Consider the following 72,089-nt stretch of genomic DNA (forward strand, 5'->3'; position numbering starts at 1 on the left):
TCATGCAGGTCACTCAGCTTTTCCCTGGTTTCGTTGATCAAGAGATGGAACAGGAGCTCTTGAGGGAAGTCTCACTACAAGAGCTCGAAGATACACTAAAGTGGCTAAAGAAAGATAAGAGCCTAGGGCCAGATGGATGGTCAGTGGAATTTTATTTAGCCTTTTTTGAGATTCTGGGAGAGGACCTCCTTAGGCTTGTTGAGGAGAGCAGAACCAGTGGGAGGATCTCGGGTGGGCTTAAGTCTACCTTCATTGCTCTCATCCCCAAAGCTGACAAGCCCTCATCCTTTGATGACTTCAGACCCATCTCCCTATGCAATTGCATATACAAGATAATAGCCAAAATCATCGCCAATCGCATCAAGCCTATACTATCCCTCCATATATCTCAGGAACAATTTGCCTTCCTGCACAATAGGCAGATTCATGAGGTGATAAGCACAGCACAGGAACTCCTCCACTCAGTGCAGCTCAGGAAATTGAAAGGAATGATTCTGAAGATAGATCTATCGAAAGCCTTTGATAGGGTTAACTGGCTCTACCTCCGCATCCTATTAACTCACTTGGGCTTTCCTTTCCCCTTCATTAAGTGGATAATGAGTTGCATAACCGATGTACCTTACAATGTTCTCATTAATGGGTCGGCATCCCCCTTTTTTCATGCCGAGAGGGGGCTCAGACAGGGATGCCCCCTGTCCCCTCTCCTCTTCCTTCTTATTATGGAGGGCCTCAGTCACACCATTGAAGCTGAACACAGACAGGGAAGGATAAAAGGCATCAAAATATCTGATTCAGTCATTTTGACACACTTGCTCTTTGTGGACGATGTCCTCATTTTTCTCAATGGAAGCCTTGGCGACCTCACCACCCTTCACCTTGTCATGGGCATATTTCAAAAAGCCATGGGGATGGTGCTGAATGAATCTAAATCCACCATGACAGCAACAGGCTGCTCTCAGAATGAAATATTTTTTGCCCTAAGAAGGTTCCCCTTTACAACTCACCCTATTGAGGAAGGACTAAAATACCTGGGTTACCGACTGAAGCCTTTTGGCTACAAGGTAGCAGACTGGATATGGCTCATATCCAAAGTAGAAAAGTGCCTGAATGTCTGGTACCACAAGTATCTCTCTAGAGCAGGCAGGTTAGTACTGATAAAAGCTATTCTAGAAGCAACTCCAGTCTACTGGATGACCTTAGCTTGGATCCCCAGAGGCATACTGAACAGACTGCAAAGCATATGTTGCCACTTCCTATGGAAGGGGAAGCAGCCGAGAAGAATTTTTGCCTAGACCAAATGGGAAGCCCTAGCACTGCCTAAGCGATGGGGCAGCTGGGGATTAAAGAGACTGGACTCATTTTCTAAAGCACTAGCAACAAAGCTGGGATGGAAGCTCCTTAATAACTGCAGTCTTTGGACGAAGGTTGTCACTGCCAAATACCTCTCACCCACAAGTCCACTTGACTGGATCAGGCAAGGCCACAGGCATTATGGGAATATCTCAATCATCTGGAAAGCGGTAACAAAGGCTATGGACCTGATAAGAAATGGCCTAACTTGGAGAATCAGATCTGGCTCCTCGGTTCGCATAGGGGAAGACCCCTAGGTAGGATGTGGTAACATGCATAGACTACCAGAAGACTGAGACAACACTTATCAATTCAGGGTATTACTCATATATGTCATATTGCAGATAATGACAGATCCCTATTGACTCAGCAGGCCTGGAGAACTAGAGAAGCACTTAATATACCCTTGCCTTGGCAGCAGCTATGGAGACAATGCATATTCGCGTTAACAAAGGCCCATGTTAGGATAACGGAGGGGGAAGACGAGCTCATTTGGGCTTTTGCAAAAAATGGATACTATTCCCCCAAGATTGGATACTTGGTACTTATGGACCCCCTCAAGCCTGCAGTTATTGAGCCATGGTGGAACCTTCTATGGAAATTAAGAGCTGCCCCTCGATCCAAGCTTCTTATGTGGTCTCCACCTAACAACAAAGTCCCGACGGGTGCAAATCTAATGAAACAATCATTCTCTAGGCCTTTCTGGTTCCACCTCTACAGGAACAACAACGAGGACACTGTACACCTCTTTCTACATTGCCCAGTCACACAAGATCTATGGAATGGCTTCCTTGCAGCACTCCCTTTATCCAGCAGATGGCACGGGATCAACATTATAGACACTTGGAGTAACTGGTGGAAGGAAACCAACGGCAAGGAAAGGAACATACCGGTGGTGATATGCTGGGCGATTTGGATTGCCAGAAATCAAATAATCTTTCAACATCAATCCCCCCACTGGCCTTCCATCCTGAACAGAGTATCCGTGGAATATCAGATGATACCCGAAGAAACAGCACACAACCAGAACAGGAGAGTTGAGGCAGAAGTCATCGATCACTCCCTCCCATGGGCCTACTTTGATGGCTCAGCTCAGGAACAGGGATGCGGAGGAGGAGCCATACTACATTTATCAGACACCCACTCCTTTAAAATTCAAATGGGATTGGGCCGGGGAACAAACAATTTCGCCGAGCTTCTGACCGCCAAATATCTCATTCAATTTGCATTGCATGCATTTACAACTTTTTGGGGATTCAAAACTGGTTGTTAATTGGATCAACAAAAAATACATCTGCAATGCATATACATTGAAGCATATTTTGGCTGAGATTCACAGACTTATCATATCATTTGACTCTTTTACTTGTCACCATATTTACAGGGAGTGGAACACCGTTGCTGACCACCTATCCAAAGAAGCAGCGGTCCGGGATGATGACATCTGGTTGATTTGCGAGGAACTGGATGGTGTTGTATATCAGCACTATCACAGACCCTTTATAGATCCTGAATTCATATGAGCAGCACGGGGAAATCAGTCCCTACTATTTATGTTTATCTTTTGTTTAGATGTACATATTTATCAGAACATATTACTCCCTCTCTGCAAAGAGGATGACAGCTTACTTATTTTTTGTATTACCTTTAATAGTTCCAGCTGTGCAGGAACTCTAAAAGTTTTTTCATTTTTGGTAACAGACAATGCCTCACTATACAGTAATGCTTATGCATATGCAAAATGTAATTTTCTATTATATAATGAAAATTACGACCATTTCCACGGGAAAAAAAATATACAACATGGCGCTTGCACAAGTATGCCTGGCCTAAAAGAACATCACAAACTTCAATGGGAGTAATATCACACAATACCTCATCCTTGAAAGGCTTGATGTTTTAGGATACGAACCACTATTGGCTAACTTAGAAATCTTTCCCTTGGTGGACCCACTCGATGGTGTATTGTTGTGGGTGTGGTGTTTCCAACAAACCCAACTGCTTAACTATTGAGATGAGGTTCTTTTGAATGCTACTATTGAAAATGAAATGTAGTGGAAGAGGTGCTCACCTTCCTCTGGATATTTGGGCTCATTTTCTGGACCTTGGTGGTGGAAACGGTGGCACCAGGTTCTGAATCAATGACTTGTTTCCCATTATCAAGGTTTGGTTTAGAGTTGGGACCCGTCTCTGACTTTAATGCTTTTAGCTTGGCCACCAATGATTGCCTTGTGTGACGTTCATCAATGTTATGAGAGGAGATTTTTTGGAACTCACACCACTTTTCCATGTCTCTCTTTGTCTTCCCATTACCATTCTTTGCGACATAGATGGTTTTTCCTAGGGTGGTCCACCCTGGCTCTATACTTTGTTCTACGATTTGAAGATACCCTTGCCTTGCTTCTGCGATGAGGGATTTGCAGATACAACGTCTCGCTTCTTCTGTTTAAAATTTTTTTCAACCATGATAACATATTGGTATGTTGCACCAAGTGAGGAGATGTCTAAGAACTCTATTTATGTCTGGATGTATCTTTGCAAACAACCACATTACTTGAGCACCAAATGTTTCTTAGAGTCTTTGATACCCATATTAATGCACAGGGTATGAAAAATATTTGTGAACTCTGGCACTATTTGGTCCTTCTCCTACTGTAGCGCGGTCCATATCATGTATCAGTCTTCATAACTTCCAACAGGGTAATATTGTTCCTTAACAACATCCCTAAAAGAGTCCCAAGTGGGTGCGACTAAAAATAGTGTGGACTCCTCTGTGACATTTTTATCATGGTAAGTTTCCCACCAATCCTTGACATGGGATGCAACCTCAAGGAGTGCAAAGGTAATATTTTCTCTAGCGGAAAAATTGTGGACAGAAAAAATACCCTTCTAACATATTTAACCATTTTTCTAGAGCACCCCCAACTATTTGGCCTTCAAATATAGGAATATTAAAATTAACTTGTACCTTGAAGGGGGTGGCGCCTCTTGTTGAGAAACCAAGTGCAGAGTAGTTTAATACTTGATTCATCTTCTTGATAATTACTTGTGAATGTTAGATATCTTCTTATTACTTCTTATGTGTTCTTCATCAAGCAACTATACAAATGTTCAATCTTTCAGGAAAACAAAGAGATCAGAGACACCAAAATTAGGTTGCAAGCTAGAGAAAAACCCACAAGGGGAAAACCCAAAAATCCTTATCTTATAGAATTAGATCAAAGTGAGATATTTGAGACCAAGTTTCCAACCAAAATTCCAATTCAAAATCTCCTCCATGTCACCTCCAAAGTCAAATTCAATGCTCGTCAAATTTCTCCAAATTATAGACAACATTCTGAAATTTTTGGACCTGCAACAAAGGGGCCAAATTTTGGCCTACAATAATTTCAGAAATCTCAGCCTCTTCACATGTGCGAGCTGTAAGATCTAAAATTTGGTCAAAAGGGAATATTCTTCGATTTATTTCACTTTCTTTCTCTTTCTCCTTTGAATTGTCTTTCTTGTCTCCTTCTCTAGGTTCAGATATACTTCTTTTTGTGATCAATGGAAATGAGTCTTCAAGTAGGTCAAACTCACTTGTATATATATCTTTCAAGGAGGGTCGAATGGGTGTCACTCTTGTGTCACTCTGGAGGGCCAAGCAAAAGTCTTGTCTAAGGAGGGCCAACTTGGTCATCTTGTGGACTAATGACTCCACATAAAAATCAAATTTATTTTTCTTACAAATTTCCAAATGGGACGTTACTCAAATACATTTTCTTTTGACTTTTTTTTACTCTTAGCATGAAGAACATGATTTGAGAACAATAAAATGAATATAGTAAATATATCAATGATAAATTATGAATATCGAACATAGTTAGAACTTCAACACTCCCTTTTAACTAGGGAGGTAATCATAATGACTCAACAAGATAGTCTCAAGTTGAAATATTCATATAACAAAGTATCTAGATTGATAATCATCAATGATGATAACATCATCATAACCAACCTTATCAAAATACCAAGGCCTTTACAAGTAATCTCTATCTCTCCACTACATCTAAGTACAATGATGGGAGGCATTTAATCAGACACCATTGACTCTCAAGGAACATACCCCACCTAGGTTCACTAAGGTATGTCTTCACAATACCATTTCCTAATCCCAAGGAAATGGCAGTCCTCCATACCACTCTTATATTAGATGAATCCATTTTACTTACGACTATTGGCCATAGTCATAGTACAAATATATGGAATGTCGTTCACTGATTCTTATTCAATCTATTGAAAATAGCAACAAGAAATGATAAAAATAGAATCCAGAAGTTCAAATTTTAATTTGTCCTTGAATTAAAATTGTGAATTAAAATTGAATTTAGTCTCACTAGCTGCCAGGAAATAATTAATTAAGTTATTTTGACCTAATTAGTTGGAGAAATTCAAGTTGGAAGTCTTTCTACAGTCATGCAAGAGTTATCCCTTAAATTAAGGATATTATCCCTTAATTAAGGAGATAATATTGAGTTATATTTGAGTTGTAATTAGTTAACTCAATTTACTGAGTTAAGTCCAGTTAAATTAGTTCCAAATTGTTTGAGGAACTAATTGTGAGTTATCAGTCAGTTTATGCATGCATGTACTCAACCAGTGTACTATAGATAACTACAGATTCCCTCATCAGAAACTCATGCATGTCTATTCTGAGAAAGACCCATTTGAGCTAAATGTCAAGGACAGTGTACTATCAGTTGCAAGTGTTTTCCTATAAAGGAAACTCATGCATGCAGTCAAGGAAAGTTTCCTTGAGGATTGCGCAGTTTTACAGTGTGTAAGAGCATTGTTCCACTTGGTTGAAGGTGAATCATCCCAGAGGAATAGCGCAAAGAAATAGGAGCTTGGAGGGCAGAGGAGAAGGCTTGAGAGAAGCCATGATTGCTTTTGAACATCTGTGAGGATTGTACTGAGAGCTAGCTAGCTGTGAGAGCTAAGGCTTTATATAATCTCTATGTATTTCCACCTTGTATGATAATACAAATAGTGGGGTTTTTAGCTGAGGCTTTCCCCAAAGTATTTTCATGTGTCTTGTGCATTGATTCTTCTGGGTATATGTGTTCATCTCGATCTTTCTCAATCTTTAAGCTTCTGCATATTCCTTGATAGTAGTAGGTTATAGTATTTTGCTGTGGTTATATTTCATTATCGGGTTAATCTACAATCAGATTTTCTACATGGTCTTAGAGCAAGATTTGTATAGAATTTGTAGAATTTCTACATGGTATCAAAGCCAAGTTTATCGGAGATGTGAACAGTATATTGAGAAAAATTCAAAGTTTGAAGTTCGGGGTTGCAAGTGCAAATCGAATTCTTATCATACTTCAAGGTTGGCCAATTGATCTAAAATGGGGGTCTAGGCTTCTTGTCGTACTTACAAGAACCTCTCCCACTCTAAAGCTTAAATAATATTCAAGATCTAGCTTATGACTGATAATTTGCGGAATAAATAACTTGACATAGGTGTATGCTTTGTCTGACTTTAACTATTAAGTGCTTTAAGCTGGTTTGCTTAAACTGATATAAAAACATATAACAGTAAATAATGCAAATAATAACCAAAAAACATAACAACAATATAATTAGGAGTTCACCAAAACCTCTTGGGCTACATCTCCATGATCTCTAGTCAACTCAACTAAGCTCTTTGGGATTATGGCTTAAATTCTTTTACAAGTTCCACACTCAACTCCATAGGTTTACAACTGAACCAATGGGCTTAGAATGCCATATTTATCCCTGGCTGTTTGGATCTCTTTCTCTCGGCTCTTGGCTCTCGGCTCTGGCTCTCAACTCTAGCTCCCAGCTCTGGCTCTCGGCTCCTGGCTCTCAGCTCTGGCTCTCGGCTCTTGGCTCTCGGCTCTCGGATCTTGGCTCTAGCTCTCGACTTTGGCTCTCGGCTCCTGGCTCTCGACTCCTAGCTCTCGGATTTAGCTCTTGGCTCTGGCTCTCGGGCTCCTAGCTCTCGGCTCTGGCTCTCGGATTTGTCTCTCAGCTCTGGCTCTCAGCTCTTAGCTCTCGGCTCTTGGCTCTCGGCTCTGGCTCTTAGCTCTGGCTCTCGGCTCCTAGCCTTCTACGCTTTGCAACTCTATTACGCTCAGCTCTCTGGGAAATCACCCCTTTTCCATCGCCCCAACCTCTAGTGGCTTCTCGGCTTTCATGAGCTTATGGTTTCACTTGACCTCCAAGAAACCCTCTGCTTCTAAGTCACCTTGACTCCACAGACTACCTCCTCTGGGCTTACACTCAACATTCAAGAATCTCTGAGCCTCTTGGGATTCTCTACGCTTATCCTGAGCATAAATCTACCTCTCTATGTTATCAATGTTTCGCTCAACCTCCAAACGAATCTCAGCAACCTTCAGTAGCCCTGTCAATTGATCTTGTTGTGCTTTTTGTAATACTTCAGTTACAGTCGCCTCCATCATGGAAAACCTGACTGTTTCAAAAAGAATCATTTTTCAATTGGAATGAACTGGCAGGCATTGGAAACCCGGTCGTTTGGCCTTCCTCCTGTATAATTCTCGAATTAGACCACATAACGGAAATACAGGAAACTCATGAAAACACCATCATGAGCATTACAGCCAGAACTCAAATAATATGCAATCGCATTTATAAACCTCTCGAGTCTGTGCTCTTATCACATGTCTCCAATCGCATTGCATATGGCCAAAAACCCAAATACACAGAAATCCACATAAACCAGATTTCAAATGATATACAGTCGCATTTATAATCCTATCAGGTCCACGCTCCGATCGCATATCACAATTGCATTGTCGCATGGTATGGTGCTCCCCTCTGCACTGTTGCAATCTGATCGTTGATCATTGATCGCATCTGTGTATCGCTATCGACTCCATCACATGTCACATGTGCATTGGCCCTTTGTATTGGGGGTCCACCGATCGGCACTATCGGCCCCATTAGTGCCTAAATCTACCTTAGGCTGAAGAAAGGTTGGTCTAGGGTAACATCAAACCATGCTTAACCTAGTAACTAGCCCTACCAAGTCGGGAGAGGGCTCTCTCCTTGTCAATCTCAATTAGAATATGGAAACTAGGGCTTGAGATGACTAAAATGAATACTAATTTTAGCTAGGTATATGCTCAGAGGAATTTAATTGATTTTAATGGTTATTTGTTGGATCAAATGAGGAAGGCAGCTTTAGGTCCGGGAAATCAACGCAGATTTGCAGAGGTTTCTGTGGGGCGAGGTAGGAAAGTGTTTTAGCACTATGAAATGAATGTAATGGTGAGTCTAAATACTGGTGAGGAGTTGAAGAGGGCATGCAAATGTCATGAGTCCTCTTCAAACAATAGAAAACATTTAAAACTAAATAAACCCCAAGGAAGAGCACTGAAACACCAATGGATTCCACCTTTTAAACTTGATTCATTTAGTTATGCAGAAAGAGAGAGATGATGGCACACATAAACATAAGATAAACTAAATAATAGAGAAGAAAACAATTCTAATTCACATTACCACAAGAATCCCACAAAATGTTGCAAAACCCTAGTTTATTTCCTTGCCAAACTGCAAAAGTGATGTACAATAGTGCTCAATGCATCCACAAGAGTCCAACCTTGACAAATGACTAAGAAAATACAAGATATAGGCATCAAACCACCTATGCTAGCCATCAAGGTTCGAATCCATGAGTCAAGGAATTGTTTCAACAAGATATAAACTTGTTTCAACAAGATCTAAACTAGGAACTGAAAATAGGCAGTGGAACAACTTGCCTCTAAAACTATGGAAACTTATTCATTCAGCTCAAAACCACCTATAACTAATGTATCTACCTCCTTAAGTCATTTTCATCATTTTTACATCATATCACATCAAGTTACATCATATTACATCATGAATTTTACCATGAGAGAAGAAAAAGTCAAACTGGTAGAAAACTAGGCGAAATTCTGAGTTTTTGAGCAAAATTGGCAAAATTTTGACTGATGCGCAGCACCACTTCAAGACTAAGTTTGAGGGCCTTCCCTTCACCAAATTAGCTCCAAGATGGCTTGTTGGAAAGCTTTGTCTGTCTACTTTCTAGGAAAACTAGAATTTTTGGATTTGGAGTCCATTTTCCCCTTCAAAAATCACTTCTCCCAAGACTGCTTCATGTGGGTCCAAAAAGTGGCAGAGAGGGCATTGGTTAGGTGTTTTTTGCCCTTTAGGTGACCCAGATCTCCTCCAAATTTCATGAAACTTTTTGGGTTTTAATATTTTTCCATGAGGAATCCAAAAATTTAAGCCATTTTTCAAAATTACAAGCCATCTAAATGCGCAGCGTCACATCATAGGCAAATTCCTGTGTTTTGCAATTAAAATTTATGAAATGACAAAAATTTCTCAAAATTACTTCAAAATTGGCAAGAGGCAAGCCTACTAATTGCTTTGCTAAGCCAAGGAAGCTTCAGCCAAAATTTTAAGTTTATCTTGCTCCTTTTTGGCTTTTAAGGCTCTTTTTAACTTAGCTTTTAGGCTTCTTATCCTTGTTTTGTAAATCTTATTCCGGGCCAAATAGTGATAAGCCATGTGGCACATCATGTTCTTCTCTTTGTTTGCCTTCTTTAGTAACCTATCCAAGTGCATATTCACCTTCTCCAACAAATATTTCGGGTCATTTTCTTGTTCAATGGATGTCAACTTGCCTTTTGCCCTCTTGGACCTTTGCCGGTTTTCTTTGATGATTTGCAGCTCCATGAGTTCTTGTTTATCGGTAAGCTGCTTGTTTTCTTACTCAAGGAAGTTAATGATCCACTTATCCCTCTCAAGGTCAAGTGATAAGGCTTGGATATCAGCTTCTTTATCTTTTATGATCACATCCTTGAGTCTTGAGCTTTGGGAGCCCAAATCAGTGTCATCTTCCTCAACCAAAACAAAATCCATGTCTTGCCTTTTAGAAGGCCCTTCATTATCCTTTGTCCTGTACCTGTTCTGCTAAAGAAGAAGGCAAAGCCCCTTTCACCCCAGGTGAAGATAGCATTTTCCTGTGATCTGATGAAGATAAAAAGACCCCTTCCACCCCTAGTGGAGATAATACTCATTTGGCAGCTGCAAAAAGTCTTGTTGTACCTTTTTCATAAGTTATAAACACAGGAATGTGAGCCTCTTCAATTTTTCTTTCAGGCTCTTTTTGTTGCCCGGAAGGTCCACCTTCCTCTTGAATATCTGCAAAAATTTGAGGCCCCTTGAAGATTTCATGGGCAATGAAGGTGTCCCATGGCACTCCCAACTGAGTAAGTTGATAAAAAACAATAATATTTATGACAGAAAAGTGATAAATGTTGTTGAGCTATTGTGGGTATGGTTTTCTCTTTGCAATCACAGTCATCCTCTCTATGTTTTTGCAAATGAAATATGGAATACTCATCATTCTAACCCTGGTGAAATGCCTAAGTAATCTGATGTGATAGGCATAGATTCTGAAGAACCTTCCCTCACATGTGAAGTATTTGATGATGAGTTTCATGAGTGGAACATACTGATCCTCCAAGAACTAGAAAGGAAACACCCTGCTCAATTTACCATGATATTTGGCCTTAATGTATGGTTCATAATGTTGTTCTTTGATATTTTGTCTTTTGTTCCACCTTTCCCCTACATCTAGCATTCTAGTTGATTCTGTAATAATGGCTGGTGAAAGAGTGAAATTGATGCCAGCAAGGTTTACCATATTATTCTCCATGTTGATGACAAATTTCCTTGCCAATTCATGATGATACTTAATCCTCTCAACCATCTCACAAAACTCAAAGCAAGATTGGTATCTGAAACAAGTGGTAGCAAGGGGGCAAGCAAGGAGTTCAGCAATGCTAATAGGTTCCTCTCTGATAATTTTCCCACCCTTGTGAGGTCTCCTAGGTTGTACATTTCTGTCTCTTGAACTATCACTTAGTGTTTCTTCTTCATAGCTTGACTTACTGTTTCTTGCCATGGTGTTTGGTGCTTGTCTTAGGGAAAGGATGTGGTGATGATATGGTAGAAAAATGGTAATGAGGGAGGACAAGAGTGATGAGTATGAAGAGATTTTACTAATGGAAATGGAGTTGGGGAATGAAGGGATTAGTTTTGAGAAACTAGGGTTTAGTGAGGGATTTAGGGTTTGGTGAAGGGAATGAGTTGTTTTAGGGGAGTGGGATATGGAAAATGGGATAAATGGAGTGTTTTAGGAAAATGGAAGGGAGAAAAGAGTTTTAATGATATGGATTGTGATTATGGAATGAAATTTAACAATGAAATGGAAAATAGTGGAGACAAGCTGGGGTTTAACTTTCAACATGCAAAACTCATGAAGAACTGTGGTAAGAGATCAAATTCAGCTCGAGGATGATGATAACTTACTTGTAGAGTGGAAATGCATCATTTTTCTAGGTTATTGAACAATTTGGAATGATTTGGGAACTTCTAGACTGATGCGCAGGGCACTGGGCCCAATGTGCAGCGCCCGTGCAATTTAACACTGGCAGAAAGTCATTGACGCGCAGCGCCAGTCTGATGCGCAGTGCACTGCCTCTGATGTGTAGCGCCGGGCAAGTTTGCTTGAAAAATAGGGTTTTTGACCTCCAAAGCTCAAACTTCCTTCAAATCGCATTTTTTTGCTCTCCAAGGGTATTTTGCACAATGAAATGATAAATGGTACCCTTTTCACTTTATATATGGATGGCTTTAAATTTTTTACTTATTCAAACCCACTTTTCTAATGTCCAAGTCACTTTTGGTCATTAACTCTGTTTTTCATTTAAATTGACTTTTCTTGGTCACTTGGTAAACTGATGCATTGATGCTTTTGCTTTTGTCTGCAGTGGTTGGAGTTGGCAAGGTGAGCAAGGGCAACAGCTGGAACTTATTACATATAGAAAACATTTCAAATTACATAAATTTTGTACATAAAAATAAAAACTCTATTTTCACCTCAAAATAGAGTTTTGAGGTAAAAATCATTTATTGAGCATATTATTAGTGAAATTTTGATCTGATGAACTTATAAGACCTCCTCATGTGCCTGCTGACCTTTTATTAGGTTTTTGATGACCATGGTGGCGAACCCTAGACGTAATGAAACCTAAAACCCTAAAAATGATTTTGATAAATGGAATGAAATGAAATAACAATAAATGACCTGAACATGTGAAAACAGGCCAACAAGTAAATGCCATGAGGGAAATTGACAATGAACCACTACCATCAGTTGATCCCTGACCTAATGGAATGCAGCTGATCAGATGAGACACCTAATATGCATGAAAAAAGAGAAATTTGATCACTAATGGAGGGATGAAGATACCGACACTAACGGGCCCATCGCAATCACTTTTTCCAATGGCCCGAGGCCTGTACCATGTCTGATGCATTGTTCCGATGCGATATATAGATATCATCGATTTTCTGATCGTCGACCCGCTTCATCGCAATCACAATAAGCTTTGCATGGGGTTCTGATATCGCATGTAGGCCTTCCTCTGATGCAATATATCAGAGATCGCTAATCATGGGTCCTTAAGGTCTTTGGTCTAAGTCCTCCCTTGGAACCTTTCTGATGTGACATTTCCTTAAGGAGTGCATATTCTCCATTAAGTCCCATTTATAAGAAATTGCCTCCTTTTTATTAGACAATGGTCAAATTTCTTTTTACAATAACTTCTTCATCCAAAGTCCATTTTCACCCATTCAAATTGCATTAGATTTAGAATGAAGAGATCTATACAATGAGACTATCTCCAAGAGCGTCCAATGACTTTCATTTTTCCTCTATGAGGAGAATTCATAGACTTAGAAGTCTATGTTAGATCCATTTTGGATCACGCCTTCCCACTAAAAAAAAGCTTTTGGACTCCAAAAGACGGATATACTGATCTGAACAGTAAATGAGAGTACCTCACCCTCTTCTTTCAGCCTCCATACACTTTCTTTACATAGTGCCTCTGAACCAAAGCCTTTGAACACTGCCTTCCTAGATGTGCTTTTCCTCCTAGGAAGAACTGTCTTCCTCCTTGACTTCCTACAGAACTCCTATTGAGAAGGTCACAGAAGTTAGTTTGAACTTCTTTGCCTTGATCATTGATCCAAGATGGCTCAAACTAATGTGAAGTTACATCTGCTTCACAAAATTTTCATTTGTACTTGTTTCAAATACTGTCAAAAACAACTATTAACAACAACAGGATTACAGACAACAACTAGATGGCCTAAACTCTTGCTTCAACAAAGGAAACATATTTCACATCTTGTGAACACCTCCAGGTCTTTACATCTGCATACAAATGATTGATTCTTAACAAGTTATGGGATTTCGGGTTCCGAGGATGGCCCCACATTCTATTGTCATTGTGCCCTTGGTCATGTTTCTACACGAAACAACCAAGGGATAGGTCCAAGTGCTTAGACCACCACCTCCCAAGAGCCACCGCAACTCTATTCTCTATGCCCTAGGTTCATTTCTATGCGAAGTGTCCCAAAGGTTGGGTCCAGACGCTAAGCCCAAATCTCCCAAACCCAACTCATTTTATTATTCATCATGCCCTTGATCTCCAATGGCTGCACAAGGCCATGTGCGGGCACATAGCTCATAGCTCCCTTCCTCCTAGCACATTCACTTATGTGTACCACAATAACCCATTAGGGTCTAACCTTTAGGTTTACATGTTTGTGGGGACCACCCGATGCCCATTTCATTGGATGTCGCTCTGCCTACGTGGCCCGGCACCTACCGCTCAACGATACCTCTTACACACAATATTAAATCTTTCGGGCTATATCCACTAGGATGACATCATAATGACGTCGCTTGTGCTATGTGTCAGCCTATGATAAGTGACATGTGTCACTCATAAATGACCCCTTTAGGTACCTAGAAACACCAAAAATGACTGCCACGTGTCTTTTTCTAATTGGGTCTCATCATTCTGATGTCATCAGCCCAAGTTGTCTTCTGTGAGCCAATAATAAGCTACCACCTATCCCTGCCAGCAAGAAGAGAGAAAGGGTCCTCAAGGCCTTGGTTTACAGTGAATTTCTTCATTAACTCAAAAAAACCATTGGGTTCAATAACTCTTGTCCTCGACACCACTCCTAAGCATATTATGGTTTTGGGATGAGTGTCCCCGAAGTAGTTATCATCGTTGATCTATGCAATCAACTATGTGGGAAACCACTCCTTGTGACCACCAAGACCTTTGTTTATGGTGTTGTAGGAAACTTTCCACGTATTATGGCACTTTCCTCCCAGTGCTTAGTCATGTGCGCCCTAAACAAACTTCCAGGCTATCACTGTCATGTGGGATCCACCCGCTCATTCATCTCAGTGCTTTATATCTGTGCCATATATGAATTCTTCGGGGTGCTCCCTCTCAGGTACCACCATCGAGATGACATCATCTTGCCCATGCTCTGGCTAATGAATATGATTTTCGATACTAATGTGTCTACCACGTCTGCTCGGAGCTTTGCGTAGAGGTTTTTCTATATTTTCCATTAGGTTTGGACCTTAAGCCAACATTGGTTACGCACCAAAGACCCATCCAACCACCTTTAACTCTGCTATGAAGGCCTTGGGGTCACCAAACTTTGACTAGATCTATCTTTTGATCTAGGAGGCCTTTTAAGAACTTTCATATATCGTTGGAAATATCTTTCAGAGCTCTATACATATGGGTGGCTTACACCTACATCTGAGATGATCTAGTGCTCCAAAACTGGCTCCAAATCCACTGCATTGATTTTGATCTTTTTCCCTTCTTGTGTGTCTAGAACTTGCTCCTTGAGGCATTTCTTTGACACTTGTGCATCCTAGTGCCACCTGTTGACATCAATGACAAGATATTTCCAATGCTGGGGGTTAGAGGGTGGATATGGAATTCTTTAGATTCCCTTGACAAACTGTGGTAGAGACTTAGACCTTAGATTCATGATTTGGGAAGCTTTGAAGTTTCCATTTATTGGTTTTCATTTGGTTATAACAGTGAGTTTTGTATTCCCTTCATTGGGTGGAACCACTGTGTTGCATGCTTCTAGGGTGGAGTTGGAGCCTCTAGATTCCATGGAGAGTGTGTGTGACTATTGAATAGATGAAGGGTGGAGGCAGGAGGCCTCTGGATTTCATGTGTATTTCTTAACTATTGAATAGTTGGTGGGTAGAGGTAGGCAGACCTATGGAGTCCCTATTTCAACTGAAAATTGGTGTATATTCCCTTGAGGAAGACCACCTCATTCTCTCAAATTTGGCACGGGGGTGACAAATGCAAGTAAATTGGCTACAACTTATCTATGGTTGGGTGGAGAGTCATTGTCCCAGACTCAGTTTCCCAATTAGCTTTCAATATCAGTGCTCTCATGTTTTCATTGACAATTAATATGTTTAATATTTTTGGTTTAAAATGGTGTTATTAATGTTTGAGGCATGGTTTGTGATTTTATTGTCTATATGATTGACTAATATGTTGTTGTCACTATCTTAAAGGTGTTGGAATAGTGTGTGTGGTTACATTTTTTATGTTTCAACATGGAAATCCTATGTTTTTGCAGTGACATGATTTTGTTTGATTACAAGATCTTACTAGTAATTCTCATGTTTCCGAGTAGTAATATTGGTGACTTCCTCCTCTCTGGTTCTTATTGACCTGTTTATTTCATATTAACTATTGATATGTTTTCATTAATATTGATGAGCTAATAACTTGTGTTGGTAGATATATATATATATATATATATATATGATAGCCACGTTGATGAATTGAGTCTAAAGGTGAAGCCCAATTATTATATTACGTAAATTACAATGGAGATTGTAACTATATGTATTATGTTAATGATAGAGTTTTATATATGCCAATTGGTCCATTTAATATTGAAGAGAAGGAGGCTTTGTTGCCATCCCTTGTAGCCAGATTCTTTCATTTAATTCGATATGCATGATATGTTGAGCTTAGTTCACTTATTTTCTTAGTTGGTGGGACTATTGAGCTAAGGAAAGTATGTTTCCTTCCTTGTTAATGAGTTGTTCCAACCCTCCGTTCATTTGGAAAAAAATGCACTTAAAAGTGCTATTGATTTGGCACCATTCTCATCATGGATTGTTGCCAAGTTCAATCATAAATCTTCTGGATTCATTGGCAATCAAGTGTTGGCAACAATGCTTGAAAACTTAGAAAAATCATGGAAATTTTAATGCACTAGAATCTGATGAAAACTAGTTAAAAATTTAATTTATGGTTTAGCAAGTCAGCCAGGACAGAGATCGGGAGGTCGTCCAAAAGGACCAGACCTCCAGCAGGCTTCGCCCTTACCTATGGTGGGTTGATTTAGTAGTCAACATCCCACGAGTCAGAGGTCGAGGAGGGTCAGTTGGTCGAGGGTTGGGTTAATCCTAACCCATTGTAAATTCAGCACCAGGAGAGGTCGGGTTGACCCCAGGTCGGGGTTTGGGGGTCGAGCCCTATATGGAAAACAAATATTTTCTACAGTGTGGAAGGGGGACGACTCCTAATTTCCTTAGGATAAGTGCCTTACATGGTAGTAGTCAAATGCCATGTTGGCCTATCTATGGTGGGGTGCAAACATGTCACCTACCACATGGACCACTGTTTGGTTACCATGTGGAGGTTAAGAGATGTGGCAAGGGTTAAAATGACCTATCTTTAAAGGGCCATAACTTTGAATATGTAGGTCATATTGCACTAAAATTTCTATCATTAGAACCGTCTCGACGATACGAACAAAACAGTGTTGTACACTTTAAGTTTAGAGGAAGTTGGGAAAAGTTGAAAATTTTAGATCTTATTCCCATAACTGTATCTTGGGAGTTGGGCCATCATAGTGGCCACCTCTTTCTAAATTTGATTGGGTTATGGGGTTAGAGGGGCGCTATTACAAATAACGACCATTTTTTACAATAGGATTTAGGGTTTATATTTTGATTGGAATTAATTTTGTGTCATTTGTGAAAGCAATATTGCGAACCTTTTGTTCACTTTAATGGTATTTAGACCTAACAGAGGACAAATATATTCTTCTCTAACTTTTGCTTAACCCATGTTTGGGATTTTCAGACATTTTCAGGGACATAGTAGATGTGTAACTAATTCACTTTTCATGGTTCTCTCTCATTAGATATTGGAGTTAACGTTAAAGAACATTTACAAACATTTTGATTCATGTACTTAGATAGTGGAATTTTATAGATTTTTTTAGTTTTGAACATCTTTAATTTCCATTACGTACATCTTTATTGAGGCTTCAATCATTAGTTTTTGGTTAAAAACTTGGAGATGATATTCACTTATGCATTATTTCCTATTGCTTCATTGTACAATTATTTAAACTTATGATTGAGGAAGGGATTGTTAGCTTGTGGCTCCTTAGCCAATTATTAACACTTTTCCACCAGTATTCATTTCACATTATTGGAAACAATTTTTTATAGCACCATTTACCACTCTTGGTATATGTGATGCTTTTTTTATGGCCTAGGGAAACCCCTCCTTCCAGACTTGATCCAAATATATAAAAAATAGTGTTTTATTCCCTGTACGCTACTTTTCCCTAAGCTAAAAGTGTGTACACGCGGGTCAGTCAATACCCAACCCACGTATATGTATTAAAATACTTAAAAATAAATAAATTTCCTTAGTTATGGGCGGATTTCATAGGTTTACCTATTGATTACCTCCTATTGCTCGTAGCCCAACTGTTTCCCAACTAAAAAACTAATTGGGAGAGGTATAAATAGACCTCCATGGGAAGGCCTTAAGGAGGAGAGGAGATAGATTTATTATACTGAGATTATCCCTGACTGAGTCTGATGAATTCCTGTGCCTCATGAACTTCCCCAAGCTTTAGGAAACCGTTGTTTCCCCCATTATAGATATCCTCCCTTTTGCTTGAGATATCATGGCGTGGTGATGGAAGAAGATTGTTGAAGGCTAGGATAGGACGAATCCAGAGGACAGTTCCGCTTGGAGCCAGAAGAAGACTCAAGTGAATTCTCTCCATGTTATTTATAGGTTACTGCAATAAAAGAAATGTTGTCTTGTTTCTGAAATTAACTATGCTTATGCATAAAATCATGTTTTAATTCATATATGAATTTCGTTTTGATGTATGATCAATCATTTGTTTATATGATATAAAGTCAATTTCATGAATATTCTTTACTTTTATACTATTATGTATGTTCGAATTGAATGATTTTCAGGTTTGAAGAACATCGGGAGTTGCAGAGGGTCTGAACCATGCGGGACCTACTCGAATGAAGGAAATCAGGGTATGGTCACTCTTACGTAGTTTGATAATATAAGCATCTTACCTGAGTTGTATGAGTATTTCTTGTTGTAGTTTGCTTCTGCTTTGTTTGGGTTCTAACCCAAATCCCTAGGGTTCTTTCACCCAAAACACAATTTTCATCCTATATGTGTTTATTTGATCCTATCTTATAGTATTTCAATCTTATCTCTCAATGAGTTGTCATCATGAGGACTAAAGTACCCCATGAGGTGGTTACACTAATTTTACTATATATACGTGTGGCATTGGTCTAAATATTTTGAGAAGCATTTAGTCTAATTTTCCCTTTTCACCATTTTTTTGCATTTCCCATTTTGTGTTTGTATGTCAATTATATTTTTATACTTAGTTATATTGTGTTTTAGTTTCCAAGGTAAATATATGTCTTCCATTATTTGTCTTTGCTATTAAACTCTATTTCACATGTTGCAATAGTTAAGGACGTTGAATTGTGTGGTTTTATTTTTTCCAAAGAATTAAAGATACAAAAATATAGTAATGTAGTTGAGTATAGGCTCGTTGTAGTCTTTTTAACTTTAGATCTATTTTGATGAGTTGACCATTGAAATAACCAACATAGTTTATAAAACATATATCCTTAATGATAATTTTATATAGAAGTTTGAGCTCGTGCATTACTTTTTTTCAAAGGAAACTATTATAACAATATGTTATCATGACTTTCAACATAGTATTGCATTATACTTTCCTTACATAACATCACGATTCATTCTAATTTCTCTACATAACATTGCAGTGCATTCTAGTTCCTCTACATATTAATTGTTAAACTAATAGAGTGTCATTGCCTCCCCCTAGTGTATCTACATATTGCTCATATGGTATTAAAAATGCCAAAAAGAACTTGCAAACAATGAATTTCTGTTGTGATCCAATTTATGAGTTGCAAACATATTGAAGTCTTAGAAAAGTGTTGCCATTGATGGAAAAGGTGGTTAGGATGAAGACAACGACATAGATGATTACAAGAAGAATGAACAACAACTCAAAGAGTGGTAAAAACAAAGTTGGTTATGACGTAGAGAATCCATTTCTAGCTCATAATATCTCTTCAAACACAGTTGGGACCCACTTAGATGGATAGAGTTCTGAAAGAGCTTTCCAGTGATGCGTGGAAGATAAAAAAATGGCATATTGGATTGAAAATTAGAGCTAGTCAAAGAGTAGGACCCCAAATTCAAATATTGTAGAGCTATTATAAGTTAGAGGACCTTTGGAGCATGTTAAGTTTAGTGCATTGCCAAACATGGTAGTGCTTTAACAGAGCATCCAAATCCAAGGACCGGGTAGACGTGGCTCTGGAAACATTATGGCGGAAAGAATTTTTATTGGTTCATAGTGGAATCTTTAAATAACAGGTAAGCCCGAGAAGCCTAACCTAGAAGAAATAGAGAAATGCACGTAGGTGTTAAAGTCGCAGAGCCGAGAGTCAAGAATTGGAAGAAACAGGAAATGTGCGCAGATGTTTAAGCTGGGAAGTCAGGAGTTGGAATAGTTGCAGAAGTAATAAGGACTTGCCTGGAATAAAAAATCCTAGACAACTTGAAATAAATAACATTGGAGTAAATCCCAATAGGATCCTGGAAGGAAAGCTCGAAAAGCACTTACTCGAAAGAAAAATACCAGAAAGAAACAAATTCCAGAAGGTTCTACCCTGAAGGAAAAACAATAGCAAAAAAATGAAATCAACTAGGAAGACGGGCCTAGGAGATGAAACATCTTCCGACAAATAATGTTCTATTAAATGACAGAAAAGCACGTCAAGTCACAGTTTTTGTTGTGGTTCTTTGTATTGTGATAGAGGGCCATCATGCCAATTGCAAATACGAAAATCATTGTGAAAAATTAAAAAGGATTAGCACCTTATGTATGAGTGGGTCAGTAGCTATAAGTTAAGCCCTTGGGGCTATAGAATAAAGAAATTCGGTCGTGGATGAGTTGACAACTTATGACCTTTTTCATTTAGTGTGAAGATATTTTTGGTAGCGTTTTATAAAGCTTTTGGGCTTTGGCGTGGATGAGTCGACAACTTGAATTTGGTGGTTATGCCAAATATAAAAAGGAGCACAAAATCTCTAAAACAAAAGCATAAATTAGTTGGAAACTTTGATGGCAATATAGAAATTTTGGAGGCAAATTTGGTCAAAATAATAAATTTGGAGAGTCACCAAATTAAGAATAACCTCAACTAAATCCTGTAAAAATTCCATAATAGTAAATTTGAGTAGTTAAGCTCAGTTTTTCCAACAGGTAAGGAGAATTTGATAACTTGAAGAGCGGATTCAGAAGACTCATTTGAACAAGACAAAGGAAAAAATAAAGAGATTCATGTAAAGGTCAAATTGTAAGACAACTGAGTTTCAATTCCAAAACTATCAATCCAAATTTCTTTGTAAGCAGAGTCAAATTTGCAGAGCAAAAGCAAACAGGTGTGTGTGCAAGAGTGCAATTGTGGATGAAGGTGAATTTTTCAGTAATAAGGGATTGTTGAAGGTGTTTGTAATAGTGGTTGTGATGAGTGTTTTGAAAGACAAATTGATTTATGTTGTAAAAGGTACTGGCTTCATGATTTGAGTATGAAAATTGTATGGAAGATGAATCATTGAGGTCATGCAAGTTATGGCTTGAAAGTTAGGGGTTGTAAATCGTTCCAGTAGTTACTGGTAAATACTTAGGGATTTAAACTCTCTTCATTAGTAGTTGATAAACTTAGGCGTTGTAGCTCCTTTCAGTTGTAGCTAATAAATCATGGATTAGTTGCTTCATGTTGGTTGTATCCTGAGAACTTTGTAACAACAAGTTGTAGCTTTCCTTGTGAAGAAATTGAAATAAATATTTGAAGAGTTTGTGTGTTCTAATTGTGATACATACATTATTTATTGACACACTCATATAAATTAATTGCTAGAAAGTTTATTGGTGTATAGTATCATGGAAAGTGAAAGGAAGTTTTAAAATTCCTATAATATTGATTCAACCCCCTCTCAGTATTGTCTTGGTTTCTAACAATTGGTATCAAAGAAACAAGGTTACTTCATATCAATTCAATAGTTGGAAGAAAGATCAAGGGCCATGGAAAACCATGAAGGAGGATTCACCAATAGGGCACCCATGTTCAATGGAACAAACTATGTGCTTTGGAAAATAAGGATGAAGACCTAAATTCAATAACTTATATCAAATGTGTGGGATGTTGTAGAATAAGAATATCAAAATCCTCTAGCAGTGATTACTAAAGATTAGAAGATGGAGTTCACATGTAATGCTAAAGCCATGAATGCATTGCTTGCTGACTACTTGAATCAAAACTTGTTAAGGTTATAGACTGCTCAACAACAAAATATATTTGGTACAAGATGGGCAATTTCTATGAAGGTGGAAACAAGGTAAAGCAAGTTAAACTCCAAGGTTTTAGAATGCAATTTTAGTCTTTTAAGATGCATGATGATGAAGATATTGCAAAGTGTTTCTTGAGAGTTGATGGGGTTTTGAACATTATAAGAGGGCTAGATGAGAAATTAAAAGAACCAATAGTAGTTCAAAAGGTGTTGAGATCTCTCCTTGAGAGATTCAATCCTAAGGTATCGACCATTGAGAAGATGAGAGAATTGAAGACTCTCACTCTGGACCAGTTACTTGGAACACTTACTATGTATGAGATGAAAATTTCTTATGGAAAGTCTACAACAAAAGAGTCAACCTTCAAAGTTGATAAGAAGTCCAAACAAGAGCATGATGATTCTTGTTGTGAATCAAATGAAGAAGAAGCGAGTTCGCGAGGAAGCTCGGGAGAGGCTCTAGAAAGTACAAAGGTAAGCTACCTTTCAAGTGATTTAATTATGGCAAAGTTGGTCACTATTCTTCCAAGTGTCCTAAAAAAAGGAAGAAGAAATATGATCTAAGAGAAAATTTTAGTAAAGTGCAAAAGGATAGGAAGAAGGCCAAAAAGAAAATCCTCTACACTCAAGATGCCATCTCATATGAAGGTTAAGGAAACCAAATCTCAGATGAAGACAAAGATGATGAAATCACAAAAGAGTTCATGCTTATGGCTATAGAAAATCTGGAAGTTGAAGCCATCAATTATGATGGTGAAGAGGTCGAGGTAGACTAAGGAGAGCTGGTCAATGTACTTGAAGAGATTGAAAGGTTGAGAAATAAAAATAAATATCAAAAGGAGTTTTTGATCAAAGAAAAAGCTGAAGTTGTTGAACCATTATTCCTGCAAATCGAAGAAGGTAACAAGATACAAGAAAATTTAATCCAATAGCTCAGTGAAAAGAATCAAGCATGTAAAAGGCTTGAGAAAGAGGTTGTTTTGCTAAGAAAGGAGCTGGAAAAGGAAAAAATGCAATTGAGTTTTAATCAAAAGTTTGGAAAAGGGACTAATAATTTAAATGAGCTTCTGGAAGCACAGAGAGTCTCCACAAATTGAGTTGCTCTTGGATTTGAGGCGAAGTCTAGCTCAGCAGGACAATTAAAGGGAAAGAAACCAACTGATAATTTAAATGATCTTCTAGAAGCACAGAGAGTCTCCATAGATTGAGTTTCTCTTGAATTTGAGGTGGAGTCTAGCTCAGTAGGACAATTAAAGGGAAAGAAACCAATTACCTTTGTGCAAGCAGCCATAAATTGGGACAAATCAGCAACCAATAATGAGTCAATGCAACAAAAAAATAATAAAGAGAGTGTACAACCCAATAGCCAATAGAAACAACACATTAAAAAGAGAAATTTTGCCTAGCCAAAGACAAACAATGTTGGAGACGAAAATCGAAATACACAGAGGGCAGCCTAGCAAAGCTTCAAAAGTTGATTTACTTCCAGGTATGCAAAAATATTTACATGCTATTTCTTTACATGTACCAACTATGGACACAGGTATCAGACTACAGGGTGAATTTATCATACAGATAGCTCAAATTAAGAACAATAAAATATCAACAAGATCAACAAATCAAACAGAGGATGAGGAGACCCAGGTTTAACAATTACTTTTCTCATTTGAAGAATTTAATTCGATGTTATAACTGTCAAAATTTTAGGCATAGAGCAGCTAAGTGTAGATTGAAGAATAAAATGCTTAATCCATTTATTGAGAAAACCAACCAAGAGCCCAAAGTTTGGAAAGAAAAGGAGAATTCAAAACAATGCAACATTGTCTTGTATGCTTAGAATGAAGGCAATCATTGGTATGTGGGCAATGGCTATTCTAGACACATGTCAGTAGACAAAAGTAAGTTTTTGACATGGAAACCAATTGAGAAAGGCAATGTGACCTTTGGTAATAATGCACCTGGTAAGATTGTTGGAAAAGGAATTGTCAATTTGTCAAATGGAAGAGGTAAAGCCAAGAATATATTATTTGTTTATGGGTTGAAGCATAATATACTTAGTGTGTCTAAAATGTGTGACCAAGGTTGTGATGTTAGTTTCAAGGCTAATAATTGTCAAATCAAGTTTGCAGACATTGTTGAAGTTGTAACTAAAGTTATAAGAATAAATAACAATGTATATGTTCTGAAAGAGGAAATAGAGAGATGTTGTTTATCAAAGATTGATGAGAGTTGGTTGTGGCATAGTAGACTTGGACATCTAATTTTTATTAGATAGTCATATTGGGAAAAAAGAATGCATTCAAGGATCTTCCAAAGCTATCAAAGCTTGAGAATGTTATTTGAAAATCTAGTCAATCTGGTAAGCAAGCTCGAGTACCATTCAAGTCCAAGGAGAGCTCATCTAAGCCATTATAGTTAGTACATATGGACTTATGCAGATCAACAAGAACAGAAACACCGACAAGTAAATTGTATTTCATTCTTATTATTGATTATTTCAGCATACTTATGTGGGTTTCTTTTCTTAGAGAGAAATGTGCAGCCTTTGAGAAGTTTAAAGACTTTAAAGCCATGGATGAGAATGAGATTGATTGTAAAATCAAGAATATAAGGTCTAAAAATGAAGGTGATTTTACTTCAAAAAAATTTGATGACTTTTGCAAGAAGCATGGCATCAAAAGGAGGTTCACAATAACCAAGTCTCCATAGCAGAATGGTGTAGCAAATAGAGAAAACAGATTAGTTCACTATTTAGCCAGAGCCATGATGGGAGAAACAAGTGTTCAACAAATATTTTGGGCAAAATATATTCGTATAGCAGTGGTGATTGTCAATAAAGCACACTTCAAACCAAATAATGATAGACTCACTACAAGCTTTGGTATGGAAAACCTACTGTAGTAAAGCATTTTAGGGTTTTTGGAAGCAAGTGCTACATCAAGAGGAATGATGAAAAGCTTGGGAAGTCTTATGCAAGGGACGATGAAGGTATTTTTCTTGGATACTCTCATACTAGCAAGGGCTATAGATGTTATAACAAGAATACCAAGAAAATTGTTGATTGTATTTGTTTGGTAAATTTAGTGTGTTCTAAATTGCTATTTAAAATGTCAATCTGGGGTTCGTAAACTGACGAAGTGAAGTGTACTATATGTACTAGATAACCATTTCCTTAGTCTTTTGTCGTTTTTGAGTTTTTTAGTTTGTTTTTGGATTTATCTTTCCCTAATGTGTGATGGTGAAAATGAAAGTTAAGTATGGATGGTGATTTCTACAGTGATTTTCCAAAACTTAAAAGTGCTCAAAAAGAAAGCTTTAAAACAACTGTAATGAAATCAATTCTTAAGAGGAAGTCAATGTATTAAATAGTGAACTAATGACAATGGCCCAGTATCCTTGCTGCTGAATGAAAAAGAAAGTAAAAACTGAACTTAAAGCAACTCAAACTAAAAGCAAAGCAACTAGTTCACACTACTTCAACTCTTCAGATCCTTTACCCTTCAGCTCAATCTACCTTGTGGGAAGCAATCATGAACAAGTCAAGCAATATGATATCTAGATGGCAAGATTTTAAATTGCAGAAAGGAAACTAATCACACTACTTCAACTCTCCTGATCCTTTACCCTTCAGCTCAATCTACCTTGTGGGAAGCAATCATGAACAAGTCAAGCAATATGATATCTAGATGGCAAGAAATTAAATTGCAGAAAGGAAACTAATCACACTACTTCAACTCTTCTGATCCTTTACCCTTCAGCTCAATCTACCTTGTGGGAAGAAATCATGAACAAGTCAAGCAATATGATATCTAGATGGCAAGAAATTAAATTGCAGAAAGGAAACTAATCACACTACTTCAACTCTTCTGATCCTTTACCCTTCAGCTCAATCTACCTTGTGGGAAGCAATCATGAACAAGTCAAGCAATATGATATCTAAATCACACTACAATAAGTAATATTCTGATTTCTTACTAATAGAGTCACTTGACTATAGAAAGAAACCATAAACTGATGAGTAGTATGATGTCCAAATAACAGAAAAATAAATAAGCAAATCACAACTTGAAAAAGAACATTGCTGGAATTAAACTTCAGAAAATGAAAGTTAGCAGGAAGGACAATATGATCGCATATGTCAATAGTTATCAAAAAGATGAAAATTTTCCCGGGCTGCCTAAGAAAACCTGCAGAAAAGCATTGATCAGCTGACAACTATAAAAACGGAAGTGAGCATGTAAACAGTAGTGAATTTAAAAACATCTAAACAGAATGTTAAATACAAGCTAATTATTATGAAGACAAAAACATAATGAAATCAAATGACAACTATACAGGGCTTTAGTGCGCAGGGGCCCTCTGCCACCTCAGCCAGTCAACGAACAGTCACAAGAACGAGCTCAGCAAAGTAGTCTTCTCATGTATTAAAGCAGCAGCAACATATATAAAACAAAGTACAGTGGGGTGCTAATAGAAACAGTTCCAAAAATTACATCGCAAAAGCTTCTACACAGCATTCATCAACGCGTTATTTATAATGAAAAAGTACTGAAACTAACTAACTGAATCCTATGCTATTAACTGTGTTGCCAAGGACACGTAGATCTCCTCAGCCAAGATCTAGCGTAACTGTCATCACGTCTATTAAATCTTCGGAGTGGTAGCTATTGGATTCAAGTTACGGGGATGATCTCGAGTTGTGTCGGTGTCTTCGTGGGCTGAGGACTGTGCCACGTAAACGTTCACGTGCTCAAAACAAAGACGTGCCACCACTAAATTCCTTAGTTGGCTTTGCCTTTGACCTTTTTTTACCGTGACCTTCTATGGATGATTTGGCTGATTTGAAGGGACACGTTCCATGTACCCGTCACCTGTAGCTTGCCCATGTGGCTCATTTCTTCATAGGACATCTGTAGCATAGCTTTTAACAAAATAGCTGCGGAATCCTGTGCTGGCTGCGGAAACCTGTGCTGGCTGCAGAAACTGACAAGTTTCCGCAGCTGCCTGATCAAAAATATAAACCAAACAACAGTCATAAGCATAGTCAGAAAACCATGTAAAAAGCTCTTTTTAGACTATAATGCAATGATTTAACAGCTTGGTGGATGAAGTAAGTGGAAAAAGAAGGCTGAGAGGGTGTATAGGAAGGTGCAGGTTTGAGGCTCAACATACCCCCACTGTGAAGGTGTTGCATGTCCTCATGCAACCAAAATTTAGTTATTTCCCTCTAATTCATATGTTCTGAGGCTTCTACAAGGACATCTAGCCCTCTTTTCTTCTTCTTTGATGCTAACATCATCCTTGGTTTCCTAACTAGACATTTGAACTTGAGATTAATCAATGCTCTGCTTAACTTTTTGCACTTTTCCTTCAGCCTCCTGTTTTTCTTTTGCCACAGTCCTAAATGGAGCATAGTGTTATCATGGACAATCTTGTCTACCTTACTCTACTCTTTGAGTGCTTCATTTTCCTGTTTGATATGCCTATTTAGGACTTCTAATTCAAATACTTCCTGTTTCAAAGACTGAACTTGTGTATCAAGTGGCAAAGTGGTACTCGATCTTGCAGCTGATTGTTCTAAGGATTCCAAGTAGTTATATACCTCTTGCTGATTAGGATCTACCTCAGGTGTCTTTCTTGGACTAGGCTCCAAATCTGGTGGAGGAGGAAGACTGCTCTCTCTTTCTAGCCGAAAAGGGCTTTCCTCACGTGGAGGACTTGATTCAATGCTTCGCTGAGCTGGAGATTTCTCAAGTGTCTCTTCACCTAAATCAATAAAGTGAGAATGTTTTTCCTGGGTTTTATTCCCTCTCCCTTTTAGCCTAGTGCTCCTCCTTAAGTATGGACTAATACTCTTCTCTTGTGCACTCTGTTTTCTTTTTTGCTTTTTCTTGGCTATAACAGTAGCCTGAAGGTGTACTAATCTTTCTGACAGAGGTTGATAATCCTCTTCTATGGATTGCTCAGGGGATGGATAAACTTCTTGAATGGTTCTTTTGCCTTTTTCTTTCTTTTGTTTCTTATTTTTAACTCTATCTTCTTCTTCTTTTTGGACAGTTTCTTGAATTTCTATTGTAGGGGAGTCTTGGACTGTAATGTTCTTTTCTTTCCTCCTACTTTTCCTTGGAATTTTTGGTGGACTGCTTCCAGAGGCCTCAGACGGCTCTTGGAAGTAGTTCCTTGTCAAGAATTACTCCCAAGTATCCTTAGTTTTCTTTAACTGGTCCTCAATAAGAATTTTTATGAATCCATGATGGTAAAGATGAGGTTCAATGTTGCCTACGTGTTTTTGAACTGTAAAACTCATCTTTTTCAAACTTAATAGCAGAAAATGAGGCAAATTAAGAGTGTGACCCTCTATGAAATTCATCATTAGTCTGGCATGATACATATACATAGAACCAAAATGACCTTCACACGTGATAAATTTCTGGATGACTAACAGTAGACTAGACCATTCCTCTTTTAGTGCATGAACAGGGATGCCTCTTGTAAATACGGTGGTATTGATACCTTGGTTTTGTAGCATGATTCTCCATATTTGATCATCCACACTTCTATTTTTAAACCACCTTTCACCTTCTTGAGGTAGGCCTGTGGCAGCTGCTACTGTGACCTCAGTCACTGTAAACTTTAAGTCTCCAATCTCCACTGTTTGTCCATCAAAAGACCGCGCAAAAGCTTTGGTCACCTCCCTGTTATGCCCTTTAAATTTTTGGATAAATGATAGCCATCTAGCTTTCTTCAGCAATTCCTTAGTTTGAGGATAACCCTCCAAATATTTTGGTCCTTCTGGCTCAGCTATCAGTAATTTTCCCATCTGCTGTTTTAAATTCCAACTGAGAGTTCTTTTGCGTGTGAGGGTTCAGAAAAAAAATGGCTCTGTTACAGGGATTAGGATAGACTGTAGTGACTGCAATAGGGTTTTTAGGATGTCTGTAGTGACTGCAGTCGGAAATGGAGAACAGGGAATGGAAGTACTCAAATTACCGTAAGAACAGAGGGTGAGCAGCAGTGAACAAGTTTAAAATGTGGATGCATGCGAGGAGTATGGTATTAGTGGAGTGGTAAACGAGTGGAATAATGGTGGGATTCTTTCGAATCGGGTGACTGTGTATGAAATTTTACATGTCTCAACAGACAACTGCGGAAATTACGACTAAGAAGAGCCGTAACACAATAGGTCACGTCTCAAGAGTACGGGTAATAAATAGAAGTGCAGTCAGTCTTGAGTTTAAACTCAGAATAATCATGAGACCGTTGGAAAAATGAATTCAAGGTGTATGGAGTGATATCGTGGAATAGGAGTGGTAGTGGAGCTATCATATCAAATCATTGCACATAGTAGAACTTGTTATGGTTTAATAACTATGCATAATTATGACTTGTATTGTTATTTGATAAAGATTTTTGATCATACCTTTGGAAACTTTGTCATTTCTAGCTCAAGGCTTCTAACCAATTGCTCTTCTTTGATGTCTTGGAGATGCCCCATGTCTTTAGCTCAATTACACCTGCATTTCATGATTATGGCACTAACAGTTGACTGTGAATTTTGAAAACAGAGTGATGTTGGCTGCGGAAATTGTTTCTGGCTGCGGAAACTGCTTCTGGCTGCGGAAACTGAGACAGCACCCCCTTAACTGCACAAAGATAGTTAGAGAAGAACTAACTGAATGAAAATAGTCCTGGAAGGGACTTTTATTGATGGAGTGAAATGGAATGAGTGGAATGAAATGAAAATGAAGTGGAATGAAGTGAAATGGAAATGAGAATGAGATGGAGGTGAAGTGAAATGGCAAATGAGATGGAGTGAAGATGGCAAGAGAAGGAGAGGAGATTTTTTTTTGGAAAATATAGAGTGTCAGGTGTCCCTGATTTTCACTCTATATTTTCTATATAAGACTGCCAATCTATGATTGGTTTTCAGGCCTATACGATTTTTTTTTTTTTTAAATTTAATCTGAAAGAAACAAAGGCTAGGCTGATGGGGGAGAAGGATTCTTCTCCACTAGCCTTATTGCAGAATTCTCTTGGAACATTTTGAAAAATTCCTCTTTTGAGAGTGGCTTATGATAAATTTTCAATCGGTGGCCATTCACAATGAGAGGAGTTTGAAACTCATCAATGGTCTTGATTCTTACCGCTCCATTGTTAAAGACTTTGTCAATCTCATATGGCCCAAGCCAATGAGTCTGAAATTTTCCTTTGAAGTCTTTAAACTTGGAATCAAACAGTAACGCCTAATCTCCCTCTTGAAACTTTCTCTCTTTGATATATCTGTCATGCCACTTAGCTCTTTGATGTTGAACTAAATCAGTCCTTAAAATTGCATCTTGTCTGATCTCATCTAGCTCATTCAGCTACTCCATTCTGTGCTTTTGGGCTTCTGATAGATTCATCCCCAACTGAACTACCATCTTGAAAGTCTTGACTTGAAACTCAATGGGGAGCAAGACTTCTTTCCCATAAACAAGTTCATAGGGAGAATGTCATGTTGTGTTCCTCCATGTAGTTCTATAGGCCCATAAGGCTTCAGGGAGCCTTTCTGCCCAATCTCTTCTGTGTAGGTGAACAGTTTTGGTGATGATATTCTCGAGAACTTTGTTGGTAGATTCCACTTGGCCATTTGCTTGCGGATGGTAAGGAGTAGATTTTCTGTGCTTGATTTTGTATTCTTCCATCAGCTTCTCCATCAAGTTAGATGTAAATTGACTTCCCTGATCTGTCACAATTTCTCTTGGGACACCAAAACGAGTAAAAATATCCTCAAAAAGAAATTGAACAACTGAATTTTCAGTGGCAGAAGGCAATGCTTTAGCTTCTACCCATTTAGTGACATAATCAGTGCACACCAATATATACTTCTTTTGTTTATATGGTGGATTAATGGGTCCAATGAAATCTAAAGCCCATTTTTCAAATGGTTCGATGAGTACCTGTGGTTGTAATGGCATTTCATTCGAAAGAGTCGGTCTCCCAACTCTTTGGCAGCTGTCACACCTTCTGACATATTGTTTTGCATCTTTGAAAAGGGAAGGCCAATAATATCCTAAAGAAAGGATTTTATAGGCCGTCCTTTTGTCAGCAAAGTGTCCACTGCATGGTTCATCATGACATGCCTTGAGGATGTCAGGCATTTCGTCTTCCCGAACACATCTTCTGATCACACAATCTAGCCCTGTTTTAAACAATTCATTAGAAATCCATGAATAACTTGAGCTCTCCTGAATAATTTTTCTTTTTTCACCAGGAAATAGATGTGGAGGTAGCTTCCCTGTAACCAAGTAGTTAGCAATATCTGCATACCAAGGAGTCTTAGTAGTTACTGTAAACAAATATTCATCTGGAAACTTATCCTCTACAGGAGAATCTTCGTTAGTATTTTGGATTCTAGACAAGAAATCAGCTACTGTATTTTGTTTCCCTGGCCTATCCAACACAGTAATATTGAATTCTTGTAAAAGTAAAAGCCATCTTGTAACTCTGCCATTAGTAACAGGTTTGTTCATGAGATATCTAATTGCAGAATGATCAGTATGGACAAAAGTTTCATAGCCTGTTATATAATGTCTAAACTTATTGATTGCATGAACAACAGCTAAGAACTCTTTCTCAGTCACAGTATAGTTTAACTCAGTGGGAGTCAAATTTTTACTGGTGTAGTAAATGGCATAGGGAACTAAATCCTTTTGTCCCAACACAGCTCCTAGAGCTGTATCTGAAGCATCTGTAGAAATATGGAAAGGAAGTTTCCAATTTGGACCTCTCAAAATGGGTGCTTCAAATATTCTTGTTTTCAAAGTTTCAAATGCAGATTGACAATTAGGATCCCATTTGAATTCACAGTCTTTTGTAAGTAATTTGAAGAGTGGAGATGCTATTTTGGTGAAGTTTTCAATAAATCTTCTATAGTATCCAGTAAATCCAAGAAAACTTCTAACATCTTTTTGACAATTTGGAATAGGAAACTTGGAGATGACCTCAACTTTTGATCTATCAACTTTAATCCCATCTCCTGAAATATGATGTCCCAAAACAATCCCTTCAGTAAACATCATAAAGAATTTTTCATGACTTAATGATAGGTTTGTTTCTTTACATCTTATAAGGACTTTTTCCAAATTCTCTAATGCCTCTTCAAACGAATTACCATAAACTGTAAAATCATCCATATAAACCTCTTCACAATCATGGATTAGATCGGAAAAGATTCCTAGTACTGCCCTTTGAAATGTTGCGGGTGCATTACATAATCCAAAAGGAAGTACTCGGTAAGCAAAAGTTCCCCATGGACAAGTAAATGTGATCTTGTCCTGATATTCAGGTGCTACCTGAATCTGATTGTAACCACTAAACCATCCAAAAATGAAAAATACTTTTTGCCTGCTAAAGTATCTAATACCTTATCGATAAAGGGTAAAGGAAAGTGATCCTTCAAAGTTGCTTTGTTCAATTCCCTGTAATCAATGCATACTCTCCATTTACCATTCTTTTTAGGTACTATCACCAAAGGAGAAACCCATCGGCTATCTGAAATCGGATAAATGAATTTCACATTAACTTTTGGAGCTCTTCTTCACTATCTCCCTAAGGTTTGGATTCATCCTTCTCTGAGGTTGTCTGATTGGTCTACTGTTTTCCTCAATGTAGATGTGGTGAATGCAAGTCTTAGGGTCAATACCTTTCATATCGGTATACTCCCATGCAAATGCAGTAGAATGTTTTTGCAAGATTTTGGTTAGTTCTTCCTGTTGTGATCTTACCAAATTTTTGTTGATATTCAATGTTTTTCCTAGAAAGATCTCAATGGCGGAACTACCAAATTCTTCCATAGAGAAAAGAGACATTTTTCTAGATGATAGATACTTAATGTCGAAATCTAACTGAAATTGTGTGTGGTCATATTCTGAAGATGTTTCAAAATTTTCATGTGTTCAGAATTTGACTATCTTCACTAACTTCAGAAATGGTAAAGACAGGTTGTATAGTATCTTCATCATCAACCCACTCATTATCTCCTATTTCTGTAATTGCTTTTGCTGGAGGATACGGATTGAATTTCTTTGTCAAATTACCATTAGAAATATACATATCCCCAGACCTACAACTAATCAAAGCATCGGCTGTGGCTAGCCAAGGTCTTCCTAAGATGAGAGGATGTCCTCCTAAATTACTCTTGGGAGTTAAAATCATGAAATCCACTGGATATTCCCAAGAGTCTAAGGAGACTGAAATTTCTTCTAATACACCATCTGGTTTAATAATTGATCGATCTGCAAGTTGCAGTAAAGTAGGTGTAAAGAGAAGATTAGGAAGTTTCAGCTGTTCCATAGTTTGTCTACTCATAATGTTGATAGCAGCGCCTAAATCAATCAAAGTATTTGGAATTTCAACCCCATTGATATGTGTTTTGACAATTGGACTACCGGGATCTACATACTTCTGCATAGTAATTTTTCCCATCATGATGTCTGCAATTTTCCCTACCAGGTGGATTCTTCTTGTGTCTCTAGGTTTCCTTCCTGGTCTTTTAAGACTCAACTCCTTTATTTTTTTTGCTAGAATAGGAATCTCTTTAATGGCTTGTAACAAGGGAATCTTGATACAGACATTCTTCAATTCATCTAGAAAATCATAGTCAGGCAACAAGATTTGTTTTTCCACCCCTTTGTCAATTTGTAATCTTTCAGGAAAAGGAGGTGTGGATGAAGATGCAGGTTGCTCAACTATAGGAGTTGTGGGGGTTAGCTCTTTTTCCTTTTCTTTCTAAGTGTTTGGGTTTTGAAGAGATGCTTCAAAACCCTTATTGGCTTCAAGAGACTCTTCCTCAGAAATGCTTTGATTTTGGGCATCTATAGAAGGTTTATCTATAACTCTACCAGATCTGAGTTGCACATCATTGAGAGGAACAATCATATAGGCAGGAAATTGTTGACCTTCTATCATGTAAGCATTTTGAGGGTTTTTATTATTGGAGTTTGGAAATGGCTGAGAAGGAAGTTGATTTGACTTCTGTTGGAATGGAAGAAAGAGTTGAGAATTTGGGTTTTGTTGAGAAGGTTGTTGTTGTTGAAATGGCAATGATAGTTGTGGGTTTTGATTTGGACGTTGTGGAGCTTGTTGGTTTTGAAAAGATGGAGGATATTGATAAAATTGAGAGAATCTCCCATAAGGATTTTTCATACCTTGTACCCATGATTGAAAAGGATTTTGAGGTTGGGACCAAGGTTTTTGCCAAGGATTCCAATTTGGTGGGGATTGAAAGTTCATAGAGTTGTTAAACCCTTGATTTTTTTGCCCCTGCCAAGGTCTCCTTGCAACAAAACAGAGAGACTCAATTGTATTTGGATCTTCTTGAAAGACAGCTTTGAGCCCAGGAATTGAAGGACAATCCTTGGTCTCATGATTCTCTGAATAGATCACACATGTTTCTACAACTTTCGCATCCAAGGGACATTCCCTCAGAGCATGTTTTTTTCTACATTTTGGGCAAAATATGGCTAAAGCTTCAGCTTCTGCTTTCTGCTTATTATGGATCTTAAGAGTGTCTAGTTGCTCACTAAGACTCCCTAAGATATCAGTTTTGAATTCATCAAGCATGTTGCCAATCTCAGCCCTACTTACTAATCCAGTTGCAGATTTGTTTGCTCTGATGAGAGAAGGATCTCTAGGCCCTTTTCCAGTTTTAGATTTTCCTCTTGAGAGATGGACACACAATTCTGCTATATCATGAAGTGGAAGTTGAGATATGTCTCCTTTTCTCATCATGTTCAAAATATCTATCCATTCATCTCTAATAGCTTTTAATAGAAGGGCTTTCAAGGTCTCCTCATCTAAGTTACTCATTTTTGCTCTTTTCAGGTTGTATTGAAATCTTTCAAGTAAATCCTCCAAGTTTTCATCTTCTTTTTGTACCATTTTGAATACCTCATCCTTGTGATTGGTGGGCATACAATAGTCCAGGTATCTATCCAAAAATGTTTCTTTCATATTATTCCAAGTCCTAATGGATTGAGTGAGTAATCCCATGAACCATTTCAAAGCTGCTCCTTTCAATGTTGAAGGAAATAGTTTGAGTTTTTGAGAGTCTTCCAGATAATCATAGGTTCGACACACGACCTCAAACTCAAATAGAAATGTTTCAGGATCTTCATTTCTTAACCCATGAAAGTTTGGGAGGACAGATGGTGAAATATTTTTCATTGTTGCTCGAGAATCCTCATCGACTATAGGAAATCCGAATGAGTTATCTCCATCCCTATTTCCCCCATTGTTACCTCTACCTCCTCCATTATTTCCTCCTCCTCCTGCTCCACCTCTACCTCTACCAAATCCATTTACTCCCTCTTCTGTCATGGTAGTTTTCTCAGAGATTTCAGAGTCCTCTGGTTCTTCTACTAATGGCGAACGAGGAGGAATTTCTCCCTCTTCTTCCTCAGGTGATTCTACTTCTTCAATTACAATGTGTCTCCTTGTAGAAGAAAAGAAAGGATCTATTCCTAATTCAGATTCGATGGATGGTGTGGGAGAGTCAACTACTGCCTCTTGAATTCCAGGAATCCTAGGGCTAGGAGTGTAGCTTGGAGATGATGGAGGTGTCCCTTGTCTATTCCTTGAAGTAGAAGGAGTTGTAAAAATCGAACTCTTGGCTCTAGCTAAAAACCTTCCCCTAGAGTCTCTTGCTCTATGCATGTCATTTTTTTTTTTTTTTTCTTCAAGTCGGACTAATAATTCTCTTTCTGATCTTCCAGGTCACTCTAGGTGCAAGAAGAGAGCATACTCAAGAAACTATTAAACCAATAACTTTCTCTTTTATGATCCTCCAGATCACACTAAGTGCAAGAGGAGAGCATACTTTGAGAGGTTATCAATTTTCCTTCCTTGAAATTTTCTTGTGTTTTTTTTTTTTTTTAAGAAATTGGCTACCTAATTTCACTTCCCCGGCAACGGCGCCAAAATGTTTGGTCAATTTAGTGTGTTCTAAATTGCTATTTAAAATGTCAATCCGGGGTTCGTAAACTGACGAAGTGAAGTGTACTATATGTACTAGATAACCATTTCCTTAGTCTTTTGTCGTTTTTGAGTTTTTTAGTTTGTTTTTGGATTTATCTTTCCCTAATGTGTGATGGTGAAAATGAAAATTAAGTATGGATGGTGATTTCTACAGTGATTTTCCAAAACTTAAAAGTGCTCAAAAAGAAAGCTTTAAAACAACTGTAATGAAATCAATTCTTAAGAGGAAGTCAATGTATTAAATAGTGAACTAATGACAATGGCCCAGTATCCTTACTGCTGAATGAAAAAGAAAGTAAAAATTGAACTTAAAGCAACTCAAACTAAAAGCAAAGCAACTAGTTCACACTACTTCAACTCTTCAGATCCTTTACCCTTCAGCTCAATCTACCTTGTGGGAAGAAATCATGAACAAGTCAAGCAATATGATATCTAGATGGCAAGAAATTAAATTGCAGAAAGGAAACTAATCACACTACTTCAACTCTTCTGATCCTTTACCCTTCAGCTCAATCTACCTTGTGGGAAGCAATCATGAACAAGTCAAGCAATATGATATCTAGATGGCAAGAAATTAAATTGCAGAAAGGAAACTAATCACACTACTTCAACTCTTCTGATCCTTTACCCTTCAGCTCAATCTACCTTGTGGGAAGCAATCATGAACAAGTCAAGCAATATGATATCTAAATCACACTACAATAAGTAATATTCTGATTTCTTACTAATAGAGTCACTTGACTATAGAAAGAAACCACAAACTGATGAGTAGTATGATGTCCAAATAACAGAAAAATAAATAAGCAAATCACAACTTGAAAAAGAACATTGTTGGAATTAAACTTCAGAAAATGAAAGTTAGCAGGAAGGACAAGATGATCTCATATGTCAATAGTTATCAAAAAGATGAAAATTTGCCCGGGCTGCCTAAGAAAACCTGCAGAAAAGCATTGATCAGCTGACAACTATAAAAACGGAAGTGAGCATGTAAACAGTAGTGAATTTAAAAACATCTAAACAACATGTTATATACAAGCTAATGATTATGAAGACAAAAACATAATGAAATCAAATGACAACTATACAGGGCTTTAGTGCGCAGGGGCCCTCTGCCACCTCAGCCAGTCAACGAACAGTCACAAGAACGAGCTCAGCAAAGTAGTCTTCTCATGTATTAAAGCAGCAGCAACATATATAAAACAAAGTACAGTGGGGTGCTAATAGAAACAGTTCCAAAAATTACATCGCAAAAGCTTCTACATAGCGTTCATCAACGCGTTATTTATAATGAAAAAGTACTGAAACTAACTAACTGAATCCTATGCTATTAACTGTGTTGCCAAGGACACGTAGATCTCCTCAGCCGAGATCTAGCGTAACTGTCATCACGTCTATTAAATCTTCGGAGTGGTAGCTGTTGGATTCAGGTTACGAGGATGATCTCCAGTTGTGTCGGTGTCTTCGTGGGCTGAGGACGGTGCCACGTAAATGTTCACATGCTCAAAACAGAGACGTGCCACCGCTAAATTCCTTGGTTGGCTTTGCCTTTGACCTTTGTTGACCGTGACCTTCTATGGATGATTTGGTTGATTTGAAGGGACACGTTCCATGTACTCGTCACCTGTAGCTTGCCCATGTGGCTCATTTCTTCATAGGACATCTGTAGCATAGCTTTTAACAAAATAGCTGCGGAATCCTGTGTTGGCTGCGGAAACTGACAAGTTTCCGCAGCTGCCTGATCAAAAATCTAAACCAAACAACAGTCATAAGCATAGTCATAAAACCATGTAAAAAGCTCTTTTTAGACTATAATGCAATGATTTAACAGCTTGGTGGATGAAGTAAGTGGAAAAAGAAGGCTGAGAGGGTGTATAGGAAGGTGCAGGTTTGAGGCTCAACAGTATTAATGTATAAGTGGATGAATATATTGAAAATCAAGTCAATCAATCTATAAATACCAGCTCCCCTGAACTAGTCAGCAATGATGATAAGGTCGAAGAGTCATTTTCAGATGAAGACAATGAAGAGCCCACCAGTCCTCAAGCTAAAGATCCCCCAAGGTATGTGCAAAAATGCCACTTAGTTGATCAAATCGTTGGTGATTTAAACACAGGTGTATAGACAATAAGGAGGTTGATAAATGCCCCTACTCAAGTGCATATAGCTCTATTATCCATGTTGGAACCCAAGGATGTTGCGCAGGTAAGCCATGGTGATAATTAGTTAAAATCCATGCATGAAGAACTAGATCGAATAGAGAAAAATCAGACTTGGGATCTTGTTCCTAGACCAACAAAGAAGAATGTCATGGCACGAAGTGGGACTTCACGAATTATTAAGTTGAACGAACATGGAGAAGTCATCAGAAAGAAGGCAATATTAGTGGGCAAATGCTATGCTCAAATCGAAGGTCTAGATTTTGCTGAAACTTTTGCTCCTGTTGCTCTATTATAAGCTATTAGAATGTTTTTGACATTTTCTTGTTTCAAGAAGTTCAAGATATATCAGATGGATGTCAAATCTGATTTTCTATATGGAATACTATAGGAAGAAGTTTAAATAGAAAAACTAGATGGTTTTCAGCTGTCAGATGAGCCAAATTATGTTTGCAAGTTAAAGAAGACCTTGTATGGTCTCAAGCTATCCCCACAACCTTGGTATTCCAAGTTGGACAATTACTTTCTTCAGTGTGGTTTAAAAAGAGGTGCAACTGATAGTGATTTATATGTCAAATCTAATAATGGTTAATTAATAATGGCGGTTGTTTATGTTGATGATATTATATTTGGCAGTGATTCAAATCATCTAACATGTCTATTTGCAACTAACATGAAAATAGAGTTTGAGATGTCTATGCTTGGAGAACTTTCTTATATCCTACTATTGCAAATTGCACAAACATCCAAAGGAATTTTTTATCTCACAAAGCAAGTATCTCAAGGAAGTACTGTAGAATTTTCATATGGAGGAATGATTTTTGGTAAGCACGCTAATGGTTACAAGTTGCAAGCTTAGCAAGACTAATGAATCACCATAAGTGGACCAAAATTTACACAGATCTGTAATTGGAAACTTTTTATATTTAACAACCTCAAGACCAGACATCGTGCAAGTAGTTGTTATAGTTGGAAGATTTCAAGCAGCCCCCAAACAGAGCCATCTTCTAACAACCAAGAAAAATCTTAGATATCTCAAAGCCACGATGGACTATGGACTTTGGTACCTGAGAGGTAAAGAGTTTTCACTAATTGTTTATACTGATGTTGATTGGGAAGGTGATGTATATGATCAAAATAGCATAAGTGGTGGTGCATTCTTTCTTGGAGAAAGTCTAATTTCATGGTTGAGCAAGAAACAGGATTCAATATCACTATCTACTGCTAAAGCATAATACATAGCAACAACTTCTTATTGCGCTCAACTCTTATGGATGAAGTAGACTTTTCAAGAAGTACAAATGTTTTATGAGAACCTTATTCCTATTACCTGTGACAATACAATTTCTATCAACATGTCAAAGAATCTCATCTTTCACTCAAAGACAAAGCATATTTCAATCAAGTACCACTTCTTGAGAGAGAAAGTTTCAAATTAGACAGTCAAGCTAGAGTATGTATCTACAAAAGAACATGTAGCTAATATTTTCACAAAACCTCTCCCAAGAGATTAGTTTGATGATTTAAGGTAGAGATTGGGAGTTTTTCCTCTTGCCTCATGTTGGCTTGTTGGGGCCTGACCCAAGTTCAGAGGTGATTATAACCAAACAAATCCTGGTAATACTGGCCCTTTCGGCAACATTCCTTGGAGCGCAGACTGAGGTCTCACTCGAAGTAGTATGGGAGGGTGCTAGAACCAGGTTTCCGCACCCTGGAGATGTCTGATGAATTCAAGTGCTCCGCCGTTCAACCCTGCGCACACGTCCCTACGCGCACTTTCCCGTATCTCGCAGCCTGAGATGCTGCCTTTGCGCAACCCTACTTAGGGGTCGAACGTTGTTAATACCCAAGTCCTTACTGATATTCCAGTGTTAGTTGATTAACTTAGTCTACTTGCAGGCTTTAAGTTATACTTAACAATATACACCATTCATATAGTTGCGCACAGTAAATAAATAGTATATTTGCAATTTATATCAAACATGCAATAACCCAAGAACAGATACACAAAATTTAGATAAAACTTCTCTTTATTATTCTCTTCCTTGGTTACAGACTCGACTCTGCCCTGCGCACTCAGCTGCAGGGGTCTGCGCACTCAGCTGCGGACTACTAGGCCTCTATGCACTCAGCTACAGAGCCTTCTCCTACCCTATGACCTTAGACACTTAGACTCTTCGCTTCTCACTTCTACTTCTGCTTATTTCTTTGCTATATTTTACAATTAGAGCCTCGCTTTATTTATACAATCCCATGGTCCACAGACCATGGGTAGGCCGACATTACATTACAAAACTAGGACGAATAACCCTATGACTCTATCATACATTTTGCGCTCCGTGCCCGCAATTCGCAAAGTCTTTACAAAAATATCAGGTCAAAACTTGGTCTTTGAGCCCCAAAACATGCCTTGGGGGGATTCCATGCCCAATAGGCCGCCAACAAAAACATCGTGACTCACCCTCGAGTCACTTGGTCAGTGTGGAGTCCCTCCAACTGTTCTCAAACTGTGCTGAGGTCCGCGGCGCACTGAGTTGTTGTTTTTTGAATCTTCTGCATCCGCTGTTCTGAGACCTCTGTGTTTGGGGTGCTTCTTTGCATCAATGTGTGCATCCCCTTGTTAGGATATTCCGACACATAGGAAATAGTTAAGTACAACTTGGTCTAGTATAGAGTTAGGTATAGAGTTAGGTAAAGTGTGTTTCTTTACTATGTACATTTTGTAACTTACAATCCGATGGTCACGATATGTAGTGATCCGACGGTTCATTCTCTCCTCGGTATTACCGACACTTGATCCATGGCTTAACACCCGATTGGTCCATGATCTCTATTTAAAGAGCATGGAGGTTCATTTGTAGGTTAACCGTGCATGAGAGAAGCTTATGTAAATTTTCATTCTTTTATTAATAAATTTCCTGAAGTGGCCACGTTGGCTCATGCCGTGGACTGTTTCCCTCTTTGGGGGTTTTAACCACGTCAAAAGTACTGGTGTATTGATCTGTGATCTGTTTGTGTTATGCTCTTAACCTGCAAAATGATACCCAAATACATAATATGCGAAGAAAAGATACCCAGAACACAGAATAGCAATGATTTTATTATTCAGAGAGTAATGTTCACTTGCCTCTTCGAGGGGGGAAACCTCCAATAGAGCAGAGCTCGATTACAAAATAAGACACTATGCTCCTCGCAGGGAGTCTCTATCTTTTATATATGACTCATACATGCAATACCATAGACCAATACCGTGGGTTTTATTAATACCATCTATCTAATACTACGGCCCATTTGCAACTAACTGTGGTTCCGTCATTAATTGCGGATTAACCACTTACAATTATTAATATGGGCTTTATTGACTCTTGACTATGACGTGATCCCATTACATAAATAAGGGGGTTAGGGTGGGACCCTAACATTCCCTCCCCCTTAAGACTAGCCTTGTCCTCAAGGCTGAAGCTGCGGAAACTGCTGAAGAATAGTGGCTGGTTCCCAAGTTGCATCTTCCGGAGAGGTGTCTTTCCATTTGACGAGGACTTCCTTAATCATGCGGCCACGCAGTTGCTTGTCTCGTGTGTCTAGGACCTATTCAGGTTGAAGCCAGATGGACCCTTCTTCGTCCAATTCAGGTAGACTGGTCTGAATTCTGCAATTGTTCCCAATCACTTTCTTGAGGCATGAGACATGGAAAACTGGATGGATTTTTGCAGTAGGTGGCAAGGCCAACTTGTAAGCCACTTCTCCAATGCACTGAAGTACTTGATATGGTCCGTAGAATTTGGGAGATAGTTTCTGACACCCCTTGTCTTTGAGTGATGTTTGCTTATATGGTTGTAGCCGTAAAAAGACCTGATCCCCTTCTTGAAATTGGCGCTCGGAGCGATGCTGGTCTACTTGTTGCTTCATGCGGTTCTGAGCTTGATGAAGATTCTCTCGAAGATGGGCGAGCATGGTTGCACGGTGTTGTAGGAGTTGATGCACTACTTGTACTTTTGAGCACCCCTTGAGATACGGAGTAGGTGAAGGCAAGAGTTAACCATATACTGCTTCATAGGGAGTCATTTTGGTGGTGGCATGACAGTTGGTGTTATACCACCATTCAGCCTGAGGTAACCACCATACCCAAAGGTGTTGCTTTTCTGAAGTGAAACACCTAAGGTAGGTTTCTAGAAATTTGTTGACAGCTTCGGTTTGACCATCTGTTTGCGGGTGATAGGAAGTACTGAGTTTTAGTTGAGTGCCTTGTATCCTGAAGAGTTCCTGCCAAAAATTACTGGTGAAGATCGGGTCGCGGTCGGACACAATAGAAGTGGGTATGCCATGCAATTTGAAGATCTGATCCATGAAATATTGAGCGACCAAAGTTGGTGTAAACGGGTGGGGTAGGGCGCAGAAATGAGCATACTTCGACAGTCCGTCCACAACCACCATGATGACTGACTTGTTCCCTGACTTTGGAAGACCTGTAATGAAATCCATAGAAACCTCCGTCCAAATTGATGCCGGAATGGGCAATGGTTGTAATGTGCCTGGTGTGTTGACGATTTCCCCTTTGTGGCATTGACAGACATCGTATTCTGCTACGAAAGTAAGGATGTCCTTTTTCATGCCTGTCCAAAAAAATGATCTTCTGGTGCGAGCATACGTCTTCTGAAAGCCCAAATGTCCTGCAATGGGAGATGAGTGCAATTCTGCCAAAATGCGACTTTTGAGGGTGGATGTTGGTGATATTACGACTCGGTCCTTGTAGCGAAGAATATCATCCTGCCATGAGTAACCCTTGGTGGAATTTGGATCTACCTGCAATTGAGAAATGAGTTGGGAGAGCCCGGGGTGTGAAAACCATTCCCTGCGAGCCTCTTCAATCCATTCTGGAATGGGGAGGGAAATTGCTAGCAGAGTACTTTCCTCCTCAAATTGGCGAGATAATGCATCTGCTACACTATTGTCTTTCCCTTTCTTGTAAATGATCTCATAATCATATCCCAGCATTTTGGCGAGCCATTTATTTTGTTGTGGGGAGGATAGGCGTTGCTCCAAAAAATATTTAATATTGTGATGATCTGTGCGGATTTGGAAACGTCGCCCCAATAAGTAAGGTTGCCAGGTCTCGACTGCATGTAAGATGGCCATCATTTCCTTCTCGTAGGTAGATTGGCCCAGATTCCTCCCACTTATTTGTTGGCTTGTGAAGGCCAACGGTCGCCCTTCTTGCATTAAGACCACCCCAATACCTGTACCCGAAGCATCACATTCAATGACAAAAGATTTGGTGAAGTCAGGTAGTGCTAAGACTGGAGTGGAACACATGGCATTTTTTAGAGATGTAAAGGCCTGTTGTGCTTCCTCATTCCAGAAGAATGAATTTTTCTTTAGGAGTTGGGTGAGGGGCTTCGCTATGCGACCATAGTTGCAGACAAATTTACGATAATAGCCTGTGAGACCCAAAAATCCTCTCAAGATCTTCAAGGTCTTAGGTTGAGGCCATTCCTGCATTGCCTGGATCTTTTTGGGGTCCACCTTGACACCATCACGCCCCACAATGTGGCCCAAATACTCTACTTCTTCCATGCCAAACGAACACTTGGACATCTTGACAAATAATTTATGCTTGCGGAGCAGTTGCAAGAGTAGATCTACATGCTGAAGATGTGCGGCCCAAGTGCAACTATAGATGAGGATGTCATCAAAGAAGACAAGGACAAATTTCTTGAGATATGGTTTGAGAATGTGGTTCATAAGGCTCTGAAAAGTGGAGGGGGCATTACAAAGACCAAATGGCATGACCAGGAATTCATAATGGCCTTCATGAGTTCTGAAAGCAGTCTTGGGAATGTCGACTTCCTTCATGCGAATTTGGTGGTAGCCTGAGCGAAGATCCAGCTTAGTGAAGAATTGAGCCCCATTGAGTTCATCCAGCAAATCATCAACCACCGGGATGGGAAATTTATCTTTGACTGTCAACTTATTGAGGGCCCTGAAGTCGGGACACATCCGCCACTACCCATCTTTCTTGAGCACCATGACCACTGGGGATGAATAAAGACTAATGCTGGGACGAATGACACCTGCTTCCAAAAGTTCCTTGATGATTATTTCTATTTCATTCTTTTGGGTGAACGGATATCTGTATGGGTGAACATTTGGGGGTTGGGCCCCTGGAACCAAGGTGATTCTATGATCATGTTCCCCTCGCGAGGGTGGAAGCTCATGAGGCTTGTCAAAGACCGGAAGATGGTTATTTAAAATCTGTTGCATCTCAGGATGAATTGGCAGAGGCTTGGTTTCGACTGCCTGGATGGCATTAAATTGAGCTACAACTCCATGATTGCCCTTTTTGAACAATTTTTCCATCCTATGTGACCTGATGATAGAGGGGGCTCCCGCCTGGAGTCCACGGAGGGTATGTGTGTAGTTGTTCTGCTTAAAACTCATATATAACTCCTAGAAATCCATTGTGATTGGCCCAAGAGTGCGGAGCCATTCAGCACGAGGACAATGTTGCAACCCCCCATGTGTATGGCAAACATGTGGGTTTTCAACTGATAATCCCCCATTTGAAGTTTGACATTTTCATAGCGGCCTTCACATTTCATTGTGCCTCCATCCACAATTTGAACTTTGAAGGTTGAAACTGCTCGTACAAAACAATGCACTGCTTCTGTGACTTTTTGATGGATGAAATTATGTGTACTTCCACTATCAATCAAGACTACTACTGGGCGATGTTTAATAAAACCTCTGATTTTGAGAGTTTGAGGGGAAGAAATCCCTGCCAAAGCATGCAACAAAATAACTGGTTCGTCAGAGACATTGTCCTTTTGGTTGTCTTCTTCTAGCGGCTCATGTTCCTCAAGTGGTGGATCTTCCTCTGTTGAGCTGTAGTCAGTGGCATCAATTTGAAAAAAATTGGGCTCCTTGCATTTATGACCTGGGGAGTATTTTTCATCACAGTAGTAACATAGTCCTTGCTTTCTTCTGTCGGCCATTTCCGCAGGGGACACCTTTTGGACCTTAAGTGTTTGAGTCGTGTTGTGAGCCTGTGGGGGGTGACCTTTAGCGGAGAAATTTGGGCGACTGTATTGAGCTGCTAATGCACGTTCCACGTTACGATCTACCTTGCAAGCCTCCATCCATGTGGGACGGTGGTGCAGTAGGACTTGAGCTTTGATGGCTTCTTTAAGACCATTGATAAAACATTCCGTGTAGAACACATCTGAGAGACCCCAAGTGCGGAAGGCTAAGGCTTCAAAAGCTGTAATATATTCATCCACTGTACCAGTCTGTCGGAGCTTAGTAAGACGACCCAAAAAAGATGATTCCTGGTCAAAGAGGTCTTGAAGAGCTTTGGTGAATTTGGTCCAAGTCCTAAAAGGTCCAGTGCAACATTGATGCCATTCCCACCATTGCCACCTTTCATTGTCTAAGTACATGCTCCCCAACATAAGCTGAGTCTCATCATCTAAGATGTTGTTCAGTTTGAAATACTACTCCATTTGAGCTATCCATGCCGACGGGTGAGAACCTTCAAATTTATGCATATCCAACTTGGGAGGTCGCTGACTGGGTTGTTTGTGGGTGTGCAAGACGTGAGGAGAGAGGCTAGACTCACCCTCATTGTGTCCATTGCCATTATACTCCTCCTCGTGGGCTTGCTCCTTGCCCTTCGGTATTATTTTCTCGACCATGCTACATAGTCCGCTAAGTTGAATGTGGAGGGTTTGCACTGATTCTTCAAGTTTGTCCATCCTTTCACTAGCCATCGCTTGAGCTCTAGTTTCTACCATACACCAACCTGATTTTTTTAAAATTGGGACCGCCTAAAAAACAATTTCCACTAAGAAGTGAATGGTACCACCGTGCTCAGCTCGTCGTCCTGATTCTGATGGGCTAGATCACCAATAAGCGCCCCAAAAGATCTCAAACTCCTTCCTTATCAATACTGCAGTCGCCAAATCCTCAAAATGTCAATGCGACCAAAAGTCCTGCGAAAATTATACCCCGGTATAGGAACCCTTCACAACGACTCCGATCTGGTGGATCTGAGAGATCTGAATGGCGGATCTGATAGCTCTGGGCAGCGGAACAGACTGCTTTTGTGGATCTGATGGATCTAATAGATCGGAATGGCTGATCTGCGAACTCGAGACTGCGGGACTGATGTCTGCTGCTGCTGCACCCCTTTGCACAAGCGGATCTATGGTCTTGAGGAGTGTCAGGTACTACATATCGCAATATACATAAGGGTCTGGCAGTAGTACTCGACCCAATGTTTCAGGGCTCTAACTAAGGAGGATCGACCGTACCCTTAGCCGTATAACCCGACTACCCTATCGTACAGGCGAGTAATCTCTCCGAGTGCTGTTCTCGGTGTACTGTAGCCGCAAGACGGCCGATGGTTTATCTATGGCGAGGTTTCAAGGGAGCCTAGGGGCTTCCGATATACCCAGAGGGTACGTGGAAGACAGTCTGTGCGCAGTTCTATCTAATGCGCTACTACTCGAAGGGGTACCCACAGGGGTTACAAGGGAGTCCAACAGACGTGACCACCTCTTGTATTTCCTGCGTGCATGCCTCCCCAAATCCGCAAGTTTATGCGCTCAACGACAGATCCCGTGGTTTAAAGACGCCGGAACACGTCTCGAGCCAAAAAAAAATGTTAAGAAATAGAGATCCCACCGGCCCTGGAAAGTGCCCTGATACCACTTGTTATGCTCTTAACCTGCAAAATGATACCCAAATACAGAATATGCGAAGAAAAGATACCCAGAACATAGAATAGAAATGATTTTATTATTCAGAGAGTAATGTTCACTTGCCTCTTCGAGGGGGGCAACCTCCAATAGAGCAGAGCTCGATTACAAAATAAGACACGATGCTCCTCGCAGGGAGTCTCTATCCTTTATATATGACTCATACATGCAATACCACGGACCAATACCGTGGGTTTTATTAATACCATCTATCTAATACTACGGCCCATTTGCAACTAACTGTGGTTCCGTCATTAATTGCGGATTAACCACTTACAATTATTAATATGGGCTTTATTAACTCGTGACTATGACGTGATCCCATTACATAAATAAGGGGGTTAGGGTGGGACCCTAACAGTTTGTGAGCGGTGTCCTTTGGTGTTTTGTCTGAGGAAATTACCCTGTAAATTCCTACATGGTATCAGAGCTATTTGAGGGCCGCGTCCGTTGGTGATCCAAATTTGAAGCCGGTAGAACTGCATCCGACTACTGTTTCCTAGATCTACTGTTTCTGACTGCTTTCGAGCCGAGAGGACTGCTCTGTTGTGTTGGGAGCATATGTTCCAGTGAGGAACCCCTTTTGTTTCACGCGAAAAGGTTTCCGGTAGCCCTAGCTACGTCATTTTTAAGATCAGGAGGTATACAGTGTTTATTTGCAGTTTACAGTTATTTTCTCTCTGTTTATTTCGGTTTTCGGTTTATTTAGCTTTTTTAATTACCGGATCTATACCTTTCAGTTCTGCGTATGCTCTTTGCCCTACGACTCTGTGCGATCTGGGCAAATCAGAAATAGAAAGGAAGTATTTTTCTCATGCGTATGCTCTTTTCCGCTGCGCCTTAGTGTGATCTCGGAAAATCAGAAACATTGAGGAAAATATTTAGTTTCCGGCTAAAGCTAACTTCGAGCCGCAAGGTTCATTTTTGAAAATATTTAGTTTCCGGCTAAAGCTAACTTCAAGCCGCAAGGTTCGTTTTTTTTGTATGTCCGTGTTGGGTTTTGTGTTTTTGTTTTGTAGGGAAAAAGAGCTTTCTCAAGGCAAGCACGCAACCCAAAGCATCAACCCCCCCCCCCCCCCTCTCTCCCTCTCTCTCCCTCTCTCTCTCTCTCAAAATTTTTGTATAGCTCACTTGGTGCAAAGCTAATTTATGAGAGTAGAGGTCTTGGGTTCAAGTCTCCATTTTGTATGGGCGGATTTTTCATTCCCGTACTTCGTCGGCGACTTCATCAAATGTTTTTTTCAAAAATCCATAACTTCTTCATCCGGAAGCCGTTTTCAGAACCCCTTTTTTTTTTAAACCTAATTTTTCGAGATCTTTCCATTGGTACACTTAGTTTCAGCATCTATAGCTTCAGGGTTTTTTTTAAATGGAAAGTCCATGCCAAGTTATTCTTGACAGCACCAACTACTTCCAATGGTGGTCCTACATTGTGGATTTACTTAGAAGTAAAGGTCTTTACAGAATAGCCATAGGCCAAGAGACCAAACCGAAAGATGAAGACAAGAAAGCTAAATGGGAAAATAGGCAAGACCAAGCACGTGGGTTGATAGGGATGTTTATTTCTCCAGATCTTAGATTCCATTATGCAGAACTTGATACTTCTGATGAAGGAATGAAACAGATTACTAAAGTATTTGGAATTAAAATTGAACTTAAAGCCCATCAACTTGAAAATGAATTGCTTACATTGGACCCCAATAATTTTTCTTGCTTTGAAGATTTTTTGTCCAAGTTCAAGACCCTTAGACTTCTCTTGGAAGGTGTTAAGGTTAAGAAAGAAGATAGTAGCCTTATCTACTCCATTCTTACTAAGTTGGGACCAGCCTATTCTGTGTTTGTTTCCACCTTCCATTCTACAAGAGAAGCCTTCATTTCTCAAGGACAAACCTACAAGTCCCCTTCCTTTGATTCTTTTTGTGATTCTTTAATAAGAGAACAAGAAAAACTCTTACACCTTGGTCTTCTTAATCTTGGAAACTCTTCTAAGAAAGCGTTAGCCGCCCAACAGCAACCAAATCCAAAGAATCCTAAGAAGTTGTATCCTAAAAAGAATGGTCCTAAGCCAAACAAGGGTCCTAAGCAATTTTAGCCTCAAAATGAAAAATCATTTCAACAAAATGATAAGACAAATAAAAACAAAGGGAAGAAGACTGATAGATATTGAAACTTTTGTAATCAAGATGGCCACTTAGAATCCAAATGCTTTAAGAAGATGGAAACCTTGGAAGCAGCAATGAAGAAGCATAACATCCATTTGGAGCAATCTTCAACTTCAACTTCATCTTCAGGAATGGCATTTTCTGCATGTGGTTGTCAAGCATCTCGGTCTGGCTATGCACTAAATGTATCTTCTTCTTCTCATTCTCATGAGTGGCTCATTGATTCTGGAGCTTCTTATCACATGGCCAAAAACAAAGCCATGTTTTCTTCTTTAAATGATTGTAACACCAAAAATATATATGTTGGTGATGATAGATCTCTTAGTGTTGTAGGGACTGGAACTGTTCATCTAGACAATGGTCAGTTTAATGATGTATTATGTGTTCCAACCTTATCCTGCAACCTTCTATCTGTATATCAGATAACTCATTCAGGTGAAGGTAAAATCGTTGAATTTTCACCTCACGATGTTGTAAGTAAGGACCTAAGAGATCCTAGACAGATTGTAGCTACTGGCATTGCTGATGATTCTACAAGGTTGTATAAGTTTCACAAATTTGGATCATCAAATCTTCCGTCGGTATTTGTTGCTCATAATGATGAAGTGAGCAAACTTTGGCATGAGCAATTTGGTCACTTAAACTATCGCTCTCTTCAGAACCTATGTAAAGAAAATATGATGACAGGTCTTCCAATGGTATCTTGCAGAGATGGTGTTTGTTCCGGATGTGTACTCGGAAAACATCATTGTGACAGTTTTGAAAAACGTGCCTCTTGGCACGCCTCAACCCCTTTACAGCTTGTGCATAGTGATTTATGTGGTCCACTTCCAGTTGCTTCATTCTCTGGCTACAAGTATTTCTTAACTTTCATTGATGATTTCTCTAGACGCACTTGGGTATACTTCTTAAAACTCAAGAGTGAAGTATTTAACATGTTCTTGGCCTTTAAGGCCTTTGTTGAAAAACAATCTGGACATCAAATTCTTAAGCTAAGATCTGATAATGGCGGAGAATATGTTAAAAAAACATTCATCAACTTTTGCACTGAGAATGGAATTCAAATGCAACATACTTTTCTGTTAGCGCTTGAATTTGGCCTCAGGCTGAAAAAGACAAAATCCAAGGCAACATCAAACCACTTAGCCTCGTAGCTAGTGTTACACTAAAAAATGTCACCTTGACTACTTACAGTTAGTATGGCTCAACTCAACAGTCATGCTACCCTCTTAGGCAAGTCTCATGCCTCTGTTATCCATCTCAAACCCAAAGAAGAGAGAAAGTCTTGTAAAAACTATGTTTATCTCTGGGGTCGCAGGTTCTCTCTAGCCTTACCTGCGGGGACGCTGACCTTGTTCACAAAATCTGCGTCCATGGACGCTCTGTATGTTAAGGGACAGGTGCGTCCCTCTGTAAAAGGCAAAATGCGCGAGTTTTATCTTGAAAAAGTTACTTGTGGTTACTTCTAGAACATTCTAGAGGTCGGTTTGATGAAATGGATGCGCCTCCAGTTGGTTCATGTATCTCTATTAAGGGGGAACTTATCCCATCAATAAGGGAGCTATCCCACCCAAAGAGGGGGATGATCCCATTGATAGTGGATCTGAATAACCTCTTTACAGCACTATAAATAAAGGCATTGAGCCAGAAGGAGAGGAGGTTGGAGCTATACATTTTCTTTGGGTAAATGCTGCAGGATTTAGGTCTTCCATTAGAGCCTTTGTGAGGAGAGATTGTCTTCACTTGATTCTACTTGGGAGAGGGTGAGCTTTGTCAAAGTAGAGGAAAACCCTTGATGGACCCTGGGAGGAACTTGCACAACACCAAGGCCAGGTTGTAAGAGTTTCTTTGTTTCGTTATTAATACAAACTGGTTTATTTTTCTCAATAGCTTGTGTTAATGAGTTATTTCATGTGTTCCTTGGTCTGCATGTTGAATATATGTTTTATTATATGAAATGCAAGTGCTTGGTAATTGTTTGATTGTTTGTGGTTGCAGGAATTGACTTGAAGGAGGAGCTCATCCGGATCGTCAAGAACGGACTTCAACAACAGCGTTTTGGAATAAGGTAAGCCTAAACACTTGTAGTTTTCATGTTGTAAAAGGTGTATTTAGAGAAAGATCACTCCATTTTGTCTTGTTTGTCATTAGAACGTCTTAGACTTCTAGGAAGGTCAGTTGTGTCCGCACCCTTGACCAATTCCGTGTGACAAATTGGCGACTCCACTGGGGAATCCATTAATGAGAGAGTCTTTTCCTTTATATGAACTTTGCTTTGAGAAAATCATTTTTATTTTCTGGTTTTTGACTGTGAGAATTAGTATTTGGGTGGCTTAGCTTTAGATTTAGTTAGATTTGGTTTTTCTTCATTTTTCCAGAAGGACGCACCCTCTGAGTACTGCACAGTGCGTCTTTGGACGCGCTGTTGCCGTCTGCACAGAGCGGGGCCGCACCTGTGACAACGGGTTGCCTGCGTCTTCCTGTAAACTTTAAGAAAATTCCATTTTTGCTTTAAATTGCTTTTAGATTTTGTTTTTCCTTAGTGTTTTCTGCCCAGATCCTTTAGTACCCTGTCAAGAATTTTCACCTGAACTTGTTTTGTGAGCTTTGAGTGTTTTAGTGGTTTTCAACGAAGTTTAGACCTAGGGTTTGATTTTTAGATAGGTTTTGTAGTGACTTTGATAGTAGAAAGTTGTCCAGCCTTAGATCTCTCTGGTTAATCAACCTTCTTAGAAGTCGGGCCTGTCGTAAAGTCTCCTTGTGTGAGCAACTTGCCATTTGAGTTGTTTTGGGTCAAATTTCGATTTGCTTGTTTATAAAGTATTGATTTCCATTTTACAAAAAGAACAAAAAGATTAGAATTTTGTTTTGACTAGTTTTTGGTTCTGCAATAAGCTAGTCCTTGATTTGATTGTGATCAAGTAAAACACCTTAGAAATAATCATTGTTAGTTTTGGCCTCGTTAAGATTGCTTAGAGTAAATTTGCCTTTAGTTTGCTTATGAGTGCATTTTCATAGATTTTAAGAGTTGTTAAGATTGATTTTTTGGTTATATTAGATTTACTTGCTTTATTAAAAGAAAAATACAAAAACATCTTCTTAAAAAGTCTTGTTTCAAGTAGCTTTTGTTTTTGAAAGAAAAAAAGAGTTTTTTCGTGCATGTAAAGAGAAGTTATGTTTTTATGCTTGGAAAAGAAAAACGAATTGTTTCTTTGATTGTCTTCAATTAAGAAGTTGCTTTTATAAAGATTGCATTCTCTCAACTTTTTAGTTAAGCAATTCATCGAAAAAGTAAAGTAGTGGATAAATCATTCTAGGTGCATTTTGTAGTGGTTTCGAGTCGAGTCAACACACCACTGGTTTCACTTCCATCACCTTTTGACTTAAGAAACAACCTTAAAAGTAACGCTTAAATTAAAATCAATCTAGAAATCTTTATTTTTCTAGGGCTCTGAAGCACCAACATAGCTTAGGCTAGGGTCTTGGAGTAGGTGAGTACTTAACTCTCCAAGACTACAAAACCAAACAGATAGTCTATCTTGAGTAGAACAAATCCAATTGTTTCAGTTACATTCTGGGAAAGCTCCTCTTAAAGGAGAAGCACGAGCTCGTGTCCGAACCAGTGAGGGGATCATTCCTCCCTCGTTGGGAACGACGCCAGGCAGTACGTATTACAAACGGTAAACCTCGGATTAACCATTGTCGAGGAGCCAGGGGTCACTTATCGGTAAACCTTGGATTGTTGTCAAGGAGCCGGTAAGGGGATTGGAGCTTGCTACTCTGCCCTTGCGTGCTGTCGGAGTTTAGACTGTTCCCCCAGGTGTAATTGTTGTGATTGGTAACCTTAGTGGCCATAATATCTAGGATTCTACCCAAGGTGACGGTGGAGGGAAGGTCCCACTGTACCTGGAGCAGACGTCGGTTATACTCACTTGGATTTTCTGGGGGGTTCGCTTCACTTCGAGACGGTTAAAGTGGAGGAACTTGGTCCAGTCTATTCATTAAGCAAGTTGTCGGGGTAACTGTTCCACCCACCATTTCTGTACTGAATCCTGCGAGGTTGGGCCTAATCACCAACTAGCGCTTTTGGTCCGGAAGACTACTGTTTGTGTGTGGTTTGACGCTCTAGATTATTTAGGCGTGTGCTTCAAATTTGTTTGGTTCTTTAGAAGACTTTAGGTGGTTTGATTTGAAATTTTTTACTTTGTTTTCGTGTGTTGTAGTTAAAATCTTTAATTGTGGCGGAATTACCGAGACAGTCCCGTAGACTTCGGGGCAAGTCTCCTGAGATTGTTACCGAAATAGATTTGTTAAGAAAACTCCGTAAATCGCGGGGTGAATCTCCTGAAGACATTCCGGGTCATTTAGAAGGGTTAAAGGTACTTGTAACTCCTCCTAGTGGCAGTAGAGTAGGATCACCTGAAGAAGGAGAGTTTTCCTTGGTAGTCCATCCAGATTACCAAAGTTTAGAAACAGGTTACAATCCCGAAGCAGTTACAGTTTCTGAGCTTGCTGGTAGTTTTTCATCTGCCAGTGAAACAGGCGAAGAACCTGAAATTTCTGAACCTGTTACTCCAACTCCTAGTGTTCCTGATTCACCAAGAATAGAAAGAATTATCACCGAAAATCTTCCTGTTGGATTAATTGCTATAGAAGAACTTGTTCCAGAGGAAGAAATAGGCGTTTCTGATTCTGAAGATCTAATTACCCTTGATCTAAGGGAGCGTGAATCCATCTTTTACAGTCCTCCTAGAAGTGAATCTTGGTACCTTGCATTAACCAATTTTTTAGACAACTCAGTAGGTTTTTCTACACCTCGTACTCCGGTTCCACCTAGAGGAATTCATTCTCCTGTAAATATGTCTGGTCAGTCATCTGTGTTTTCACAAAGTCCTGAATCATTTTTACATGGCGGTCCTTCTGTTCCTACTGGGTATCAATCACTTTCTGGTACCTTTGCGGGAGCATCTCCTCAACCCGTTGATCATGGGTTATTAGTTGGAAACAGTGGTAATGTACCATTGAGTATAGGTGACGTTTATATGATGTCAGGTTCAACTCCCATTAACCAACCTCAAGGTGGCCAATTACCGCCTGGGGGGCAACCTTCGTTAATGCCTGGGGGGCAACCTCAAGGTACTTCATTCGTGACTGGGGGTCAACCCCAAGGGTATCAACCCCAGCCTCAATATGTACCCCAAGGTCAACCTCAGTATCAATATCAACCTCAAGGATGGCAACCTCAAGGATGGCAACCTCAAGGATGGCAACCCCAAGGGTATCAACCCCAAGGGTATCAACCTCAAGGATACCAACCTCAAGGTCAAGGTCAACCCCAGTATTCGTATTTACCTCAAGGTTATCAACCTACGGGTCAATACCCTGGTCAAGGTTATCAACCACCTCAAGGGCAATCATATGGGACTGCACCTTACAGTTATCAACCCTATCCTCAATACGGCTATGGATCTCAGTATCCTCAACCTGTTACGAGTCAATACCCTGGAATGTTAACATGGGATCCGTCACAAGGTCAACAGATGTCGCAACCAAGTATACAGTCGGTACCTCAAGCAGGACAACCTGCAGTTCCTGGTCCACCCCAGCAACCGCAACCTGTCCAGTCAAGTGTTCAGACCCCTGTAACTTCCGTAGTTACTCAGCCGCCAATTGCCCCTGGTACTCCACCTCACACGGCTGCAGCAACTACCGCTTCATCTACCATGCTTACTTCTGGAGTATCGGCAGCTCCGGTTTCTACTGTCCCTGTAACCACTCCTCAGACATCTGTACCGTTGTCTGGACCCACGGTTCAAACCACAGTCCAGATGCCTGCAGGCCAACCTGGTACAAGTACGGTTGTCACTACTCAACCTCAGTTCGTTCAACCTCCGTACCAGGGACAGTATCAACCTGGGCAAGCTGCCCAACAACCGGTTTACCAGTATCAACCGTATCCTGGGTACACTTATCAACAACCTCAGCAACCCCAGTACGGTCCGGTTAATCCTGGTTTTCCAGGAGGATATAATATCCCAAATGCGACTCCTGTTCCTAGTTATCCTGGATATCCTCCTCCTGGGGCTGGTATTGTGACTCAGAGTTTTAGAGATCCTAACCGGCAGTTACCATTTATTGCAACTTTAGATTTACCCGACTTGACGCGCCTAACGAACGATCCAATTCAATATCTTCAGTTCTGGCCGCCAATGCCAAATAAGTTGCCCAGCGATATACCCAAGTTCGAAGGTAAGTCTGGAGAGGATCCGTCTAATCACGTGATGACTTACCACCTCTGGTGTGCATCAAATTCCATCTCAGATGATTCCATCCGCTTACGTCTTTTCCAGCGTACACTCATTGGTCTTGCAGCCAAGTGGTACATTGAGTTACCACGGGCTTCTTTTTACAACTTTAGCCAGTTAGCTACCTCGTTCTTAACTCATTTTCAGTTACCAGTCAGATACGATAATGGTACAGAATTATTAACTTCGCTAAAACAATCGACATCCACGTACATTTCTGATCACATCCATGAGTGGAGACGTCGACGAAGATTAGTTAAAGTTTTTATCCCGGACCAAATCTTAGCTGAATGGTTTGTCAAATCATTATTACCAAGAATTACTGAAGATGTAGCTAAGGCCGGAGTAGTTACTGAGGAGCAAGTCATTGCTCAGGCACAATACCTTGACTTAGTTTACACTCAGTCGGGTACGTTACATGAGAAAATTCCGGATCTTCCAAAGTCAAACCAAATCGCTGCTGCTCCTTCGGGATCTCATGCCGCTGATGGTATGATCGGTATCGTGACTACGAAGAGTAAGAAGAAGTCTTCCAAGGCCTCCAATACTCCAATTATCACTTTGCCTGATTCTCCGACAGGAGAGTCTTCTCCTCCTGAACTTACCGCCGACATTCACGCTGTAGAGTCATCTACGGCCAAATCAAAAAACGGTGGAAAGAAGAAAGGAAAGAAGAAGGCCAAAGCAGACAAGGCTCCAAAGGAGAAAACGGAAAAGTCGGAAACCAATGACGAAAAGCGCAAACCTCGATATCCTTGTCTCATTTGTGAAGAAGATCATTTTACGAGAGACTGCCCTCATCGGGCCGAGGTAGTGAAAATAGTCAAAGGTTCTCCCACTCCTGCTGTGTTAAAAAATCCATTTCCAGAGCAGGAGAATAAGATGATAGGTTCTTCTTCGAATGCCAGTGAAGAACCCATTTTGATGATGTCTCATGTCAGGATTGCGACTCGATCGCAAGATTATGGTAGTAAGGCTCCTGTTGATGGTAAGGAAGCAGAATCTTCTCACTCTAACCCATCAACCTCAACTCCTGGTTCCGATCCACTACAGATCGAAAAACCTAACCCAGACTTAATGATTAAGCCGCCCGCCAAGGGTGTACTTCGAAGGTCTGCTTTCAATCCACATGCGAGAGCAGCCCAGAATTACAACATTGTTGAAGACTTAGCTGTTTCACCTTCAGCAATGTCGGCACTCGAAGTGCTGCAATCATGTCCAGCGCAACGAAAATTGCTTTTGTCGGCTATCGGAGCTGTCGATGTTCAGGACCCGAATTTAATGATCTTTGATCTAGAAAATAGTACACCGCGTCTCCCCCATCAAATGGCTTTCCAAATTCCAGTGATAGTCAAAAACAGGCCTATTCATCGGACTGTGATTGATGAGGGAGCTTCTACGTGTATTATGTCGATTCAATGTTGGAGATCGCTTGGTTCTCCTTCGTTGAACCAATCCCCCACCATCCTTAAGGCCTTTGATGGCCGTGGGTTCCGTCCGTTTGGTATTCTACAAGAATTGCCTATAGGGGTCGAAGGTAAAACCGTTAGTCTGGATGTGGAAGTGGTTGATGCCCCTCTAGACTACAACCTTCTTTTGGGTCGAAGTTGGTCATATGCTATGACAGCGGTCGTTTCATCGGTCTTCAGAGTCATTAAGTTTCCACATAACGGTAAGATCGTGACTATTGATCAGCTGACATACTTTTCATCCGACCCAACCTCTTCAGAAACTATCCAGCATGTTGGTAAAACGACAATCCCTTATAGGGACATTGGTGTAGGTTTAGTTAAGGATTCCGGTTTACTGGGAACTTTTCCTCTCCCTCCACTCAATGCAGACCCTTCGTTTGCAACGATTCATATGATCACGTCAGAAAACATTATTTATGATGATCCTTGGTATGTTCCCTCTGACTCTGAGCTAGACTCACTCGGTGATGTTATGCCGTTGAGTCCGTATGAGATTGCTTATGAAGCTCTTATGTCTTTTACCGACTTTCATTCAACCGACCAAATGAATGTGGTCAGTGAAGAGTCACTTTTCACCTCACCCTTAGAACGGATAACGTTTCCCGAAGAAGTGTCATCTGACGAACAACTTCGCGAAATCCTAAGTGTAGACGATCTACCATGGGAAGATCTCCATCACAGATCTTCGTTTTTACCTAAGGATGATGCATTTGACAATGATTTTTCATCTATCTTTACCGCTGAATATGTCAAAGACGCTCAGGATCCAACGAAACATTCTGATTCAGAGCTGAATTTAGGGAATATTTCTCGTACTATTCCCATTGATATTTCAGTGAAGCCCGGAATCGAGGAGAACATTCATATAGGTGCCGCATGTACTGAAGAAGAAATCCAAACTTACAAGGCCCTATTCCAAGAATTCCGCGACGTGTTTGCCTGGTCTTACGAGGAAATGCCGGGAATTGATCCTGCCATTGTTATTCATGAAATAAAGACCTACCCGGATGCTAAACCCATTCGGCAACGGTTGCGTCAGATTCACCCTCGAAAAGCAGCTGCGATTAAAGCAGAAGTCGAAAAGCTGTTGAAAGCAGGTTTCATTTATCCGATCCCGTTAACGGATTGGGTATCGAATATTGTTCCCGTCAATAAAAAACAAGGAACAATAAGAATCTGTATCGACTATAGGGATATCAATCGAGCTTGTCCAAAAGACAACTATCCTACGCCTTATATCGATCAAATAATTGATGATTGTGCCGGAAGTGAGATGTTTTCCTTCATGGATGGTTTCTCAGGCTATAATCAAATCAATATTCTACCTGCCGATCAACCAAAAACGGCATTCATTTGTCCATGGGGGACATTTGCTTATTGCAAATTACCTTTTGGACTTAAGAATGCCGGGGCCACTTTTCAACGGGCGATGTCCTATGCATTTCATGATATCAAGCACATTGTGCAACCCTATCTCGATGATTTGCCTGCTCATTCTTTACGTCGAGCTGATCACCTTGTCCACCTACGAGCAATCTTTATGAGGTGTAGGCATTATCGAATTCGGTTGAATCCCCACAAGTGTGTTTTCTGTATAGAAACAGGTCGATTGCTGGGATTTGTTGTTTCAAAAGCCGGCATTCGCGTCGATCCCTCGAAAGTCGAGGCTATCATCAAATTGCCTCCTCCTTCGAGTTTGCGCCAACTCCAAAGTTTGCAAGGGAAAGCGAACTTTTTACGCCGATTCATCCCAAACTACGCCGAGGTCACTAAAGGTTTTACACGGTTGTTGAAACAGAACGCACAATTCTTTTGGGACGAGATTGCCCAACAATCTTTTGATGCATTAAAACACGCGTTGACCCATGCACCGTTATTGCATCCTCCCAACTACAACCAGGACTACTTCTTATACCTCGCAGCTTCGCATTCCACCATTGGAATGGTGTTAGTTCAAGAAGATGAATTCAAAGCAGAGCATGTGATATATTATCTTAGTAGAACCTTAAATCCCACTGAGTTAAAATATTCGCATGTGGAGAAATTGGCCCTGGCAGCCGTTCAAGCTGTCCAGCGTTTTCGTCACTACATTCTTCTTCGCAAAACTACGGTTATTTCGGATTGCAACCCTATGATTTATATTTTGACAAAACAACTGCTAGGGGGCAAGTACTCTAAATGGATTGTTATCCTGCAAGAGTTCGACTTGGAGTTCGAAAAGTCCAAGTCTAAGAAATCTTTAGTTTTTGCGGAATTGATGTGTGATTTCCCGAGTGCTGACACAGAGACTGTGGCAGAGGAGTCCATTGCGGACGAATCTTTGTTTCTTATTAGCACTTTAGATCCGTGGTATGGGGATATAATCATCTATCTCCAAACCCAAACCTTTCGGCCTGAAGCTTCCAAGGAAGACCGTCGAAAAATTCGGTTTCGATCCCAGCAATACAGAATTATTGGAGATACACTTTATCGCCGGGGGGCAGACTTAGTTTTTCGACGTTGTTTAACTCACGATGAGGCTGAGAGAGTTTTGAATGATTGTCACTCTGGAGCATGTGGCGGTCATATGTCTGGGTATGCCACAGCTCAGAAGGTGTTGCGCGCTGGCTATTTCTGGCCGTCTATGTTTAAAGATTGTATCCTTGCCGTCAGAACATGCCACAACTGTCAAGTGTTTGATCGAAAGATGCGCGCTCCACCTGCTCCTCTCCACCCTATAATTGCCGCTGGTCCATTCGCCAAATGGGGCATTGACTTTATTACTTGTAACCCTCACTCGGCCGGGGGCATGCGTATATCATCCTCGCGGTTGATTATTTTACAAAATGGGCCGAGGCGATGCCTACATTCGACGCAAGCGGCAAGACAGCTGCAGTTTTCGTATTCAATCATATCATAACTAGGTTTGGTGTCCCACAAGCAATCATTACTGACCATGGGAGCCATTTTCGAAACGTCATGATGACTGAGCTTACAAGCCAGCTTGGTTTGCGCCACGATAGCTCTACTCCTTATTATCCGCAAGCCAACGGTTTGGTTGAGTCAATCAACAAAGTTCTAGTCATCATGATTCGACGGATCATTGGTATCCATCGAACGAATTGGCATAACATGTTATTTTCGGCGCTATGGGCATATCGAACTTCAGTGAAAAATTCAACAGGTTTCACCCCTTTCCAGCTAGTTTATGGCTTAGAAGCTGTGTTACCTATTGAATGCGAAATCCCATCACTTCAAATGGCTGTCGAATTACTTCCAGCTACTTCCGAAGAGGAGAAACGGTTATTATACTTGGCTAAATTAGATGAGACTCGACGTGACGCTACTTTAGCTATCGAGACTCACGCGAAACGAATGAAAGCTCAGTACGATAAAAATGTAACTCCTCGAAGTTTTTCGGAAGGAGACCTAGTACTATTATATGATCAAGCTAACGATAAGCTAGGTGCCGGAAAATTCGTTCCCATGTGGCATGGGCCCTACATTGTAAAGCGAAAGCTAGCAAAAGGGGCTTATGAGTTAGTTGATTTTGATGGGGACTCTTTGGGTAAACCCAGAAATGGACTTTACCTAAAGAGGTATTATGCTTAAAATGATGGGTATGGAGAAATTTTTAGATAGGTTAGATTTCCTTTCTAGCTAGCAAGTGTGTTAGTTTAGTCAGTGTGCTTAGCTTAGCGAGTGTGGTTTTTCGTCATTATTCTGGCTTATCTTGGTTTTACTCTTGATATTGTAGATGTCGACGCCTCTCCAAACATACATTGGATTTGCTGATGGTGCTTGTCGTAATACACGGAATATCTCTTCCGCAGCTTGGGTTATCTATTCGCCCTCTGACGAGTTAGTTTCTATGCATGGGGTAAGCCTCGGTCAAACAACGAATAACATTGCAGAATACAGTGCAGTGGTTGAATTATTATCCGAATCTATTTCATTTGGAATTCGACGTTTGATAGTGAGGTTAGATTCTGAACTTGTTGTATTACAGCTTAATAGAGTTTATGCCATTAGAAATCCTGTGTTATTAAGGTTGTTTTTGAGAGTGCGTCTCTTGGAACGTGAATTTGATTACATTGAATATCAACATATTCCAAGGTCTTTGAATACATTAGCAGATGCAATTGCTTCTCGAATGTTGGACAGACATTTACGATAATCATGCAAGTAAATTTAAAAACATTTCATCATACATGTTAAACAAGATAAGCCGGTAATAGTGATATATATAGGTAGAAGTGTGTCAAAAAATATATACATCGTCTTCGATCATAGGTTTAAAACACCTTATGATCGGCAAAATGATAGTACAAAAAGTCAAAAATGTCACATGTGACTACAAAAGTGACTAGTCAATCACTGGTGGTGCTCTCTGTACGACACCACTGCGCGGGCTACCTTACGCAAAAATCTCCTAAACGGTCCAGGGACCGCGACTACGAAGCGCTGAAGCCTGATAGGAATGTCGTCCATAGTAGTCTCAGGTATATCTGCCGTGAGACGCTCTAGATCATGCTCCAACTCAGCTAGTACTTCTGCTGTCGCGTCCTGTGGGGCCGGTACCGGTGCAGCTGGATGTAGTCTATCATAAGGCCGGAGGTTGGCTGGACGCTGTGGACCAACATCTGCATTTTGAAAGATTTACTATTAGTTTTGAGACGATATATATAAAAAATACAAAAAATACATAACTAGAAAACTTGTGAAAATAAAAGTACCTCTGTCGTCCCATTGTTCTCCCTGTGGAAGAACCATGTCCGGATCACCTCTGAAATCCATTCCGGCATACGGAAAGTCCTGTATCACAAAAAGCTGGCCCTCTAACCAGTCAAAATAACTATCTGAGAATCGAACTACTGTCGCGCCCTCGTCAGGATGCCGGGCCATCACCGCAACCCATCGTATCAGCTTTGGCTGCCGAGGACCCAAGATATCAACAGTGAGTTGCTGAGGGATCAGCATTGGAATTCTCTCCAAGGCAAAGCTCACGACTATAGGCCCATATCCAAAAGTCTTTAGTCGTCCGTTCTTTGCCTTGGTCAGTTGGCTCTTCATATGAGCCGACACAGCTTCACACCAGTTGAAAATGGTGCCTTGGTAACAGTCAATTGCCATCCGCATTTGGGATCCGGAAGCAATGTGTAAAGCGGCCGCGCCGCAAATTCTGGTAACCGTGAACGCTATGACTTTGAGTTCCGGTAGAGTGATGTGTTTTATCTCTATGCCTTTTGAATGGTGAGCCCCACGTGTGCACCAATCCTCGCGGAGACTATCAAGGGATTGGCCACCCGGCCTAGTCCCCGCAAGACTGAGTTGCTCACCTCTGTTTGGCAAGCCAGTGAGAAAGTATACATCCGAGGGCTCTATCTCGAGCTGGTGCCCTCCTATGTAAAAGCATTGTTCTTGTACGTTCCATCGCTCAACCAGCCATTCCAAGAATCTTACCTGGCCCCTCATGCCCGGTATGGTCCAATATTTGTATAATCCGCATGCTCTTAGGGCATCCAGGGAAGGTTGATGATTTATTGCAGCTTCATCTTCCTCTACATGCTCTCTTTCTCTCCAGTCTAACATGATTAATGCCCTGCATATCAAAAATAGCAATTAGAAATTGATTTGGGAATTTTTGGTGGTTTTTTGAGAGAGTTGGGGTTTTGAAATGCGCGTTTCTCGGAGGACGCACCCCGGCTTTGTAGCACAGGGCGCCCGGACGCAGCTGGCCTGAAGGCGGGCTGCGTCTTCCGACCGTTTTCCCGTATGAGAAAAAGTCGGGGGACGCAGGTCACCCGAAGGGCACCTGCGTCCGCCGAGAGGCGCATTCCAAAACCAAAACCCCCCCAAAAAATGAAACTAAAACCTAAAAATTGATTCTAAACGGATAGAAATGCAGAGTAGGATATGTAAAATACCTGGATAAGACGGCGTTCGATTCCAACGGTCAGATTTTCCGCAACGACCACGGGAAGTTTCTTGTCAAAAGCTCCTTTTTCAACCTCAACAGTGAAACGGTAAAAATGACATGGTAAAAGGTCTTTTTATAGGTTTTTTGGATGAATTAGTTCATTTTTTACCATGAAAAGATGTTTTTAAATGTATTTTTGCCTATTTTAAACAGGTATGAGTAATGTGTCGCTTTTGTGCAGGACAAAGGGATTTCGAGGGAAATTGTAATTTTTCACAAACAAAAATATCAGAGTCATCTTTTAAGCCCTTTTCTGACTCCTAAAACATGAAAAGATCGCCGAGTGTTTCTTTTTACACTCGTTAAAACGGAATTAAAAGACGGTCCCCTTTTAGCTCTTTTCTGACCGCAAAATCAGGAAAAGATTGCCGGGTTTTTGTCGTTTCAAACTCGATAAGGAAATAAAACGACGTGTCCTTGATCGCTTTTTACTTTTCAGGTTGACGACACTATTATGAAAGTACTCCTTGGTCGCAAGATCAAGCGGTTCCCCCAGGTATTATTTTATACTTTTTCGGGCTTGAGGGACACAAATATACGAAAAAGTTCAACGTGGAGTCTCCTTTAGTTTTTTCAGACTCTCTAAAATTGAAAAACGCCGAGTTTCTCCTATACTGGGCTCGTTAAACTTTTACAGTAGAGGACCTGTTCAATTACAAACAGGAACGAACCACTCCTTCCTAGGGTTCGAATTTAAACTAGGTTGGACTCGTCCGAAGGATGAGCTTATAATCAAGCATATGTTATCCTCCTCAAGCTTGTTAAAAATAAAGAGGTACTTGCCAGAAATGGTGGGGGAAAAAAGAGAAGAATGAACCTGTTTGTCACCTTTTGTCTCAGAAGAAACTTTATTACCACTCTTGAACATGACACTTTTTATTCACCTGGGTTGGGAAATCTTTTACCTCACAGTTGACCAAACCACTTTGAAAGTCTTTAACCGGGTTCCGGGGATTAACTTTGAGTTATTTGTCACCAAGCCATCTGTCGTGTCGTTATGTGTTCAAGAGGTCTGCAAGCAAAAACTTTCATCTGCAAAATACTTGTCATCCATTTGACCATCCCTGAGTCAGTCCTTACAGCAACATTTCTTCAACTTGAACAATGATTTCGTGTTGTGGGCTTGCCTACAACGGGTCGCTTTCTATCGACATCGACACATTATCTAGAAAGATGACTTAGGAATCGACAGTACCTTGAAGTCTGCATGCATCAATGGCAGGTTTCTCGCCTTTGACGTCAGTTTACATCATTGACTTTCGATCAAAGGATTCTGTGAAGTGTTCGACATCAAAACATCTATTCACATTTCACGGGTTGTGCTTGGTACTTTGAGGACCATTGACATTACTGGTGGTTTCTCTCACGCTTGTTAACAGTTCACATCATTGACTGGTAATCAAGCGGTTTCTAACATGTTCGACATCGAATCATTTAATCACATGCTTAGAATCGTACCAATTCGGGAAGTAGAAGTGAAGACCCTGGATCTAGTTTCTACCATCCAGGCTGCGAGGAGTTTTGTATTCATTATCTATGTAGACTAATCATAAACAGATGGCTGCGTCCATACTGTGTCTACAAAAGTCTATAAAAATGATGTACTGCAAGATCATTCCTGTATCAGAATAGTTAGTCCATTAGTTAAAGTTTTGAATCTGAGTATGGGAATGCCTACCTCAGTGATGATATAATCTTATCCATGTATTTTGTGTTGAAAATTGCAGGTTCCAACCAGGCCATCCACAAGGCAATCCTTGAAATGATAAAGCGCTTCACCCTTCCTAGAATTATAAAACCCTACTCTATTCCAGGCTTCGCACTTTAGGGGGCAATCTGTTACACTAAAAAATGTCACCTTGACTACTTACAGTTAGTATGGCTCAACTCAACAGTCATGCTACCCTCTTAGGCAAGTCTCATGCCTCTGTTATCCATCTCAAACCCAAAGAAGAGAGAAAGTCTTGTAAAAACTATGTTTATCTCTGGGGTCGCAGGTTCTCTCTAGCCTTACCTGCGGGGACGCTGACCTTGTTCACAAAATCTGCGTCCATGGACGCTCTGTATGTTAAGGGACAGGTGCGTCCCTCTGTAAAAGGCAAAATGCGCGAGTTTTATCTTGAAAAAGTTACTTGTGGTTACTTCTAGAACATTCTAGAGGTCGGTTTGATGAAATGGATGCGCCTCCAGTTGGTTCATGTATCTCTATTAAGGGGGAACTTATCCCATCAATAAGGGAGCTATCCCACCCAAAGAGGGGGATGATCCCATTGATAGTGGACCTGAATAACCTCTTTACAGCACTATAAATAAAGGCATCGAGCCAGAAGGAGAGGAGGTTGGAGCTATACATTTTCTTTGGGTAAATGCTGCAGGATTTAGGTCTTCCATTAGAGCCTTTGTGAGGAGAGATTGTCTTCACTTGATTCTACTTGGGAGAGGGTGAGCTTTGTCAAAGTAGAGGAAAACCCTTGATGGACCCTGGGAGGAACTTGCACAACACCAAGGCCAGGTTGTAAGAGTTTCTTTGTTTCGTTATTAATACAAACTGGTTTATTTTTCTCAATAGCTTGTGTTAATGAGTTATTTCATGTGTTCCTTGGTCTGCATGTTGAATATATGTTTTATTATATGAAATGCAAGTGCTTGGTAATTGTTTGATTGTTTGTGGTTGCAGGAATTGACTTGAAGGAGGAGCTCATCCGGATCGTCAAGAACGGACTTCAACAACAGCGTTTTGGAATAAGGTAAGCCTAAACACTTGTAGTTTTCATGTTGTAAAAGGTGTATTTAGAGAAAGATCACTCCATTTTGTCTTGTTTGTCATTAGAACGTCTTAGACTTCTAGGAAGGTCAGTTGTGTCCGCACCCTTGACCAATTCCGTGTGACAGCTAGCCCTATGGGGCAGGAGAGGGCTCTCTCCGGGTCTATCTCGGCAAAATATCTTCAAAGGGCGGAGATGACCAATAAGAACACTGATTTTAGGCTAGTAAACTGATTGAGAAGGTTTGATTTCAGATTTTTAGGGTTTTGGTGGAAAACAGGAGGAGAGCAATTTTGGGTGCGGGGATGGGACACAGATTTTGCAGAGGTCTTTTTGGGGCAAGGTAGGAGATTGTCTTGATGCCTTTGATTTAAGTGAATGGATAGGAATTACCGGTGAGGAGCTAAAGAGAGCAAGAAACTTTCGAGAGTTCTCTTTGGACAGAGGAAAACATAGATATTAAGCAAACTTAAAGGCAGAGCATATAAATTATGAATTCTACCTTAACACTTCATTTACTTAATGTGCAGAAAAGAAAAGTGGGAAAATGATACACATAACACACTTACAAGTACATGAGAGAAGCGCACCATCAACACAAATAACCACAGGAATCCCAAAAAGTGTTGCAAAACCCTGGTCTTTCCTTTGCCAAAATTGCAGGGATACAAAGTGTAATACAATAGAAGCTTATCCCTCAAGAGTCCAACCATGAAAATGACTAAGAAAGTACATAATATAGGCAAGCTAACACACTTCCTTACCTCTAGGGGTCCAGCTCATCATCCTAGGAGCTGTTTCAACCAATTCTAAACAAAGCACTATAATCTAGGCAATCAAAAAAACTTGCCTCTATAAGCTAGGAAACCAATTCATTCATTAAATGTTTGCTATTTTATGAATGAATCATCTAGAATAGGTAAATAAGTGTCAAGTCAACATAAAAGTACATCAATTACATCAAGGAGGATGAAAAATCACTCCAAAAAGTCAAAACTAGTCAAATCTGCATTTTGTTGAGCTGTAGGTGAAAATCTGGCAAACTTCCCTGATGCGTAGCGCCCCAATCCTGAACACATAGCGCACCTTTGATCCAACTTTTGAGGCACTTCCCAGCATCCAAATGAGGCAAAAGTAGGCTTGTTGGAAAGTTCTGGATGTCTAATTTCTAGACCAAGAGGAATTTCTCAATGTGGTGGTCATTTGCCCCTCCAAAATTGCAATCTCCCAAGACTGCTCCCTGTGTGTCCAAAAAGTGACAGAAAGTCATTTTTTGCATGTTTTTTGACCTTCTGAGGGCTCCAAACCTGATGAAATTTCTTGGTAATTGCTGAGCAAGTGTAATTTGTCATGAAAAATCCAAAAATTCTTAGTTTTTGAGGAATGGACTTGCCCATCTTCAGGGTAGCGCGCGGCGCGCTACGCGTTCAGAGCAAAAACCTGTGTGTGGCACAAAAAAGTCAAAATTGACCAAAATTGCTCAAAATTTCCTGAAATTTGAGCTGGAAGTGCATCATTGAGCACCATGATCCTTCAAGGTAGCCTCAGCCAAAATATGAAGGGGATCGGGCCTTTTCCTCTGTTTTAGTGCCTTGCCCAACCGTCCTTTGAGCACCTTCATTCTTGCTTTACACACATGCATTCGAGCCCAATAGTGATTCTTCATGTGTCGGAGCATGTCCTTGTCCCTATTTGCCTTCGCTATCAACCTCTCTAGATGTGTGTTCACCTGAATGAGCATAGAGTTTTGCTCCTTAGGTGTCAAATCACCAGGTCTTTTGCGAGCCAGGTTCCGGTCTTCTCGGATCCTCTGCAACTCATCAAGAGAGTGTTCATCCTCTAATTGCTTGTTGCGCTGCTCTAAATAAGTGATTGTCCAATTTTCCATCTCCAATTTTTGCTGCAACAAGTCATTTTCAGCTCTTAGCTGCTGGATGATCTCCTCTAACTCTAGGCTAGGAGAAATGATATCAAGATCAACAACATCTATGCCTGGAACACCTGATGGCCCCTCATCAATCTTAGGTTGCTTGCCTCTCTCTGGTACCTGTGCTGCTGTCGAAAGCGAGGCCCCTTCCACCTGATGTGGAGATAACACTCATTGTGCTGATGAAGAAGGCGAGACCCCTTCCACCTGATGTGGAGATAATACTCGTCGTGTAGATGCAAATAAGACCTTGTGGCCTCTCTGATATGTAACATAAGGAGGAGTGATGACATGCTCGGGCTCGGGAATATCAAACTGATGTGAAGGCCCTCCCTCATCACGAACAACCTCGGGAGGTGGCTGTGGCACTGTGAACAAGTCACGAGAAATAAAATCCTCCCATGGAATACCCTGTTGTGCCAACTGATGCATGACCACAATCTTGATCAGTGCATAATGATAAATGCTCTTGTGTTGTTGTGCTGGACTCTTTCTTTGCACCAAGGGCACCATCCTCTCTATATTTCGGCACATGAAAAATGGAATGTTCATCATTCGTACCCATGTGAAATGCATCAACAAACGGATATGGTACGAATACAAACGTGAAAATCTGCCCTCACAAGTGAAATAGCGAATGATGATCTTCATCATAGGTGCATACTCGTCTCTTAAGAATCTGAAGGGAAAAACACTAGTTAGTTACCTCATATATGCAGGTTTGATATATGGATCATAATGAAATCTGTCCAACAGCTGGCGCTTGCTCCATTCTTCTCCAATATTGGGTATCCCTGTTGCTTGAGCAACAATTTCAGGTGACAATGTGAAGTCCACTCCTGCAAGATTCACATGCCCATTGTGCAAATGTAGGACAAACAAGCGGGCCAATTCCTTGTGGTGTTGAAATTGGGAGATTCTCTCACAATATTCATAGCATGATGGATATCGGAAACATGACACTGCAAGTGGACAGGCTTGTAGATAAGCCAAAGAGGTGGGTTCCTCCCTGACATGCTGACCACCCTTACCACCCCTGTGATGCCTCCTTGGCACCTCTACCTCTGGTGTTGATTCACGGTCATCACTTTGCTCATAATCTATTTCGGTTTCTAACATGGTTTTGGAGGCAAGTGACTGAAAAATAATGCTGACTGTGCACCCAATGAACTGTTGTTTTGACTTGTTTGAATGATGTTACCAAGGGGACAAACACACATGGAAAATGTTAGGGAAAAGGGAAAATTGAGGGGATTAGGGAAAACAAATGTGAAAGGAATTTTTAGGGAAGGAACATGGAACATATACAATCATAATTTGTAGGATTGTAATGGGAAGTAGGGTTTAGGAAATTTACATAGGATTTTAGGAATTAGTAGGGTTTAGGGATTTTAATGATTTTTAGTAGGGAAATTATATGATTTGCATGGGAAATGTCAAGGAAAATGGTGAGGAAAATATGGGGAAAGAGGAATGGGAAAATGAGTAACCTTGGGCAGCAACTTTCAATGAAACCCTAGCACATTTGCATTTTTTTAATTTGATACAGCAAGGTAGGGTTTTACTCCATATTAGCATGCCATTTTTGCAGGTTCATTGCTCATTCATCTAAGTCAAACCAAAACCACCATGGATTAGAGGCCTACCTGAAAGATTTGGAGAAAGAAGCAGTTTTGATGGCTTGCTGGCGATTTCCTGAGCAAGAAATCCAACGCGTAGCGCGCCCAGCCTGATGCGTAGCGCGCCTCCCAACGCGTAGCGCCTGAGTTAAATTGAACTGGAAACTGCGCGCTGATGCGTAGTGTTAGAGTCGGTCAAGTAGCCCTCCATCAGCGATCAAATCTCTTTGCATTTGCATAAGTAGGTGTCTCATCAGTGTCATCTTATTGCATTCCATTAGGCATGTCATAACCCTGATCGAGGAGCTTGTGTCTTTATTCCCCTCTTGGCACTGCTGGATCCAGTTTGTTTCAGTTAATAAAATTCTTTACAGGGTCATTGGTCTTGTCTTGAAGTCAAGGTCCTAGGTTTAGGGTTTAGTCCAATTTTGTCTTTTGAGGTCATGTCTTTTAAGGTCAATAAATGCCCAGCAAGTCAGAGGGATGTCCAGCAAAGCATCACTTCAAATGATTTCATATTGTATAGCTATTTTTTACCTTGAGTTCAAAAACCCTGTTTTTGAAGGCAAGGTCATTTTCTCATTTTTTGTAAAAATTTGTAAAAAATTCAAACTCTCCAGAAGTTGGCATGCAGCCTTGGTCTCCTTTGCCAAGACTCCTCAGAAGCTATCCCTGCAAAATTTTTCAAGAAAATGCATCATTTCAACCAATTTCATAACAAAAGGAAACCACAAGTCAGCAGCAATTAGTTTTAAAAAGTTTCATTGCATAAACATTATAAAGTGGGTTTGAGGGGAAATAAATTTAAATCAAGCTTAAAAAAGCCCCTCTCTCCTCATTTTGTAATTCTTTTGTCTCCAAGACTCCAAGAGCAAGTGTGAAAGGCGATTTAGTGTGAAACTGGGCGAATTTGGTGACTGCACATGCGCGCTATGCATCAGGGCCTGCGCGCTACGCGTTGGGCGCGTGCTACGCGTCAGGGCAGTCTCTGCAGTGCAAAAATTGGTCGGGCGCTATGCGTTGGGTGCGCGCTACGCTCCAGAGCCCGCGCGCTACGCGTTGGGTTTCCACCTTCAGAAATTTGCCAGTGAGCCACAAATCGACTTCTTCCTCCTCAATTTCTTCAGGTAGGCCTCAAATCATTGAAGTTCTTGCTTTGTAAAGATAACATGAGCATGAAAATGTGTCAAATGCCATCAAGTTGAAATAGAAAATTCATATGTATTATGTTTAAAAAATTCAAATGCATGTGAGCTAGGGTTTTACATTTGCTGCCCAAGGTCATCCTTTTTCACTCCCTCATTTCCCCACATTCCCATTATCCCCTCCCTTGTCATTTTCACCTAATCTCCCTAACAAAAAAAAATCAAAAGCCCTAAAACCCTACCTATCCCTAAAATTCAATAAAATCTCCCTAAACCCTACCTCCTATCAAACCCCTGCAAATTATGATTATGTGATGATGTATATGTCACAATTCTTTCCCTAAATTCCCTTATATATATATATATATATATATATATGTATTCCCTAAATCCCTCAAAAGTCCCCTCCCTAACATCTCCCTTGTGTTTTTTGTCCCCTTGGAGCAGCATTCAAACCGTCAAAACAGCAGGTCATTTGAGCAGAAGCAGCAGTACATTTCAGCCATTTTGCTCTTGAAACCATGTCAGAAACCGAAACAGATTATGAGCAAAGTGATGACCGTGAGTCAACACGGAGGTTGAGGTGCCAAGGAGGCCTCACAGGGGTGGTAAGGGTGGTCAGCATGTGAGAGAGGAGCCCACCTCTTTGGCCTATTTGCAAGCTTGTCCACTTGCAGTCACATGTTTTTGTCATCAATCATGCTATGAATATTGCGAGAGAATTTCCCAAATTCAGCACCACAGGGAATTGGTCCGCTTGTTTGTTTTGCATTTTCACAACGGGCATGTGAATCTTGCAGGGGTGGATTTTACATTGTCACCTGAGGTTGTTGCTCAAGCAACAGGGATACCCAATGTTGGAGAAGAGTGGAACAAGCGCCAGCTGTTGGACAGATTCCAGTATGAGCCCTACATTAAACCTGTATATATGAGGCACCTAACTGGTGTATTTCCTTTCAGATTCTTGAGGGATGAGTATGCACCCTTGATGAGGCTCATCATTCGCTATTTCACCTATGAGGGCAGATTTTCACGTTTGTATTCGTACCATATCCGCTTGTTGATGCATTTCACACGGGTACAGATGATGAACATACCATTTTTCATGTGCCGGAATATTGAGAGGATGGTGCCCTTGGTGCAGAGAAAGAGCCTAGCACAGCAACACAGGAGCATCTACCATTATGCTTTGATCAAGATTGTGGTCATGCATCAGTTGGCCCAGCAGGGTATTCCATGGGAGGATTTCATCTCTCGAGATTTCTTCACAGCGCCACCACCCCCTGAGGTTGTTCATGAGGAGGGAGGACCTTCACAGCAGTATAACATCCCTGAGCCCAGACATGTCAGCTCCCCTCCATTGGTCACATATCAGAGAGGCCACAGGGCCTTATTTGCATCAGCTCGGCGAGTATTTTCTCCACATCAAGTGGAAGGGGTCTCGCTTTCTTCATCAGCACCGTGAGTGTTATCTCCACACCAGGTGGAAGGGGCCTCGTTTCTGACAGCAGCACAGGTATCAGAGAGGGGCAAGCAGCCCATGATTGAGGAGGGATTTTCAGGTGATCCAGATATTGACATCATTGATCTTGACACCCGTTTTCCTAGCTTGGAGCTTAAGGAGATCATTCAGCAACGGGAGGATGAAAATCGCTTCTTGCAAGAAAAATTAGAGATGGCACAATGGAAAATCACATATTTAGAGCAGCGCAACAAGCAATTAGAGGATGAGCACACTCTCGATGAGTTGCGGAGGATCCATGA

This window comes from Pinus tabuliformis, chromosome 7 (assembly GCF_031772625.1).
Source record: "Pinus tabuliformis cultivar Carrire ecotype Pingquan chromosome 7, CPIR1, whole genome shotgun sequence".
Classification (NCBI taxonomy): Eukaryota; Viridiplantae; Streptophyta; class Pinopsida; order Pinales; family Pinaceae; genus Pinus; species Pinus tabuliformis.